Source organism: Panulirus ornatus, chromosome 9, assembly GCF_036320965.1.
Source record: "Panulirus ornatus isolate Po-2019 chromosome 9, ASM3632096v1, whole genome shotgun sequence".
In the NCBI taxonomy this organism is placed as follows: Eukaryota; Metazoa; Arthropoda; class Malacostraca; order Decapoda; family Palinuridae; genus Panulirus; species Panulirus ornatus.
In genome coordinates this window covers 55580594-55652682 of record NC_092232.1, presented here as the reverse complement: position 1 = coordinate 55652682, position 72089 = coordinate 55580594, and the positions used below count along the sequence as shown (strand labels likewise).

Sequence of the window (72089 nt, the reverse complement as noted above, 5' to 3'; positions counted from 1 at the left end):
GCTGAAGAGAGTGTGCTGAAATGATTTAGAAATACATAGAATGAGTGAAGGAAGTTTGATAAAAAAGATATGTGTCAAAAGTGGAGGGAACAAGGAGAACGGAGAGACTAAGGAAAGGTGGACAAAGAGGATATATGTACCAGATGTGGGGTGTTTTTGTCAGGATGGTGTGCAAAGTGAGAGGGTCAGGGAGAATGGTTTGGTTAAGAGAGAAGAGGTAGTGAAAGCTTGCAGAAGATGAAATCCAGCAAGGCAGTAGGTTTGGATGGTATTGCAGTGGAATTTACTAAAAAGGGAGGTGACTGTGTTGTTCATTGGTTGGTAGGGATATTCAATGTATGGACCATGGTGAAGTGCCTGTGGATTGGCAGATTTATGCATAGTACCATTGTACAAAGGCAAAGGGGATATAGGTGAGTGTTCAAACTACAGAGATATAAGTTTGTTGAGTATTCCTGGGAAATTATATGGGAGGGTATTGATTGGGAATGTAAAGGCATGTACAGAGCATCAGATTGGGGAAGAGCAGTATGGTTTCAGAAGTGTTAGAGGATGTGTGGATCAGGTGTGTGCTTTGAAGAATGTATGTGAGAAATACTTAGAAAAATAAATAGATTTGTATGTAGCAAATAATAATCTGTAGAAGGCATATGATAGGGTTGATAGAGATGCTTTGTGGAAGGTTTTAAGAGTATATAGTGCGGGAGGTAAGTTGTGAGAAGCAGTGGAAAGTTTTTACCAAGGATGTAAGACATGTGTACGAGTAGGAAGAGAGGAGAGTGACTGGTTCCCAGTGATTATCTGTCTGTGGCAGAGGTGTGTGATGTCCCTATGGTTGTTTAATTTGTTTATGGATGGGTTGTTAGGGAGGTGAATGCAAGACTTTTGGAGAGGGATGAGTATGCAGTCTGTTGGGGATGAGAGGGCCTGAGAAGTGAGTCAGTTGTTTTTTGCCAGTGATATAGCTCTAATGGTTGATTCGTGTAAGAAATTGAAGAGGTTGGTGACTCAGTTTGGAAAAGCATTTGAAAGGAGAAAGTTGAGAGTAAATATGAATAAGAGCTAGGTGATTAGGTTCAGTAGGGATGGGGGAGCAAATTAATTGGGATGTAAGTTTGAATGGAGAAAAATTGAAGGAAGTGAAGTGTTTTAGATATCTGGGAGTGGACTTAGCAGCAGATGGAACCATTGGAGTGGAAGTGAGTCACAGGATGGGGGATGGGGTGAAGGTTCTGGGAGTGATGAGGAAAATGTGGAAGGAAAGAACGTTATCTCGTGGAGCAAAAATTGGTATGTTTGAAGGAATAGTAGTTCCAATAATATTATATGGTTGTGAGGCATGGGAAATAGATAGGGTTGTACAGAGGAGCGTGGATGTGTTGGAAATAAAATGTTTGAGGATAATATGTGGTGTGAGGTGGTTTGATCTATTAAGTAATGAAAGGGTAAGAGAGATGGATGGAAATAAAAAGAGTGTGGTTGAGAGAGCAGAAGAGGATGTGTTGAAACGGCTTGGACAAATGGAGAGAATGAGTTAGGAAAGATTGACAAAGAGGATATATGTGTCAAAGGTGGAAGGAACAAGGGAAACAGGAGACCAAATTGAAGGTGGAAGGATGGAGTGAAAAAGATTATGAATGATTGGGGCCTGAACATACAGGAGGGTGAGAGGCATGCAAGGAATAGAGTGAAATGGAATGATGTGGTATACCGGGTTCAACATGCTGTCAATGGACTGAACCAGGGTATGTGAAACGTCTGGGGTAAACCATGGAAAGATCTGTGGGGTCTGAATGTGGATAGGGAGCTGTGGTTTCGGTGCATTAAACATGACAGCTAGAGACTGACTGAACAATTGTGGCCTTTTTTTTATGTTTTCCTGACAATACCTCACTGAACAGGGGGCAGTGATGCTGTTTCCTGTGGGGCGGGGTGGCGACAGGAATGGATGAAGGCAAGCAAGTATGAATATGTACATATGTATATATGTATATGTGTATGTGTATGTATATGTATGTAAATGTTGATATGTATATGTGCGTATATGGGCGTTTATGTGCTTATAAGTGTATATGAGTGGATGGGCCATTCTTCGTCTGCTATTTCATGTGTCGCGGAGTGGCGATGGGAAGGAACGAATGCAGCAAGTATGAATGTGTACATGTGTATATATGTATATGTCTGTGTATGTATATGTATACGTTGAAATATATATGGATGTATATTTGTGTGACTGGGCGTTTATGTATATTCATGTGTATGCGAATTATTATTATATATTATTATTATCATTATTATTATTATCATTATTATTATTATTATCATTATTATTGTTATACTTTGTTGCTGTCTCCCACGTTAGCGAGGTAGTGCAAGGAAACAAACAAAAGAATAGCCCAACCCACCCACATATACATGTATATACAAACACGACCACACACGCACATACACATACTTATACATTTCAATGTATACATACATATACAGATGCAGACATATACATACATACATATGTATACATTCATACTTGCTACCTTCATCCATTCTCGTTGCCACCACGCCACACATGAAATGGCATCCCCCTCCCCCGTGCGCGCACAAGGTAGCACTAGGAAATGACAATAAAGGCCTCATTCATTCACACTTAGTCTCTAGCTGTCATGCATAATGCACCGAAACCACAGCTCCCTTTCCACATCCAGGCCCCACAAAACTTTCCATGGTTTACCCCAGACGCTTCACATGCCCTGGTTCAGTCCATTGACAGCACATCGACCCTGGTATACCTCATGTTCCAATTCATTCTATTCCTTGCATGCCTTTCACCCTCCTGTATGTTCAGACCCCGATCGCTCACAATCTTTTTCACTCCATCCTTCCACCTCCAATTTGGTCTTCCACTTCTCCTCGTTCCCTCCACCTCTGACACATATATCCTCTTTGTCAATCTTTCCTCACTCATTCTCTCCATGTGACCAAACCATTTCAGTACACCCTCTGCTGCTCTCTCAACCACACTCTTTTTATTACCACACATCTCTCTTACCCTTTCATAACTTTCTCGATCAAACCACCTCACACCACATACTGTCCTCAAACGTCTCATTTCCAACACATCCACCCTCCTCCGCACAACCCTATCTATAGCCCATGCCTCACAACCATATAACATTGTCGGGACCACTATTCCTTCAAACATACCCATTTTTGCTTTCCTAGATAATGTTCTCGCCTTCCACACGTTTCAACGCTCCCAGAACTTTTGCCCCCTTCCCCACCTTGTGACTCACTTCCGCTTCCATGGTTCCATCCGCTGGCAAATCCACTCCCAGATATCTAAAACACTTGACTTCATCCAGTTTTTCTCCATTCAAAATTACCTCCCAACTGACTTGTCCCTCAACCCTACTGTACCTAATAACCTTGCTCTGATTCACATTTACTCTCAGCTCAGCTTTCTTCTTTGACACACTTTACCAAACTCAGCCACCAGCTTCTGCAGTTTCTCGCCAAATCAGCCAACAGCGTTGTATCATCAGCAAACAACAACTGACTCACTTCCCATGCCCTCTCATCTACAGCAGACTGCATACTTGCCACTCTCTCCAAAACTCTTGCATTCACCTCCCTAACAACCCCATCCATAAACAAATTAAACAACCATGGAGACATCATGTACCCCTGCCGCAAACCGACATTCACTTAGAACCAATCACTTTCCTCTCTTCCTACACGTACACCTGCCGTACATCCTCTATTGAAACTTTTCACTGCTTTAGCAACTTGCCTCCCCACCATATATTCTTAATACTTTCCACAGAGCATCTCTATCAACTCTTATCATATGCCTTCTCCAGATCCATAAATGCTACATACAAATCCATTTGTTTTTCTAAGTATTTCTTACATACATTCTTCAAAGCAAACACCTGATCCATACATCCTCTGCCACTTCTGAAACCACACTGCTCTTCCTCAATCTGATTCTCTGTACTTGTCTTCACCCTCTCTCAATCAATACCCTCCCATATTATTTCCCAGGAATACTCAATATACTTGTACGTCTGTAATTTGAACACTCACCCTTATCCCCTTTGCCATTATACAGTGGCACTATGCATGCATTCCGCCAATCCTCAGGCACCTCACCATGGAAAGATTTTGTGCGGTCTGGATGTGGAAAGGAGCTGTGGTTTCGGTGCATTATACATGACAGCTAAAGACTGAGTGTGAACGAATGTAACCTTTGTTGTCTTTTCTTAGCGCTACCTCGCGTGCGTGCAGGGGAGGGGTGTGTCATTTAATGTGTGGAGTGGTGGCGATAGGAATGAATAAAGGCTGCAAGTATGAATTATGTACATGTGTATATATGTATATATCTGTATATATATATATATATATATATATATATATATATATATATATATATATATATATATATATATATATATATATATCTTTTCTTTCTTTTACACTATTCGCCATTTCCCGCGTTAGCGAGGTAGCGTTAAGAACAGAGGACTGGGCCTTTTTTGGAATATCCTCACCTGGCCCCCTCTGTTCCTTCTTTTGGAAAAAGAAGGTATTAAGAATATATGGTGTGGGAGGCAAGTTGTTAGAAGCAGTGAAAAGTTTTTATCGAGGATGTAAGGCATGTGTACGTGTAGGAAGAGAGGAAAGTGATTGGTTCTCAGTGAATGTAGGTTTGTGGCAGGGGTGTGTGATGTCTCCATGGTTGTTTAATTTGTTTATGGATGGGGTTGTTAGGGAGGTGAATGCAAGAGTTTTGGAAAGAGGGGCAAGTATGAAGCCTGTTGGGGATGAGAGAGCTTGGGAAGTGAGTCAGTTGTTGTTTGCTGATGATACAGCGCTGGTGACTGATTCATGTGAGAAACTGCAGAAGCTGGTGACTGCGTTTGGTAAAGTGTGTGAAAGAAGAAAGTTAAGAGTAAATGTGAATAAACAGTAGGGTTGAGGGTCAAGTCAATTGGGAGGTGAGTTTGAATGGAGAAAAACTGGAGGAAGTGAAGTGTTTTAGATATCTGGGAGTGGATCTGGCAGCGGATGGAACCATGGAAGCGGAAGTGGATCATAGGGTGGGGGAGGGGGCGAAAATTCTGGGAGCCTTGAAGAATGTGTGGAAGTCGAGAACATTATCTCGGAAAGCAAAAATGGGTATGTTTGAAGGAATAGTGGTTCCAACAATGTTGTATGGTTGCGAGGCGTGGGCTATGGATAGAGTTGTGCGCAGGAGGATGGATGTGCTGGAAATGAGATGTTTGAGGACAATGTGTGGTGTGAGGTGGTTTGATCGAGTAAGTAACGTAAGGGTAAGAGAGATGTATGGAAATAAAAAGAGCGTGGTTGAGAGAGCAGAATAGGGTGTTTTGAAATGGTTTGGGCACATGGAGAGAATGAGTGAGGAAAGATTGACCGAGAGGATATATGTGTGGGAGGTGGAGGGAACGAGGAGAAGTGGGAGACCAAATTGGAGGTGGAAAGATGGAGTGAAAAAGATTTTGTGTGATCGGGGCCTGAACATGCAGGAGGGTGAAAGGAGGGCAAGGAATAGAGTGAATTGGATCGATGTGGTATACCGGGGTTGATGTGCTGTCAGTGGATTGAATCAGGGCATGTGAAGCGTCTGGGGTAAACCATGGAAAGCTGTGTAGGTATGTAAATTTGCGTGTGTGGACGTATGTATATACATGTGTATGGGGGTGGGTTGGGCCATTTCTTTCGTCTGTTTCCTTGCGTTACCTCGCAAACGCGGGAGACAGCGACAAAGCAAAAAGAAGAAAAGAAGAATATATATATATATTACTCATCTATTTATTATACTTTGTCGCTGTCTCCCGCGGTAGCGAGGTAGAGTAAGGAAACAGACGAAAGAATGGCCCAACCCACCCTCATACACATGTATATACATACACGTACACATACGCACGTATACATACCTATACATTTCCAACGTATACATATATATACACATACACAGACATATGCATATATACACATGTACATAATTCATACTTGCTGCATTTATTTTATTCATTATACGTAATCTATACGTATACGTATGTGATCAGTAGGAGAGATGGCCAGAAGGCGTTATTGGATTACGTGTTAATTGATATACGTGTGAAAGAGAGATTTTTGGATGTTGATGTGCTGAGACGGGCAACTGGAGGAATGTCTGATCACTATCTTGTGGAGGCGAAGGTGAAGATTTGTAGAGGTTTCTAGAAAAGAAGAGAGAATGTTGGGGAGAAGAGAGTGGTGAAAGTAGGTGAGCTTGGAAAGGAGACTTGTGTGAGGAGGTACCAGGAGAGATTGAGTGCAGAATAGCAAAAGGTGAGAACAAATGACATAAGGGGAGTGGGGGAGGAATGGGATGTATTTAGGGAAGCAGTGATGGCTTGCGCAAAAGATGCATGTGGCATGAGAAAGGTGGGAGGTGGGCATATTAGAAAGGGTAGTGAGTGGTGGGTTGAAGAAGTAAGATTCTTAGTGAATGAGAAGGGAGAGACGTTTGGACGATTTTCGCAGGGAAGTAGTGCAAATAACTGGGAGATGTATAAAAGGAGGTCAAGAGAAAGGTGCAAGAGGTGAAAAAGAGGGCAAATGAGAGTTGGGGAGAGAGAGCATCATTAAATCTTATGGAGAATAAAAAGATGTTTTGGAAGGAAGTAAATAAAGTGCGTAAGACAAGAGAACAAAAGGGAACATCGGTGAAAGGGGCGAATGGGGAGGTAATAACAAGTAATGATGAAGTGAAAAGGAGATGGAAAAGTATTTTGAAGGTTTGTTTAATGTGTTAGATGACAGAGTGGCAGTTATAGGGTGTTTTGGTCGGGGTGTTGTGCGAAGTGAGAATTTCAGGGAGAATCGTTTGGTAAACAGAGAAGAGGTAGTGATAGCTTTGCGGAAGATGAAAGCCGACAAGGCGGCGGGTTCGGATGGTATTGCAGTGGAATTTATCAAGAAAGGGGGTGACTGTGTTGTTGAGTGGTTGGTAGCGGAATGCGTGCATAGTGCCATTGTACAAAGGGAAAGAGGATAATGGTGAGTGTTCAAATTACAGAGGTATAAGTGTGTTGAGTATTTCTGGGAAATTATATGGAAGGGTATTGATTGAGAGGGTAAAGGCATGTACAGAGCATCAGACTGTTGGTGGCTGATTCGAGTGAGAAACTGCACAAGTTGGTGATTGAGTTTGGTAAAGTGTGTGTGAAAGAAGAAAGTTGAGAGTATATGTCAATAAGATCTAGGTTATTAGGTTCAGTAGGGTTGAGGGACAAGTTAACTGGGAGGTAAATTTGAATGGAAAAAACTAGAGGATGTGAAGTGTTTTAGATATCTGGGAGTGGACTTAGCAGCAGATGGCACCATGGTGTGGAAGGCGAGAACGTTATCTCGGAGAGCAAAAATGTGTATGTTTGAAGGAATAGTGGTTCCAACAATGTTGTTACATGGTTGCGAGGCATGGACTATAGATAGTGTTGTGCGGAGGGGGGTGGATGTGTTGGAAAAGAAATGTCTGAGGACAATAAGTGGTGTGAGGTGGTTTGATCTAGCAAGTAATGAAGGGTAAGAGAGATGTGTGGTGATAAAAAGAGTGTGGTTGAGAGAGCAGAAGAGGGTGTGTTGAAATGGTTTGGACACATGAAGGGAATGAGTGAGGAAAGACTGACAAAGAGGATATATGCGTCAGAGATCGAGGGAACAAGGAAAGGCGGGAGACCAAATTGGAGGTGGAAGGATGAAGTGAAAAAGATTTTGAGCGATCGGGGCCTGAACTTACAAGAGGGTGAAAGGCCTGCAAGGAAGAGTGAATTGGAACGATATGGTATACCGGGGTCGACGTACTGTTAATAGATTGGACTACGGCATGTGAAAGGTCTGTGGGGCCTGGATGTGGAAAGGGAGCTGCGGTCTTGGTGCATTACACATAACAGCTAGAGACTGGGTGTGATCGAATGTGGCCATTTTTGTCCTTTCCTGGCGCTACCTCGCTGGAGGAGGAGGGGGGGGGGGGATGCCATTCCATGTGTGGTAGGATGGCGGCGAAAATTGATGAAGGCAGCAAGTATGAATATGTACGTGTATATATGTAGATGTCTGTGTATGTATATTCATGTATACGTTGATTATATATATATATATATATATATATATATATATATATATATATATATATATATATATATATATATACATATCATATTCATTTATTTATTTTGCTTTGTCGCTGTCTCCCGCGTTAGCGAGGTAGCGCAAGGAAACAGACGAAAGAATGGCCCAACCCGCCCACATACACATGTATGTACATACACGTCCACACACGCCAATATACATACCTATACATCTCAATGTACATATATATATATATATATATATATATATATATATATATATATATATATATATATATATATATATACACAGACATATACATATATACACATGTACATAATTCATACTGTCTGCCTTTATTTGTTCCCGTCGCCACCTCGCCACACATGGAATAACAACCCCCTCCCCTGTGTGCGAGGTAGCGCTAGGAAAAGACACCAAAGGCCCCATTCGTTCACACTCAGTCTCTAGCTGTCATGTAATAATGCACCGAAACCACAGCTCCCATATATATATATATATATATATATATATATATATATATATATATATATATATATATATATATATATATATATGTACATATATTATCCCTGGGGACAGGGGAGAAAGAATACTTCCCACGCATTCCTCACGTGTCGCAGAAGGCGACTAAAGGGAACGGGAGCGGGGGGCTGAAAAACCCTCCCCTCCTTGTATTTTAACTTTCTAAAACGGGAAACAGAAGAAGGAGTCACGCGGGGAGTGCTATTCCTATATATATATATATATATATATATATATATATATATATATATATATATATATATACATATATATATATATATATGTGTGTGTGTGTGTGTGTGTGTGTGTGTGTGTGTGTACATATATTATCCCTGGGGACAGGGGAGAAAGAATACTTCCAACGCATTCCTCACGTGTCGCAGAAGGCGACTAAAGGGGACGGGAGCGGGGGGCTGAAAACTGAAAACCTCCCCTCCTTGTATTTTAACCTGCTAAAACGGGAAACAGACGAAGGAGTCACGCAGGGAGTGCTATTCCTCCTCGAGGGCTCAGATTGTGGTGTCTAAATGTGTGTGGATGTAACTAAGATGAGAAAAAAGGAGATAGGTAGTATGTTTGAGGAAAGGAACCTGGATGTTTTGGCTCTGAGTGAAACGGAGCTCTAGGGTAAAGGGGAAGAGTGGTTTGGGAATGTCTTGGGAGTAAAGTCAAGGGTTAGTGAGAGGATAAGAGCAAGGGAAGGAGTAGCACTACTCCTGAAACAGGAGTGGTGGGAGTATGTGATAGAGTGTAAGGAAGTAAACTCTAGATTGATATGATATGGGTAAAACTGAAAGTGGATGGAGAGAGACGTGTGATTATTGGTGCATATGCACCTGGGCATGATAAGAAAGATCATGAGAGGCAAGTGTTTTGGGAGCAACTGAGTGAGTGTGTTAGTAGTTTTGATGCACGAGACCGGGTTAGAGTGATGGGTGATTTAAATGCAAAAGTGAGTAATGTGGCAGTTGAGGGAATAATTGATGTGCATGGGGTGTTCAGTGTTGTAAATGGAAATGGTGAAGAGCTTGTAGATTTATGTGCTGAAAAAGGACAGGTGATTGGGAATACCTGGTTTAAAAAGAGAGATATACATAAGTATACGTATGTAAGTAGGAGAGATGGCCAGAGAGCGTTATTGGATTACGTGTTAATTGATAGGCGCGCGAAAGAGAGACTTTTGGATGTTAATGTGCTGAGATGAACAACTGGCGGGATGTCTGATCATTATCTTGTGGAGACAAAGGTAAAGATTTGTAGAGGTTTTCAGAAAAGAAGAGAAAATGTTGAGGTGAAAAGAGTGGTGAGAGTAAGTGAGCTTGGGAAGGAGACGTGTATGAGGAAGTACCAGGAGAGACTGAGTACAGAATGGAAAAAGGTGAGAACAAATAACGTAAGGGGAGTGGGGGAGAAATGGGATGTATTTAGGGAAGCAGTGATGGCTTGCGCAAAAGATGCTTGTGGTATGAGAAGCGTGGGAGGTGGGCAGGTCAGAAAGGATAGTGAGTGCTAGGATGAAGAAGTAAGATTATTAGTGAAAGAGAAGAGAGAGGCATTTGGACAATTTTTGCAGAGAAATAATGCAAATGACTGGGAGATGTATAAAAGAAAGAGGCAGGAGGTCAAGAGAAAGGTGCAAGAGGTGAAAAAGAGGGCAAATGAGAGTTAGAGTGAGAGAGTATCATTAAATTCAAGGAAAATAAAAAGATGTTTTGGAAGGAGGTAAATAAAGTGCGTAAGACAAGGGAACAAATAGGAACTTCAGTGAAGGGGGCTAATGGGAGGTGATAACAAGTAGTGGTGATGTGAGAAGGAGATGGAGTGAGTATTTTGAAAGTTTGTTGAATGTGTTTGATGATAGAGTGGCAGATATTGTGTGTTTTGGTCGAAGTGGTGTGCAAAGTGAGAGGGTTAGGGAGGATGATTTGGTAAACAGAGAAGAGGTAGTAAAAGCTTTGCGGAAGATGAAAGCCGGCAAGGCAGCGGGTTTGGATGGTATTGCAGAGGAATTTGTTAAAAAAAAAGGGGGGTGTCTGTATTATTGACTGGTTGGTAAGATTATTTAATGTATGTATGACTCATGGTGAGGTGCCTGAGGACTGGCGGAATGCTTGCATAGTGCCATTGTACAAAGACAAAGGGGATAAAAGTAAGTTTGTTGAGTATTCCAGGGAAATCATATGGGAGGGTATTGATTGAGAGGGTGAAGGCATGTACAGAACATCAGATTGAGGAAGACCAGTGTGGTTTCAGAAGTGGTAGAGGATGTGTGGAACAGGTGTTTGCTTTGATGTATGTGAGAAATACTTAGAAAAGCAAATGGATTTGTATGTACCATTTATGGATCTGGAGAAGGCATATGATAGAGTTGATAGAGATGCTCTGTGGAAGGTATTAAGAATATATGGTGTGGGAGGCAAGTTGTTAGAAGCAGTGAAAAGTTTTTATCGAGGATGTAAGGCATGTGTACGTGTAGGAAAAGAGGAAAGTGATTGGTTCTCAGTGAATGTAGGTTTGCGGCAGGGGTGTGTGATGTCTCCATGGCTGTTTAATTTGTTTATGGATGGGGTTGTTAGGGAGGTGAATGCAAGAGTTTTGGAAAGAGGGCACGTATATAGCCTGTTGTGGATGAGAGAGCTTGGGAAGTGAGTCAGTTGTTGTTCGCTGATGATACAGCGCTGGTGGCTGATTCACGTGAGAAACTGCAGAAGCTGGTGACTGAGTTTGGTAAAGTGTGTAAAAGAAGAAAGTTGAGATAAATGTGAATAAGAGCAAGGTTATTAGGTACAATAGGGTTGAGGGTCAATTCAATTGGGAGGTGAGTTTGAATGGAGAAAAACTGGAGGAAGTGAAGTGTTTTCGATATCTGGGAGTGGATTTGGCAGCGGATGGAACCATGGAAGCGGAAGTGAATCATAGGGTGAGGGAGGGGGCGAAAACTCTGGGAGCCTTGAAGAATGTGTGGAAGTCGAGAACATTATCTCGGATAGCAAAAATTGGTATGTTTGAAGGAATAGCGGTTCCAACAATGTTGTATGCTTTCGAGGTGTGGGCTATGGATAGAGTTGTGCACAGGATGGTGGATGTGCTGGAAATGAGATGTTTGAGGACAATATGTGGTGTGAGGTGGTTTGACCGAGTAAGTAATAATAGGGTAAGAGAGATGTGTGGTAATAAAAAGAGTTTGGTTGAGAGAGCAGAAGAGGGTGTTTTGAAATGGTTTGGTCACATGGAGAGAATGAGTGAGGAAAGATTGACCAAAAGGATATATGCGTCAGAGGTGGAGGGAACGAGGAGAAGTGGGAGAGCAAATTGGAAGAGGAAAGATGGAGTGAAAAAGATTTTGAGTGATCGGGGCCTGAACATGCAGGAGGGTGAAAGGCGTGCAAGGAATAGAGTGAATTGGAACGATGTGGTATACCGGGGTCGACGTGCTGTCAATGGATTGAACCAGGGCATGTGAAGCGTCTGGGGTAAACCATGGAAAGTTCTGTGGTTCCTGGGTGTGGAAAGGAAGCTGTGGTTTCGGTGCATTATTACATGACAGCTAGAGACTGAGTGTGAACGAATGTGGCCTTTGTTGTCTTTTCCTAGTGCTACCTCGCACACATGAGGGGGAGGGGGTTGTTATTTCGTGTGTGGCGAGGTGGCGATGGGAGTGAATAAAGGCAGACAGTATGAATCATGTACATGTGTATATATGTATATGTCTGTGTGTGTATGTATATGTATACGTTGAGATGTATAGGTATGTATATTTGCGTGTGTGGACGTGTATGTATATACATGTGTATGTGGGTGGGTTGAGCCATTCTTTCGTCTGTTTCCTTGCGTTACTTCGCTAACGCGGAGTCTGCGACAAAGCAATCCCTGGGGATAGGGGAGAAAGAATACTTCCCACGTATTCCCTGCGTGTCGCAGAAGGCGACTTAAAGGGGAGGGAGCGGGGGGGGGGGGGGCTGGAAATCCTCCCCTCTCGTTTTTTTTTTTTTTTTTAATTTTCCAAAAGAAGGAACAGAGAAGGGGGCCAGGTGAGGGTATTCCCTCAAAGGCCCAGTCCTCTGTTCTTAACGCTACCTCGCTAATGCGGGAAATGGCGAATAGTTTGAAAGAAAGAAGATCGGGAAACTTCATTGTGAAATGTTGAAGTGGGTCAATACCCGATCTATTTCGGCAAATTTGCTGAGCTTTTCGGTTTTCCGCATGTAACTTTTACACATTTCCCTCAAGCAATAATGATCTAGCCCCAGAAACGACAGTAAATGCTTAAATACTTGTATTCTGACAAAAAACAATCATGTCAACTAAAAAATTAGACTCAGAAGAGGCAATTCGCTATTACATCTAACAATTATCTGAACCATCGCTTCCGAAGCTGAGTCGAATGGGTTGTTGCTCACTGTCGAAATAAAAGTAATTAATATCACATTTGAGTCTAGATTTATTTTTAACGTGGGGATATTGTCTACATGACGCGCCAAAAGTCGAAAATCCCATCGCCTTCGCGAAATTAGTCGACAAAACGTCCTTACTTTTGCACTAGAGAGGGAGTTTACGGAGCAGAATGAGTCTATTTACCTTTGAACTCCACCTTCCTACCTGTTTTCCAGGAGTTCCTACTGTCCTGGTAGCCACCTGGGAAGTCCTTAGCCGTCCGCAGTAAGTGCTTGTTTCCCTTAAAGGACCAGTGACAACGACTTCCGAAGCCAAACTTAAAAGTCCATAACAGCCACGAAGCTAATAATGCCACCACAACAGCGTTAACACTCACTCTGACTGTCACCAATGTGACAATGTCCCGGGACACAGCACTTATCATAGATTTCTAATCTACTCTCATATATTCTCACCTTTTCGTATTATCGTTATCATTTTTTTTTCACTTTAGATATGTACAATGAGATTCTGGCTTTAGATGAAATTGTATTTTACAACTTGTCATGCGAAGGATAAGCCAACGCCAGTAAGTTGATGCGAACACTTCTCTGTTGGACTACTGAACTCTTATTATCGAGTAAAAGATTTTCTATAGAGTGCATGATACAGATCCTGGCTTTATTACTGACCTTAGCTTTAGACAACTAGTAAACCCAGCATCATACATAATGTGAACGTTAAAGGTATACGAAACATAGATTGAATAACACTTTTCTGCCGTCTTCCGCCTGAGGCAATCGCCAGGAACAGAACAACGGATTCATTTACGTCTATTCCCCAGCCAAACTCCACAGATAAATCTGTGGGGTTTTAGGGTTTTAGTTTTAGGTCTCCTCTTCCCAGCTCTTGCTTCAGTCGATTTTTCTTCCCTCATCTCTGGTCAGCTCTCTCTCTCAAGCAGATCGGGTCCACCACCACAGTCTTTACAAGATCTATACTCTTTTCCCCACATATCGTCTTAAAACATTTCATTTCCAAAACATCCATCCTCCTCTGTTTTTTTTGCATTCAGGTCCCAAGATTCGCATCTATACCTCAACTTTGGGACTAAGATACCTTCAGACATACCTATCTCTGTTCCAGCAGACAGTGATCTCTACTTCCACACATTCTTCAATACAGCTCAGATCTTAGGGCCCCCTCTCCCCCTTCTGATTCATCTCTTAAGGTTCCATTCGCTGTCGCGTCCACTCCCAAGTATACAAAGCACTCTAGGTTCTTCCAACGCAAACTTGCACTCAAGTAATCTAATCTGCCCTGCCCTTGCTGTAGACCATTATCTTACATGTTTACATCAACTCTCAACTTCCTCCTTTTCCAGACTCTCTCAAACCTAGACACCAGCTTTTAAAGTTTCTTTCTCGATACTGCCACTTTAGAAACGTATCATCTGCAATTAGCAACTGCTCACTTTTCAGGCTCCCCCAACCACCAAGCAACCTGTCAACCCGTCCGTCGCTGGAGATGGGAAGAAAGACCTCCACTTTGTGGTTACCAGATACTTAGTGTTGTAATTCTCCTATAACGAACGTGGTCACTGATTTACATTCTATGCATCCACTTCTTATGTGTAAACTGAAAGGTGTTTTGCAATAAAACATCGTTGTTACTGCTGGAATCATTCTTTTATTTAACAAAAAAATTTCTTATATATCTCCTATATACAAAAATATACATAATAAAATAAGGAAGAGTCACGGGTTTCAATGGAAACAAGGAGGTGAGGGGCAGAATGCGGGGCTGCCCACACTGACACGCACTTTATTCCATTTCACCAGCAAGAACATGGGAGAGGTGCGTGCTGCCAATACAGACGCGCTCTGCTCCATTCTGCCACGTAAAGTTCGGGTTACCAGTAGTGACACGCACTCTAATCCCACTCGCCTACCAGAGGTAAGTAAAAGGTGAAGTGCGGGCTGCCGACACTGGCGCTCTCTGACCCACCTTGCCATCGCTGTCACGCCACAGGCCACACTAATCCCTGCTGCTGATACACTCAACATCATAATTCACCAGAACTGCTACTGTTCCAGGTTGTGCATTAGTCTCTGAGGCTCTGTTGATGTCATGTAGGTGCAGATGGAGACACAGACACCTAATTCATGTTTCCAGTATGCTATTGGAGACGACTCAGTCAGCCTTACTCGTTGCCACCAAAGAGCTTCATGGCTCTTGCATGAACGGGAACGGGAACTCGTGGCGTCGATGGTGATCCAAGAGGATCCGAGGGCCTGTAGACGGCGAGTGGACAAGTGGCAGGTGCCAGTGTCTGGAATGTAACATAACACGGACGGGGGGAGACCCCCCGCGTCCTAGCAAAGCCTCGTGGACGAGTCCAGAGACTGAATAACCTGTATGAGTGTTCATTTCTTTTTTTTTTTTTAGGGTGGGGAGAGGAGGTCTTAGAGACGAAAAAAGAATTCTTACTTTAACAGCACAATGGACTGTCCACGAGAGCATCGCAATCATGGGGAGGTAAACTGTCCAAGAGAATCGTGAAAGAATATAAAAAAGAACCCAAAAGAAAGATACGGCGGATCACAGATAAATATGGGATGTGGAGTCCCTTAACTAAGCCAGTATTGTAGAACACAGGAAGAGGTACCCTCCAGCGAGTAAACACTTATGTCTCTTCTTCAAGAGAAGACTTCCCTCTGTACATACAAGGAAGCTACAATCTGTCCACACATACTGAAGCTCACGCCCGGCTGCGTAGGGGAGAGGCCAGGTGCCGTCCAGAACTGGACGAGGTGCTCACCCACACCATCCAATCTTGCTACAACGTTTTCTTCGTCTTCTAACAAAAATGGCTATTTGACTGTAAGGTAAACAGCGAAATGAATAGGTATGACCTGTTACAAGTTATAGATTCGGATGAAAGTTATCATAAGTATTGGTTTCTCTCTTGGGAATGTTGTTGTAAGGGTGATGTGGGTGTTGTGGCAGGGGTGGTGTGAGTTTGTAAGTGTTGTGGCCGAGTGTTGTGGACAGGTTCTTTACGGCAAGATTTATTGCAGCGGGGTTGTTGCGGGGGGTTGTTGGGGGGATGTTGCGAGTGAGGGAGAGGGAGTATGGTGGTGAGGCTGAAAGTTGGGGGGAGGGGGTCGTCAAGTGCTGGACGGGAGACCAGGCCTTGCAAGCTCCGTTGCAAGAGGGACACAACAGACAGGAACTACAGTCATTCCTTCGACTCTACAACCTAGCTTGACTAGCACGGTATTCTCAACTAAAAATAAATGCATTTCACTTTTATGTTAATCATCATCGTCGCTATACAGTAACATATACATACTTAAGCCGGCCAACCATCGCCTGATGGTGTAGATCACACAGTCCTAGGATAGGATGTAGGCTGGCCTGCACGAGCCATACTTCAGAATGCACACATTCTAACTCATCATCCAAGTTTTGTGTCGAACATCAATCAACCTTCATATAATTTTTATGCATTAAGGACAAGAGACTCGACTCAAAATTCATATATTCATCGTACTAATATATATATATATATATATATATATATATATATATATATATATATATATATATATATATATATATATATATATATATATATGGCAGCCCAAATTGTCCTGTCATTCTGAGGTGGTCAGTGTGAGATGACATACTCCTTGAACCTGGCCCTGAACTCAAGCCTATAAGGCACAAGGTCGGTCGTCTGGACTCTGTAGTCCTTTAGTTGTTTTAGTCTACTGGATCAAAACCTGAGACAGTCCCGAACTGAGTGTGTACTGGAAGTATGGCATTACATAAGATTTTTTTATGCGTAGTGCTAAGCGTTGCAAAAATATGAAATAAAGAGAACTTCTACAACTAACTCAAGACCAGTTCAGAGAAAACGGGCTTGAGAATCGAAATCCTCAACGGCAGGTTTGTCAGTCGTTACGTCTGTAGATGATGATTAACTCTTGTTCATTGCTGCCCGGCAGATCAACAGCTCAGTCTAAATGACAAGCGCCACCGATATCTGGCACTGATGTCAGGATAAGAGTGACAACTGACCTCCTGGAGCTGAGAATCAGATGGATCAGCATAAAACGTCACATAATCAGGTACGGTAGCGGGAGGCAGAGGAGGAGGAGGAAGAGCGGGGGAGAGCTGCTGCTGCCGCTGGTGGCGCTCTAGTCTACACAGGTCGTACTGTACTTTGTTTACTTCTTGCGTAGGCGGTGACGTCCCTCGCACCACGCTTTATCATCACGTTCCACCGTTAATTCAACAACCCAGGGTCTACCACTTCGCTGGAAGGGGTTCGGAGAAACTGGGGCTCTTGAGGTGTTGGTGGTGAGCGCTTGTTGTGGTTGGGTCCTAGTGACACATACACACACACACACACCTAGAACCGCTCGTCAAAGTTGACGTGTGTGTGTGTGTGTGCAGTAGGACGGAGGACCCAGGAAAGCCACTATAAGAGCTTTACATGCAATAGCCGCTGTAGGTCCGTATGGAATCCTCTGTGTACGTCTTGCCTGGAATGACGCCGGGTTCCATATGGTGTCGGGGACAGTGGTGAGCATGGGGACACTGGCACAAAGTGTTAGTGTTCACCTCCTCAAACTGTGGTCTCTTCTTGACAGTGAAAAGACGGCAGGGCTCCTTCCGTTGACACCGAAGTCGCTGTCAGAAAAAAAAAATCACGTTAGAGCAGCTATACTATCTGTGATGTATCGATTGACTGAAAAAAATAAGTGAATCGTTCATAAGATGGTTCTTTACCCATGAATATATAAAGTAATAAGAACACAAGACTAAACTCCTGTCTTACACTCTGAGGGGAACAGGCGAAGCTGTACTGGAAACCTTGTCCCTGGTCGGTGTGGTAGGCTTGCCGCTTGATGATGTAAGCTACCGAGTTCCTGGGGCAGATGCAGTGCATGATCTGCTGAGTCACGTTGTCAGGGTAGGTGATGAAGGTCCACGTGACGTCTCGGAAGTAGCGGCATTTGGGCAGCTTTTTGATGGGTTCACACACCTGTCAACACCAGGACCCCTCGTTACCAACACAACATATATACAGATGCATTCAATATATATATATATAAATATATATATATATATATATATATATATATATATATATATATATATATATATATATATTTTTTTTTTTTTTTTTTTTTGTCGCTGTCTCCCGCGTTTGCGAGGTAGCGCAAGGAAACAGACGAAAGAAATGGCCCAACCCACCCCCATACACATGTATATACATACGTCCACACACGCAAATATACATACCTACACAGCTTTCCATGGTTTACCCCAAACGCTTCACATGCCTTGATTCAATCTACTGACAGCACGTCAACCCCGGTATACCACATCGCTCCAATTCACTCAATTCCTTGCCCTCCTTTCACCCTCCTGCATGTTCAGGCCCTGATCACACAAAATCTTTTTCACTCCATCTTTCCACCTCCAATTTGGTCTCCCTCTTCTCCTCGTTCCCTCCACCTCCGACACATATATCCTCTTGGTCAATCTTTCCTCACTCATTCTCTCCATGTGACCAAACCATTTCAAAACACCATCTTCTGCTCTCTCAACCACGCTCTTTTTATTTCCACACATCTCTCTTACCCTTACGTTACTTACTCGATCAAACCACCTCACACCACACATTGTCCTCAAACATCTCATTTCCAGCACATCCATCCTCCTGCGCACAACTCTATCCATAGTCCACGCCTCGCAACCATACAACATTGTTGGAACCACTATTCCTTCAAACATACCCATTTTTGCTTTCCGAGATAATGTTCTCGACTTCCACACATTCTTCAAAGCTCCCAGAATTTTCGCCCCCTCGCCCACCCTATGATCCACTTCCGCTTCCATGTTTCCATCCGCTGCCAGATCCACTCCCAGATATCTAAAACACTTCACTTCCTCCAGTTTTTCTCCATTCAAACTCACCTCCCAATTGACTTGACCCTCAACCCTACTGTACCTAATAACCTTGCTTTTATTCACATTTACTCTTAACTTTCTTCTTTCACACACTTTACCAAACTCAGTCACCAGCTTCTGCAGTTTCTCACATGAATCAGCCACCAGCGCTGCATCATCAGCGAACAACAACTGACTCACTTCCCAAGCTCTCTCATCCCCAACAGACTTCATACTTGCCCCTCTTTCCAAAACTCTTGCATTCACCTCCCTAACAACCCCATCCATAAACAAATTAAACAACCGTGGAGACATCACACACCCCTGCCGCAAACCTGCATTCACTGAGAACCAATCACTTTCCTCTCTTCCTACACGTACACATGCCTTACATCCTCGATAAAAACTTTTCACTGCTTCTAACAACTTGCCTCCCACACCATATATTCTTAATACCTTCCACAGAGCATCTCTATCAACTCTATCATATGCCTTCTCCAGATCCATAAATGCTACATACAAATCCATTTGCTTTTCTAAGTATTTCTCACATACATTCTTCAAAGCAAACACCTGATCCACACATCCTCTACCACTTCTGAAACCACACTGCTCTTCCCCAATCTGATGCTCTGTACATGCCTTCACCCTCTCAATCAATACCCTCCCATATAATTTGCCAGGAATACTCAACAAACTTACACCTCTGTAATTTGAGCACTCACTCTTATCCCCTTTGCCTTTGTACAACGGCACTATGCACGCATTCCGCCAATCCTCAGGCACCTCACCATGAGTCATACATACATTAAATAACCTTACCAACCAGTCAACAATACAGAGATGTTTGAGGACAATGTGTGGTGTGAGGTGGTTTGATCGAGTAAGTAACGTAAGGGTAAGGGAGATGTGTGGAAATAAAAAGAGCGTGGTTGAGAGAGCAGAAGAGGGTGTTTTGAAATGGTTTGGTCACATGGAGAGAATGAGTGAGGAAAGATTGACCAAGAGGATATATGTGTCGGAAGTGGAGGGAACGAGAAGTGGGAGACCAAATTGGAGGTGGAAAGATGGAGTGAAAACGATTTTGTGTGATCGGGGCCTGAACATGCAGGAGGGTGAAAGGAGGGCAAGGAATAGAGTGAATTGGATCGATGTGGTATACCGGGGTTGACGTGCTGTCAGTGGATTGAATCAGGGCATGTGAAGCGTCTGGTGTAAACCATGGAAAGCTGTGTAGGTATGTATATTTGCGTGTGTGGACGTATGTATATACATGTGTATGGGGGTGGGTTGGGCCATTTCTTTCGTCTGTTTCCTTGCGCTACCTCGCAAACGCGGGAGACAGCGACAAAGCAAAAAAAAAAAAAAAAAAAAAAAAATATATATATATATATATATATATATATATATATATATATATATATATATATATATATATATATATATATATATATATTTTTCTTTTTTTTTCAAACTATTCGCCATTTCCCGCATTAGCGAGGTAGCGGTAAGAACAGAGGACTGGGCCTTTTTCGGAATATCCTCACCTGGCCCCCTCTGTTCCTTCTTTTGGAAAATTAAAAAAAAAAAAAAACGAGAGGGGAGGATTTCCAGCCCCCCGCTCCCTCCCCTTTTAGTCGCCTTCTACGACATGCAGGGAATACGTGGGAAGTATTCTTAATCCCCTATCCCCAGGGATATATATATATATATATATATATATATATATATATATATATATATATATATATATATATATATATATATATATATATATATATTGGAAAGGATCACAATTGAGTGCGTGATCAAGTATATTCCTATGAGTCCAAGGATAGGGAGCTGTTGTTTCGGTGCATTACACATGGCAGCAAGAGACAGTGTGAGCGAATGTGGCCGTTTTTTGTCTGTTTCCCTGGCGCTACCTCGCTGAAGTGGGGTGAAGCGATGCTGTTTCCTGTGGGGTGGGATGTAGCTAGAATGGATGAGGGCAAGCAAGTATGAATATGTACATGTGTATTTATGTATATGTCTGTGTATGTGTATGTATAAATGGTGATGGCCGAGTGCACTCATTGGTGATGACATAGTATACTAGTAATGACACAGTGATGGCACAATACACTGGTAATGGCACCATACACTAGTGATGGCACAATACACTGGTGATAGCACAATACACTGGTAATGTCAAAATACACTAGTGATGGCACAGTACTCTGGTAATGGCACAACACACTAGTGACGGCACAATACACTAGCGACGGCACAATACACTAGCGATGGCACAATACACCAGTGATGGCACAATACACTGGTAATGGCACAATACACTAGTGATGGCATAATACACTAGTTGATGGCACATACATTAGTGATGGCACAATACACTAGTGATGGCACAATACACTGGTAATGGCACAATACACTAGTGATGGCACAATACACGAGTGATGACACAATACACTAGTAATGGTACAATACACTAGTCATGGCACAATACACAGTGATGGAACAATACACTGGTAATGGCACAATGCACTAGTGATGGCACAATACACTAGTTGATGGCACAATACACTAGTGATGGCACAATACACTGGTAATGGCACAATACACTAGTGATGGCAGAATACACTGGTAATGGCACAATGCACTAGTGATGGCACAATACACTAGTTGATGGCACAATACACTAGTGATGGCACAATACACTGGTAATGGCACAATACACTAGTGATGGCACAATACGCTAGTTGATGGCACAATACACTAGTGATGACACAATACACTGGTAATGACACAATACTCTAGTGATGGCACAATACACCAGTGATGGAACAATACACTAGTAATGGTACAATACACTGGTGACGGCACAGTACACTAGTGATGGCACAATACACTAGTGATGGCACAATGCACTAGTAATGGCACAATATATTAGTGATGGCACAATACACTGGCAATGGCACAATACACTAATGATGGCACAATACACCAGTGATGGCACAATACACTAGTGATGGCATAATACACTAATGATGGCACAATACACTGGTAATGGCACAATACACTAGTAATGGCACAATACACTGGTGGGGACACAATGAACTAGTGATGGCACAATACACTAGTGATGACACAATACACTGGTAATGGCACAATACACTAGTGATGGCACAATACACTGGTAATGGCACAATACACTAGTGATGGCACAATACACTAGTGATGGCACAATACACTAGTGATGGCACAATACACTAGTGATGGCACAATACACTAGTCATAGCACAATACACTAGTCATGGCACAATACACTAATGATGGTACAATACACTAGTCATTGCACAATACAGTGGTAATGGCACAATACACTAGTGATGGCACAATACATTGGTAATGCACAATACACTAGTGATGGCACAATACACTAGTGATGGCACAATAACAAGTGATGGCACAATACACTAATGGTGGTACTATACACTAGTGATGGCACAATACACTAGTGATGGCACAATACACTAGTGATGGCACAATACACTAGTGGTGGTACAATACACTAGTGATGGCACAATAAACTAGTGATGGTACAATACACTAGTGATGGCACATACATTAGTGACGGCACAATACACTAGTGATGGTACAATACACTAGTGATGGCACATACATAAGTGATGGCACAATACATTAGTGACGGCACAATACACTAGTGATGGCACATACATTAGTGACGGCACAATACACTAGTGATGGTACAATACACTAGTGATGGCACATACATTAGTGACGGCACAATACACTAGTGATGGCACAATACACTAGTGATGGCACAATACACTAGTGATGGTACAATACACTAGTGATGGCACATACATTAGTGACGGCACAATACACTAGTGATGGCACATACATTAGTGACGGCACAATACACTAGTGATGGCACATACATTAGTGACGGCACAATACACTAGTGACGGCACAATACACTAGTGATGGCACATACATTAGTGACGGCACAATACACTAGTGATGGTACATACATTAGTGACGGCACAATACACTAGTGATGGCACATACATTAGTGATGGCACAATACACTAGTGACGGCACAATACACTAGTGATGGCACATACATTAGTGACGGCACAATACACTAGTGACGGCACAATACACTAGTGATAGCACATACATTAGTGACGGCACAATACACTAGTGATGGCACATACATTAGTGACGGCACAATACACTAGTGATGGCACAATACACTAGTGATGGTACAATACACTAGTGATGGCACATACATTAGTGACGGCACAATACACTAGTGATGGTACAATACACTAGTGATGGCACATACATTAGTGACGGCACAATACACTAGTGATGGCACAATACACTAGTGATGGTACAATACACTAGTGATGGCACAATACATTAGTGATGGCACAATACACTAGTGATGGCACATACATTAGTGATGGCACAATACACTAGTGATGGCACAATACACTAGTGACGGCACAATACACTAGTGATGGCACATACATTAGTGATGGCACAATACACTAGTGATGGCACAATACACTAGTGATGGCACAATACACTAGTGATGGCACAATACACTAGTGACGGCACAATACACTAGTGATGGCACAATACACTAGTGATGGCACAATACACTAGTGATGGCACAATACACTAGTGATGGCACATACATTAGTGATGGCACAATACACTAGTGATGGCACAATACACTAGTGATGGCACAATACACTAATGACGGCACAATACACTAGTGATGGCACAATACACTAGTGATGGCACAATACACTAGTGATGGCACAATACACTAGTGACGGCACAATACACTAGTGACGGCACAATACACTAGTGATGGCACAATACACTAGTGATGGCACAATACACTAGTGATGGCACAATACACTAGTGACGGCACAATACACTAGTGATGGCACAATACACTAGTGATGGCACAATACACTATACAGTTTTTGTTCTCAAGATGAAGATGCACTTGACAGGTTGGTGATGACTGGCTAAACGTAACATGTCCGAATAACATCGTTGTATTTCAAATAATTACCAAATAATGTGAATCAAAACTTATTTACTAACTGAAATTTCTCCTTCAGATGTATGTTAATGTCGCGTAATAATGCTAACGAGTAAAGAGATTATGAAGTAATGTGTTGGTAAGTCTAAGTTGAATTACAACACTCGCCCAAGTCCACGATCAGTGATTGTTTTCGGATGCACGTTACTTCATTCGTACACATATTTTAACGTACATTGGGACAAACTGCACTAAACATAAGAAGAAACATGGAATTATCAGTTTCTTTTCTGAAGACCAGAATCTGCTGGTCCCTGTAGTGAGGTCGACCCACCTTGAACATCTTGGTCTTGTCGCTGATGGTGTGGCCGTCCGAGGAGTCCAGGGTGGCACTGCAGGTCTGGATGGCGGGGCAGCGGCACTGACGCTCCACACGAGGACTGTCGTACATGTCTACCTTGTTGCACACTGACCACGGCGAACACATGGGCAGCTCATCTTCCGTCTTCTGCAAGCACAGATACAACTTACAGACTTGCTCGCAAGATAGGAAGATGCTAATGAAAAGATCTGTAGATACGGAGAGGTGTCCATGTATGTACGTTTTCTTGTGAGGTTGTCTGTGTAGCTTGGAGTGGCGGGGAGGGGGGGGGGAGAGGTGTATGGGGTGAGGGGAAGGGGAAACAACTATTTGCTACAGGATTTCAAGAAGGGGTTTATTGTTAGGAGGCTGGAGGTAGGGGGAGAGGAAGGTTTGATAGGTATTTGTGAGGGCAGAAGTGGTCGTTGTTACGCGACACAAGAGATGAGAAGTGGTCAGTGTCAGGAGGGTTAATACCCAGCGTCACACAGTCCACGTGTGACGGACACCGCGATCCTACCGTGGAGGGGGGAATGCTGTTGGCAGAGGTGTTGGCCGAAGGATAATTTTGCCAGTGGTGGTGGCAGCATAGCACGTGATGATAGCAGTAGTGGTGGTAGCAGCACGTGATGATAGTGGTGGTGGTGGTGGTGGCACGAGGTAATGGTTGTGGTAATGGCAGTAATGGCGATGATGGGGTAGTACGGAGGCTGACACGATTTCTCCGTAGAGAGGCTGCCCCCGGGGCCGGAAGCCAAGATGAGGTTTGTGATGGGTGGTAGCAAGCGGGACGTCCCCCCCCCCCCCCACACACACACACACTCCCCCTCTCCTCCCACCTCCTTACTCTTTGTCTCTTTCCACATTCATACATACATATATAAATACGTATATTCACAAACATACACGGAGTTAAGTACACAGACGCGTTCTCCTCTTCTTTCAAGTCCTTGTAGTGATATTGTGGCTTGGGGGGGATGTGTGACCGGGGGTCCATTATGATTCTCCCATCATCAGGCCAAACAACCTGAAACATCGACCACAACTGAGCCATCTTCAGGTACAACGTTATCAAAAACCCAACAGACTACAACGCACCCTTTCCCCACTCATACTTACAACTGCCTACCATAACAACCAAATCTTACTACAATTCGTGAGTGGGCGTCATATACCAGTATAACAGTACCATGGATCTGTATTACGACATCCACCGAGGTGGTCATACATGCGATGCTCCTCTTAGGCCACAACGTTACGTGAAGTGACCACCCACACGTCCGTCTCTGGACCAGGGGTGTGTGAGGGAACCTCCCTCACAGATCTGCCTACGTATTTCCAGGAGTATCATATGATCCAGGTATTTTTTCTCCCATTAAAATGGCTGATTTCCTCTCATTTCGTGGCGAGGGGCGTAGGTGTCATGACCTCCCCTGACCTGCCATGACCCCGTGACCCCCCCCCCCCCACCATCACCCCTCCTTCCCGCAAACACCCTCCTTACCATCACACATAGCCTGTACCGCCTACACTGACACTCACCTTATAACACCAAGCGTATCCACTGCTGCCTCCACCCACCCTTCCATAACCTCCTCTTCACCATCTATGTCTGTGTTTATCAAGTGTGTGGCACTTATGTATGTGGATCCTTCATAACCTATAGTCAGTCCACATAACCACGTTACACTTACATCATTAAGGTATACCAATACTACTGTCCCCTAGTCACTCTCGTATCACACTTTTACCAATTATTATTATGAATCGTTTATTAGACAGGAACTGATACAGTGTGACATTATTTACATGGTACAACAGTACATCATCAGCTCATGCTCAAAGGGTGCGTGAGCGTAGTCAATAGACTATTACAACTGCCCTGTATGGGTGCTAATTGTTAAAGTGGTCACAGTAATACAGAAATAAAAAATATAAGTGCAATATGAATCTAAAGCTCCCCTCATGCAAGCGTAAGGGGAAAGATTTCTTTTGTTGAATCGAAAGATAACTAAAGTGGAGTGGGGGACACAAAGACGCATGCCGGAGGAGACCTTTCTATGTGAGCTGGGGTTACCAGCGGCGTGCCGCAGGGCGCACTCTTAAACCCCATTTTTCTTCTTGATCTGAACTGGATTTATACCAGTAAGCCTGCGTATGATGATAAGGTCGTGAGAGGAGAAAGGAAATTACCAGGACTGCATTGGTTTTGGGAGGCTCCAAGAGTTTGTCTGATATACTGCCGACGAAGATGAAACACAATGAAAGAAGGTTTCGATATGGCCATAATCTGGCAAGAAACAGGAGACACGAATCTGTGTAAAAGGGATCTGGAGATCGAGAGTGTGCCCAACCTATCAACAGGACACCAAATCAAGAAATCTATCAGGGAGACTAACGCTCTGCTGGTGATTAACGAGAGAATTCAATCTTACCCGATATATAAGATGTTTAACATGACGCTTACAATTCATATTTGCACCTAAATATGAATATTGTCCCTGGGGATGACAGGAGACAGAGAGGGGGTGGGTGCAATAATCAGTTTCAGTAAAAGTTAGACGAAATCGAGGATTTCCCCAGTAGGCACAGGTCCTGATACTGTCTGGCTCAGCCGAGAGAGGCGAGAGCACTTATACAAACACTAACATGAATGTGCATCTCAGGTCTGGACACAATGTTGAAAAGAAACGAAGAATCAGTACACACACTGGTTCAGATGAAGAGGGGAAAAAAGTACCTGAGATAAGAGATCTGAGGTACATGGAGAAGATACAAGCTGGAAAACTTGATAAGAAAGATGCACAGAAGACGTTTATGGAACAAGAAATGTGGATGAATGGAAATAAGTGAAGTAAACTGTGATTTGTGATGATTTAAAAAGATTTACTTTGTTGCGTGATGGTGAAGGCCAGCAAATGGGCCCCGTTGGTGTATAGAACTTCTCCCTGTACTGTAAAACTAACTAGACAACTGCTCACACACACACACACACACACACACACACACACACACACACACACACAGAGCAGGATGAGGGACTGGAAATTGGGGTCAAGTTCAAACCTCAGCGCCGTCCGGGGTCAGGAGCAATGAATGAATGAATGAATGGGCGGGCGACGAGCTCCTACGCAACGGGGCTTTTCCCACGGGGGCTGACTGGGGCTTGAGGTAGGTGTTCAACCTTGAGCAAGGTGGCTCAGGAGGCGGCGCACAGGGACAGGCGAGGTGATCAAGCATAGCTAAGGCAGATATCACCTTGCAGCAACACCAGGTTATATAGCGTCACCAGCAGCAACACCAGGTTATATAACGTCACCAGCAGCAACACCAAGTTATATAACGTCACCAGCAGCAACACCAGGTTATATAGCGTCACCAGCAGCAACACCAGGTTACATAGCGTCACCAGCAGCAACACCAGGTTATATAGCGTCACCAGCAGCACCAGTAACCTGGCAACACCAGGTTATATAGCGTCACCAGCAGCAACACCAGGTTACATAGCGTCACCAGCAGCAACACCAGGTTACATAGCGTCACTAGCAGCAACACCAGGTTATATAGCGTCACCAGCAGCAACACCAAGTGATATAGCATCACCAGCAGCAACACCAGGTTACATAGCGTCACCAGCAGCAACACCAGGTTATATAGCGTCACCAGCAGCAACACCAGGTGATATAGCGTCACCAGCAGCAACACCAGGTTACATAGCGTCACCAGCAGCAACACCAGGTTACATAGCGTCACCAGCAGCAACACCAGGTGATATAGCGTCACCGGCAGCAACACCAGGTTACATAGCGTCATCAGCAGCAACACCAGGTTACACAGCGTCACCAGCAGTAACAACAGGTGATATAGCGTCACCACCAGCAACACCAGGTTATATAGCGTCACCAGCAGCAACACCAGGTTATACAGCTTCACCAGCAGCAACACCAGGTTATATAGCGTCACCAGCAGCAACACCAGGTTACATAGCGTCACCAGCAGCAACACCAGGTTATATAGCGTCCCTAGCAGCAACACCAGGTTACATAGCGTCACCAGCAGCAACACCAGGTTACATAGCGTCACCAGCAGCAACACCAGGTGATATAGTATCATCAGCAGCAACACCAGGTGATATAGCGTCACCAGCAGCAACACCAGGTTACATAGCGTCACCAGCAGCAACACCAGGTTACTAGCGTCACCAGCAGCAACACCAGGTTACATAGCGTCACCAGCAGCAACACCAGGTGATATAGCGTCACCAGCAGCAACACCAGGTTATATAGCGTCACCAGCAGCAACACCAGGTGATATAGTGTCACCAGCAGCAACACCAGCTCACATAGCGTCACCAGCATCAACACCAGGTTATACAGCGTCACCAGCAGCAACACCAGGTTACATAGCGTCACTAGCAGCAACACCAGGTTATATAGCGTCACCAGCAGCAACACCAGGTTACATAGCGTCACCAGCAGCAACACCAGGTTATATAGCGTCACCAGCAGCAACACCAGGTTATATAGCGTCACCAGCAGCAACACCAGGTTATATAGCGTCACCAGCAGCAACACCATCCGGTGGTGGTTTGTTGTGCTGGTGCTGTGCGGCTGTGGTGGGGATGGTGTGGTTTGTGGTGGTGTGCGTTGGTGGGAGAGACTATGCGGTGGAAGTGGTGGAGGAGGTTGTGTGTGGTGGTAGGAGGTGGTGGAGGAGGTAGTATATGGTAGTGGGAGGGGAGATAGACTGTCGTGCCTCCCCCCTCACCACCGTGGCTAGTGTGGTAACCATCAGTTGTACTTCCCACTCCATGACAGAATATCAATCAGCTGGTGCATTGTGGAGAGAAGGGACGGGGAAATATAGAGGGGTGGACGTGATGTAGATGGTCCATCGCAGTGTGAGGGAGGGAGGGAATATGCTACACGCGCTGCCACAGGCCTCAAGCCTCACCAAAAACTAGCACTGCCCTCAGCCAGGCCCCAGGGCCCCCGCTGCCCACCTCTGCCCTCTGTGACTTGCAGGGCTAGACTTGTGTGTGTGTGTGTGTGTGTGTGTGTGTGTGGTGGGGGGAGGTAGGTGGAAGTGGGAGGGAGGTTGGGGTGCTTCGCCCAGGGCTTTGGAGGGAAGAAGGGGTGGGCAGGTTAACAGGTAGCCTCTCCCAACTACCAGTTAACTGTTAACGGTGGTGTCGGATGTTTATATAAATTCAAGCCAGCGGGAGTAGTGGTAGCCCAGAATGCGAAGGCCGTGAGACGAGACGGTGGAGGGGGTGGGGTGGGGGGTGGGATAATGGCTGCCAACACAGCCCATTCCCCCAAGTCAAACAAAGGCTTAAGAACGTGTGGTCAGTGGCGGACGCCGCCACGATGGTGCTGAGGGAACGCCAGCCGCGAAGAATGCGCCAGGCTGCTCCTGCCCGGCGCCACTCCATGCCACGCCCTACCTTACCACGCCAGGTAGGAGCAGAAGGGGCGCGGGAGGCAGCTTACACAGCATCATGTGCGGTACTGGGTAGGTAGGGGGGTACTGCTTGGCACAGGGTACATTCAATACAGTGATCTTGGTGGCATCGCATGTCTTATATTTTTTTTTTTTTTTTTTGCTTCGTCGCCGTCTCCCGCGCTTGCGAGGTAGCGCAAGGAAACAGACGAAAGAAATGGCCCAACCCATCCCCATACACATGTATATACATACGTCCACACAAGCAAATATACATACCAACACAGCTTTCCATGGTAAATCCCAGACGCTTCACATGCCCTGATTCAATCCACTGACAGCACGTCAACCCCGGTATACCACATCGATCCAATTCACTCTATTCCTTGCCCTCCTTTCACCCTCCTGCATGTTCAGGCCCCGATCACACAAAATCTTTTTCACTCCATCTTTCCACCTCCAATTTGGTCTCCCACTTCTCCTCGTTCCCTCCACTTCCGACACATATATCCTCTTGGTCAATCTTTCCTCACTCATTCTCTCCATGTGCCCAAACCATTTCAAAACACCCTCTTCTGCTCTCTCAACCACGCTCTTTTTATTTCCACACATCTCTCTTACCCTTACGTTACTTACTCGATCAAACCACCTCACACCACACATTGTCCTCAAACATCTCATTTCCAGCACATCCATCCTCCTGCGCACAACTCTATCCATAGCCCACGCCTCGCAACCATACAACATTGTTGGAACCACTATTCCTTCAAACATAGCCATTTTTGCTTTCCGAGATAATGTTCTTGACTTCCACACATTCTTCAAGGCTACCAGGATTTTCGCTCCCTCCGCCGCCCTATGATCCACTTCCGCTTCCATGGTTCCATCCGCTGCAAGATCCACTCCCAGATATCTAAAACACTTTACTTCCTCCAGTTTTGCTCCATTCAAACTTACCTCCCAATTGACTTGACCCTCAACCCTACTGTACCTAATAACCTTGCTCTTATTCACATTTACTCTTAACTTTCTTCTTTCACACACTTTACCAAACTCAGTCACCAGCTTCTGCAGTTTCTCACATGAATCAGCCACCAGCGCTGTATCATCAGCGAACAACTGACTCACTTCCCAAGCTCTCTCATCCCCAACAGACTTCATACTTGCCCCTCTTTCCAAAACTCTTGCATTCACCTCCCTAACAACCCCATATATATATATATATATATATATATATATATATATATATATATATATATATATATATATATATATATATATATATATATATATATGATTATTTTTTCATTACACTTTGTTGCTGTCTCCCGCGCTAGCGAGGTAGCGCAAAGAAACAGACGAAAGATTGGCCCAACCCATCCACATGGATGTACATAAACGCCCACACACGCACATATACATACCTATACATTTCAACGTATACATACACAGACATACATATATACACAAGTGCATATTCATACATATTGCCTTCATCCATTCTCGCCGCCACCCCGCTACACATGAAATGGCACCCTCCCAGCCCCCGCGTGCGCGCGAGGTAGCGCTAGGAAAAGACAACAAATGCGCACATTCGTTCACACTCAGTCTCTAGCTGTCATGTATAATGCACCGAAACCACAGCTCCCTTTCCACATCCAGGCCCCACAGAACTTTCCATGGTTTACCCCAGACGCTTCACATGCCCTGGTTCAATCCATTGACAGCACGTCGACCCCGGTATACCATATCGTTCCAATTCACTTTATTCCTTGCACGCCTTTCACCCTCCTGTGTGTTCAGGCCCCGATCGCTCAAAATCTTTTTTCACCTCATCCTTCCACCTCCAATTTGGTCTCCCACATCTCGCTCTCTCCACCTCTGATATATATATCCTCTTAGTCAATCTTTCTTCACTCATTCTCTTTGTCAATCTTTCTTCACTCGTTCTCTCCATGTGACCAAACCATTTCAATACATACTTTTCTGCTCTCTCAACCACACTCTACACATGCCTCACAACCATATAACATTGTTGGAACCACTATTCCTTCAAACATACCCAATTCTGCTCTCCGAGATAACGTTCTCGCCTTCCACACATTCTTCAACGTTTCCAGAACCTTCGCTCCCTCCCCTATCCTGTGACTCACTTTCGTTTCCGTGGTTCCATCCGCTGCCAAAGCCACTCTCAGATATCTAAAACACTTCACTTCCTCCAGTTTTTCTCCATTCAAACTTGCCTCCCAATTGACTTGTCCCTCAACCCTAGTGAACCTAATACCTTGCTCTTATTCACATTCACTCTCAGCTTTCTTCTTTCACACACTTTACCAAACTCAGTCACCAACTTCTGTAGTTTCTCACCCGAATCAGCCACCAGCGTTTTATGATCAGCAAACAACAACTGACACTTCCCAAGCCCTCTCATCCACAACACACTGCATACTTACCCCTCTCTCCAAAACTCTTGCATTCACCTCCCTATATATATATATATATATATATATATATATATATATATATATATATATATATATATATATATATATATACATATATATATATATATATATATATATATATATATATATATATATATATATATATATATATATATATATATATATATATCCCTGGAGATAGGGGAGAAAGAATACTTCCCACGTATTCCCTACGTGTCGTAGAAGGCGACTAAAAGGGAAGGGACCGGGGGGCTGGAAATCCTCCCCTCTCGTTTTCTTTTTTTTTTTTTTTCTATTTTCCAAAAGACGGAATAGAGAAGGGGGCCAGGTGAGGATATTCCCTCAAAGGCCCAGTCCTCTGTTCTCAACGCTACCTCGCTAGCGCGGGAAATGGCGAATAGTATGAAAGAAAAAAGAAGAAAAAAAGATATATATATATATATATATATATATATATATATATATATATATATATATATAATCCCTGGGGATAGGGGAGAAAGAATACTTCCCACGTATTCCCTGCGTGTCGTAGAAGGCGACTAAAAGGGGAGGGAGCGGGGGGCTGGAAATCTCCCCTCTTGTTTTTTTTTTTTTTTGATTTTCCAAAAGAAGGAACAGAGAAGGGGGCCAGGTGAGGATATTCCCTCAGAGGCCCATTCCTCTGTTCTTAACGCTACCTTGCTAACGCGGGAAATGGCGAATAATTTAAAAGAAAGAAAATATATATATATATATATATATATATATATATATATATATATATATATATATATATATATACACACACACGTCTGCACGTGTATGCGCATGTATACGTTGAAATGCACAGGCATGTATATGTGTGTGTGTGGGCCCTTAAGTACATACATGTGTATGAGGGTGGGTTGGGCCACTCCCTCATCTGCTTCCCCGCGCCACCCCGCTAACGCGAGAGACAGCGACAAAGCACAATAAATAGATAAATGAATAGATAATATGTTGCCAGATGTTACCAGATGGGCGTCAACAGGAGAGGTGGATAGGTCAACACTGGTCAGCTATGCCAGGAAAGCGGTCAGAAGTGGCTAAGGGGATAGCAGGTCAGCAGTGGTCGTCTATTAGAGGACGGGTCAACAGTGGTCAGGTGGGCCAGGAGTAGATCGGGTCAGCAGTGGTCAGGTAGGTTAGGAAGGCAGATCAGCAGTGACAAGGTGATATGGGTCAGCGGTGATCAGATGGGACAGCAGTGGTCAGGTGGTCTAGGAGGGTGAGTCAGCAGTGGACAGGCAGGAAAAGAGGGAGGATCAGCGGTGGCCAGGAGGGCGGATCAATAGTGCTTAGGTTGGTTAGGAGTACAGCTCAGAAGCGGTCAGGAGGTAGGTGGGTTAACGGAGATCATGTGGATGAGAAGTAATGGTCAGCAGTGGTCAGGAGTGCAGGTCAGTAGTGTCCAAATGGGTCAGAAAGGACGGGTCAGTAAAGATCATGTAGGTCAGGAAGGTGGGTCAGCAGCACTCATTTTGGTAAGGAGTAGGGGTGGTCAGCAGAACGTCAGGTGGGCTAGGGGTCTACGAGATGTGGTCAGCAGGATGGTGGAAGAATAGTGGTTCGATTAGCCAAGAAGGAGATGGATCAACAAGGGTCAGGTGGGGCCAGCTGTGCAGCACTCTCAGCTACCGAGAGACCTTGGTGGTCAGGAGCACCACACGCCTGGGTAATGGAGGCGACGGCGGAGGTGTTGGGTCGGGTCAGATACTGATGATGGGCGGTGTGTGTGTGTGTGTGTGTGTGTGTGTGTGTGTGTGTGTGTTGAGGCCGGAGAGGCCGGGCGATGCACCGGACCCGGGAGGGTCGTGGTGGAGAGCCATGGGGTCCGAGGACGTCAGCACCACCTCAGAGGACAGAGAGAGACATTAACAATATGAGAGAGAGAGAGAGAGAGAGAGAGAGAGAGAGAGAGAGAGAGAGAGAGAGAGAGAGAGAGAGAGAGAGAGAGAGAGAGAGAGAGAGAGAGAGAGAGAGAGAGAGAGAGAGAGAGAGAGAGAGAGAGAGAGAGAGAGGTATAAAAAAGGGGCAGTCGTGTGAGGCGTCGACGTCCCTCGGCCACCTACATCACCACCACCACTCACCACCAATACTCTCCATCACCATCACTCATCACCACCAATACTCACCACCACCATCACTCATCACCACCACCGTCGTCACCACCAATACTCACCATCACCATCACTTATCATCACCAACGTGGTACAATAACGTCACCAGGTAGGTGTGGGCGGCACGGAGCCACAGGGCTGGCCGCACCTCCACTTCCAGTGCCTCCGCTCGGCCCCCTCACGACCCAGTATTCCAGACTGGGGCTGCTGTGGGTGGATGGTGAGGGCGGGTGGGTGTGGGAGGTGTGGCGGTGAGCGAAATGTAGTGGGCTGGGTTTGCGGGGTGTTGCGACCTAGGAATGCTAGGTATGTGATCCTTCGCATGATTACCTTGAAGAACAGAGGCGGGGAGGCGGGCGTAACCCACCAGCCCCTCACCACCATGCTTGCCCACTCCAAACCACCGGCCATATAAGGTTCAAAATCGTGGCGTCGGCTCAAATGAATGGAATAAAAGGTTGGCAGGAAGAAGGGCGCAAGAGAAAGATGTGCAACTGCCTCCTAGGCCCTTACGGCAGGGTAGCAGAAGGCAGAATGGACCATGAATTCGAAATATAATCGGTGTTGGGTAATACCTGAGCTCCCTCCAACACTGCCTCGAAGAATTTCTGTACTTACTGTTGGCTGGCTACACGTGGGAGCTGGGTGTCTTGATGGCTGGCCCCAACATGGCTTCCGCCAACGCAAACACACCATCTCCCCACCTGACCTCGCTCCCTGGGCCTGCCTCAGGAGTAGCGCCTCCATCCTCATGAATGAATGAGTCCACGAGTGAATGGCGCCTGGGTGGTGGAGGGAGGGAGAAGCTGGGGTTGGGGGGTTGAGAAGCGGGTGAAGGCAACAATGATCGCTGGCAGCGTTGGTCGACCCTTAGATGACGGGGACCTGGCCTGGAAATCAGTTGTGGCAGGGCTCTCGTGTTTGTTGTGGCTGTGGTGGCTGCTGTGTCTTTGCTGTGGTGGTAGACGATAGTTACGGCATTGTGGTTAGGGTGGGGCAGTGTGTCTGCTGGGGTGGGTAGCAGTGTGGAGAGGGCACATCACTTGTTCTGGTAGTGTGGGAACCACCGCTAGCGATGGTAGCAGCGCAGGTACAGCAGCAGGTAGCGGGTCGCATCCGCAGCGGTAGCGGTGGTACGAGATGCCACCTGCACAGCTATTGGTGATGGTTGTGGTAATACTAGTTGTGATGGTTAGGGTAATACTGGTTCTAGTAGTTGTGGTAATGCTGACCACCACGGTGGTCAAGACCCTTCAGAATGTTGGGTTCTTACTACCACCTCCCCTTCGTCACTTTTCCCAGCGTCTGCACCACGTCCCTCACCACCCACACCACGTCCCTCATCACCCACACCACGTCCCTCACAACATCCCTCATCACCCTCACCACGTCCCTCACCACCCACACCACGTCCCTCACCACCCACACCACGTCCCTCACAACATCCCTCATCACCCACACCACGTCCCTCACCACCCACACCACGTCCCTCATCACCCACACCACGTCCCTCACAACATCCCTCATCACCCACACCACGTCCCTCACCACCCACACCACGTCCCTCATCACCCACACCACGTCCCTCACAACATCCCTCATCACCCACACCACGTCCCTCACCACCCACACCACGTCCCTCACCACCCACACCACGTCCCTCATCACCCACACCACGTCCCTCACACCCACACCACGTCCCTCATCACCCACAACACGCCCTTCATCACTCACACCACGTCCCTCACCACCCACACCACGTCCCTCATCACCCACACCACGTCCCTCACAACATCCCTCATCACCCTCACCACGTCCCTCATCACCCACGCCATGTTCTTCATCACTCACACCACGTCCCTCATCACCCACACCAAGCCCCTCATCACCCACACCACGCCCTTCGTCACTCACACTACGTCTCTCATCACCCACACCAAGCCCCTCATCGTCCCTCATCACCCACACCACGTCCCTCATCACCCACACCATGTCCCTCACCACGTCCCTCATCACCCATACCACGCCTTTCGTCACTTACACCACGTCCCTCATCACCTACACCAAGCCCCTCATCGTCCCTCATCACCCACACCACGCCCCTCACCACACACACCACGTCCCTCACAACATCCCTCATCACCCTCACCACGTCCCTCATCACCCACACCACGCCCTTCATCACTCACACCACGTCCCTCATCACCCACACCAAGCCCCTCATCACGTCCTTCGTCACCCACAACACGTCCTTCATCACCAACATCACGCCCCTCACCACGTCCCTTATCATCCACAACACGCCCCTCTACGTCCCTTATCACCCATACCACGCCCCTCACTATGTCCCTCATCACCCACACCACGCTCCTCATCACCCACACCACCCCCTCACCACGTCCCTCATCACCCACACCACGCTCCTCATCACCCACACCACCCCCTCACCACGTCCCTCATCACCCACACCACCCCCTCATCACGTCCCTCATCACCCACACCACGTCCCTCATCACCAACAGCACGTCCCTCATCACCCACACCACGCCCCTCATCACCAACACCACGTCCCTCATCACCCACACCACGCCCCTCAATACGTCAATCATCACCCACACCACGCCCCTCACCACGTCCCTCATCACCCACACCACGCCCCTCACTACGTCAAACATCACCCACACCACGCCCCTCACTACGTCCCTCATAAAGCGAGCAAGTAGATGTGAGAGTGACTCCGTATGAGCACGTTGATGTGAGAGTGATCATGTGTGAGCACACATGTGAGAGTGACTCCATGTGAACAAGCAGATATGAGAGTGAGCCCGTGCGAGCACGTAGATGTGAGAGTAACCCCGTGTGAGCACGTAAATGTGAGAGTGGCCCTGTGTGAGCACGTAGATGTGAGACCTCGTGTGAATAAGTAGTTGTGAAAGTGATTCCGTGTGAGCACGCAGATGTAAGAGTGACCCCATGTGAGCACGTATGTGTTTATGACTCCTGTGAGCACGTACATTTAAAAGTGATCCATGTGAGCTCGTAGATGTGAGAGTGACTCCGTGTGAGCACGTTGATGTCAGAGTGACCATGTGTGAGCACACAGATGTGAGGGTGACTCCGTCCGTGTGAGCACGTAAATGTGAGAGTGACCTCATGTGAGCAGGCAGATGTGAGGGTGACGCCGGTGAACTCGTATGATGTGAAGGTGACCCCGTGTCAGGAGAGGGGGGGGGGGGGGGGGAGGACTGTAGTATGACTTCCCTTACTGGTCCACAATGAAGAACGACCACGTGTATAAGAGAGAGAGAGAGAGAGAGAGAGAGAGAGAGAGAGAGAGAGAGAGAGAGAGAGAGAGAGAGAGAGAGAATGAATATATATATATATATATATATATATATATATATATATATATATATATATATATATATAAGTAAATGTGGTCGTGGGTTCGATTCTCAGTGAACGGCCTCGCCCCTTACGTGTCTCCCCCACCCCTTCTCCCAATGACACGGCAGGGCCCGTATGAATGAAGTGTTCCATGAATGAAGATTATTCTGAATGAAGCCGCTGGGAGTTGCTTGGCCCGTCCTCTTCCCCACCACCGCCATCCCCCCCCCCCTCTTACTCCTAAGTGCTCTCTCTCTCTCTCTCTCTCTCTCTCTCTCTCTCTCTCTCTCTCTCTCTCTCTGCCAGACCTGCTGGACCAAGGTGACCTTCCGGACCCTCTGGACCAAGTTGGACCACTGGGAGCAGCTGGACCAAGGTGGACCACCCGGAGCTGCCGGATCAATGTAGACCACAGATGTGTGGAAGCATGATGAACCAACGAGGCAAGCTGGAACAAAGGAAGAGAGGGAGCTACACACCTAGGATGGACCAACAGGACCTGCCGACCCATGATGGACCAACCTGGGTCCTACAAGATGGACCACCTTGTGGAACCAGCCTCGCCTGACAATGGCCCACGCACTCTCGGAGAGAGAGAGAGAGAGAGAGAGAGAGAGAGAGAGAGAGAGAGAGAGAGAGAGAGAGAGAGAGAGAGAGAGTTGAGGTGAGGAGAGACGTGAATGTCAGGGTGGCGGAGGAGTGGTGTCGACGATGGTGGAAGAGGAGGAGGGCCACCACTACCACCAACATTACTCCACCACCTGACCAGCGCGCCATAAACATGTTGGAAAATCTGACGATACGTGGCAACTCTTCTCACCTGAGTAACCCCCCCCCCCCACCCCCTTACGCTGTGGACTCCAGGCAGCCCCCAGCCCTGGGCCCCCCTTCCGGCCCTCTCTCCCACAGTAGCCCGCTACCAAGTCGCCCTGTAAGGACGCCCCTGCATAAAGTGCCTCCCAAGACATTATATGTAGATGATGTGTTGCACGACCCCCTTCACCGTCCCTACACAACGATATCCTCAACGTCAGCCAACGACCACAAACTAAGAACTATCCTAGCCACAGCGAGTGCCAGGCATGACAGCAGGAGTTTGTTCCTCAGGGCCCAGTACGTCTAGTACCACACAAGAGAGATGGGGCGAGTGGCTCTGTTGTGCCCCTCACACTAGTCACGGATGCCCAGGGGTCCGGCCAGGGGCACTGTAGTGGGTGGGGCAGTAGTGGTGGGTGTTGTGGACGGGGCAGTAGTGGTGGGTGTTGTGGACGGGGCAGTAGTGGTGGGTGTTGTGGACGGGGCAGTAGTGGTGGGTGTTGTGGACGGGGCAGTAGTGGTGGGTGTTGTGGACGGGGCAGTAGTGGTGGGTGTTGTGGACGGGGCAGTAGTGGTGGGTGTTGTGGACGGGGCAGTGGTGGTGGGTGTTGTGGACGGGGCAGTAGTGGTGGGTGTTGTGGACGGGGCAGTAGTGGTGGGTGTTGTGGACGGGGCAGTGGTGGTGGGTGTTGTGGACGGGGCAGTAGTGGTGGGTGTTGTGGACGGGGCAGTGGTGGTGGGTGTTGTGGACGGGGCAGTAGTGGTGGGTGTTGTGGACGGGGCAGTAGTGGTGGGTGTTGTGGACGGGGCAGTAGTGGTGGGTGTTGTGGACGGGGCAGTAGTGGTGGGTGTTGTGGACGGGGCAGTAGTGGTGGGTGTTGTGGACGGGGCAGTGGTGGTGGGTGTTGTGGAGGGGGCAGTAGTGGTGGGTGTTGTGGACGGGGCAGTAGTGGTGGGTGTTGTGGACGGGGCAGTGATGGTGGGTGTTGTGGGTATGGCAACAGTAGTGAGTTTTGTGGGTGAGCAGCTCTGATGGGTTTTGTGAGTGGCGTAGCAGTGATGGATATTATGAGTGGGGCTTTAGTGGTGGGTTTTGTGGGTGGGGCAGCTGTGATGGGTGTTGTGGGTGGGGGAGCAATGGTGGCTATTGTACTGGGGGAGTATAGTGTTGGATATTGCCGGTGGGGCAACAGTGATGGGTGTTGTGGGTGGGGCAGCATAGTGGGTGTGGTATGGACTGCCTGCTTCAGGTGGAGCCCGGCGAGGATGAGGGAGTAGAGCAGGGCAGCGATCACAGGGAGAGGGCGGAGTTTGTAGAGGGCAGGGCAGGGTGTGGGCGGGGCTACTGGTGGGATAAGGCGTGGGGATGGGGCAAGGCAGGGTGTGGGCGGGGCTACGGTGGGCTAAGGCTAGGGGGTGGGGCAGGGCGAGATGTGGGCGCCGTGGTGTCGTGTTGTGCCAGCCTGGCATACTCGACACCACAAACAAAACACAGCAGAGGTGTCCATGTTGACGCTGGGGAGAGGAGGGAGCCTCCGTCCACCACCAACACCACGATCTCTACGGCTTACGGGGGGCGGTGACCTGCACCTGCACCAGCCAGGAGAACGGCCTGCACCAGCCAGGAGGACAGCCGTGCACGTGGGTGGTGAGGGGAATATTACCCACATTATGGTGTCACAGACGTGGGTTGGGAGGGGCGGCGTGGGGGGGTGGGGAGTAGTGGTAAACAAGGCCACAGATGGATAAGGCAGCAAAAGCCTTGTTTCCTGGCACCGCTGCCGGGGCGGCGAGGCTGCCAACTCCCCGTGTAGTGAGGTATGCACCACCTGTCGTGCGTGGCAACGCGCACGACGCCCTGCGTGCAACCTGTCGCCACGTCTTGCGTGGTGTTCCGTCCAGCTCAGTGTCATATTTTTCCCCTACCATCTGGCTCTGGCGTGCACCCTGAGTGGCACCTCGTCTATCTCCCCACCTGGAATACCTCCTGAGTGGCAGGCTTGACAGCTGCGTGTTCGACCGCTATCCAAGCCCATCAGTGAGACTGACATTCATAAAACCGTCAGTGTGAGGGTCGAGGCCCATCTCTCAATGAGCATATACGACGCAAGATCAAGAGGGAATCCGACTTGCCCCCGTGCCCACGCCGTCTAGTATTTACCCCATAATCACTGTTTCCAATACATAACAACTTGGCTCTGAGATTCGCCTCCTATCATTTCTATATAGAATGAAGTACGACGTAAGTCCCATAATATAGTAACATTACTAATTCTTTTAAGTTACGGACGAGTTCCAAGGTATAGTCGGTGGTGAGGGATAGGGGACTGACCCCACCTACAGTGGAACAGGGAAGGAAATAGTTGCCTTTATCAATCTTCGTCTTCAGTGATCGTCTTCATGTCGTACGTAATTCTTGTAAAAACAACGATTTACTAATTCATCTGTGAACACCTTGCTGTTCTCAGAGAAACTGGTCACATCAACTACATAGATGCATGAAGGAACTGAACTAATATCAAGATTCAACTCTATAATTTTAGTTATAATTATCTGGCAACTCCGGCTTGATAAAGACCCTTTGTGACCTTTGTAATCCGTTTACGTCGCTACTGACAGAATTATCACAGAGTACATCATCATCCAGCAGCTGCTACCCGCAGTACTGAAAATTGAGAGTAAGGACAGAGGGAAGGGAAGGTGGCGTAAGGCATCAGGGCAGGCGGGTGTGCTGCAGAGCAGCAGCAGGTCATAAACTATATTTGCCAAATCCTCTTTCACTATCCCAGCACCAGAGCAGGCAGGCCACGTCACACGACCAGGGACGATGGATGAGAGAGAGAGAGAGAGAGAGAGAGAGAGAGAGAGAGAGAGAGAGAGAGAGAGAGAGAGAGAGAGAGAGAGAGAGAGAGAGAGAGAGAGAGAGAGAGAGAGAGAGAGAGAGAGAGAGAGAGAGAGAGAGAGAGAGAGAGAGAAGAGTAAACACATGCTGACCAACTGCCATATCTGTGTCGATAGCGTTACCACCCCCCGGGTGAGGTAAAGACTATATTACGACCAACTGAACGTAAAATAACTTATGACGGAGAGAAAAGGTCCGGAGGCTGTCAGTGTGCAACGTATTGATTCGCTCTACGCGGCAGGATATGCTGTCTGTAGAGATAGCGAAGCGGAGGCTGTATTGGCCCCAGGTACAATGTCTGTCACGTGAACTACAATTCTTATCAAACTTCTGCTGTTCACTGGTACACGACGCAGACTAATTATGCAGATGTACATTATTACTATATAATAGTTCTTCATCTCTGAGGATTAAAATAATATGTACACCAGCATCAAAAAAAAAAGAAAAAAAATCGCTGATGAGTTTTTGAAACCAATCCCGACTTACTTGTAAGTATATCCAGCAGGAGGGACTACTTACGACACCTGAAGGGTAACGATACCCGCGTCTATCCTTACCCGATCATAAACTCCCTACCCACCACAAGGCTGCTCTCGACACCCTACTGTCTCCAGCTCCGACAATCTCCCCTCTCCCAGGCAACAGTGTTAGCCCACAACTGTAGCCACGCAACACAACTTGACATTCATATGCCAAGTCAGAAGTGTGCAGTGCCATGGGTATTTTAAGGCAAGTGACGTCGAGTGTGGTGCTTAAAGTGCTACGTGAGGGGGAGGTGTGATATACGAGGCGGGGAGACTGGTTGTAGCGGGAGGCGGAGTACACAGGAACTGAAGGGTCAGCGGCCCTGTGCAAGGTGTTGGAGGAACCTTGGCTTGCAGGTCCTGTAGATAACCTGAGGAGCCTGGACCTGGAGGTCCTAGAGGCAGCTCGAGCAGCCACGTCCTTAAAGATGGCCAGAGAGGCCTGATCCTGGGGGGCGTCCCAGAGAGTGTGGAAAGGAGGGCCTGAAGGCAGCCTGAGGAGCCCAGACCAAGAGATTCTGCAGGTGGCTTGAATAACCTGGACCCGGAGGTCCTGGAGGCGGCCTGGAAAGCCTAGACCTGGAGGTTCTGGAGGCAGCCTGAAGAGCCTAGATCTGGAAGTCCTGGAGACGGCACAAGGAACCTGGACCTTCAAATCCTGAATGCGGCCTAAGGGGCCAGATCCTGGAGAGTGGCAGGACAAATGTTTCCTTTTGTATACCACCACATTTATGGCTCCCATACAATGGCTCCCATACTCTGGCTCCCATACACTGGCTTCCACAAATTGGCTCCCATGCACTGGCTTCCATACACTGGCTCCCATTTACTATAAAATTACACTTAAAAGAAACCATATCACATCATAACAAAGCCTACACTTTAGAGAAACCATGGCACATCATAACAAAGCCTACATTTAAAATGAACCATGACGCATCATAACAAAGCCGAAACTTAACAAGAGCCGTGATACATCATAACAAAGCCTACACTTACAGAAACCATGACGCATCATAACAAAGCCAAAACTTAACAAAAGCCGTGGTACATCAAAACAAAGCCTACATTTACAGAAACCATGACATTTATGACAAATTGAATGCAGCCGGAAAGTCATTGTGGACTGTCAACACGGCGTTACCTCCACATTGCAAAATCGTTATACTGGAAGTGGCCAAAACGAAGCCAAACGCTAACTCGTTTGAACCGTAAGTTGCAACATTAGGGTATGCCCGTCTGACGATGCCTTAGACTGGAAACAAAATGAAGGAGGACAGTCAAAAGAGCTTGGAGAACACGACTCTGTGAAAAGCTTTTGTTATATGAAGGTGCTACAACGTAGGATTCCCCACAGACTCACAGAGAGTACGATTAGACATTAGTAAGATATGACATTACCGATGGATCTCGCCATGCGAAGACCACACTGATAATCAGAGAGAAGACCGTGATATTCAAAGTGCCAAGGACATGTGAGTTACGAAGAGGTTCGAAGACTCCAGAAATAGTAGAAGTCAGAGCAACAGGACGATAATCATGAGGGTAGACTGTCCCATTTTTGGGGGGATTGGCTATACCAACGCACGTTTCTTAGATGAAGGATAACTTTTGTTTTCTTTTGTGAACAAAAGGGTTGAAGACAAGTAAGCGCGGGAGAGAAACTGATTTCAGATTGTACGAAAAGAGATGATAGGGAAGGGTATTGGGATAGCATGGGGTGCGTCAGGTAGTGAGGGAATGTGAGAGTGATAAAAACTGAAATGCGAGTCACAGAACCAAGCTTTTTTATTTTTTTTTTTTTCCAGATACGAGAGACCAGGTCCCCTGCCCGAATGGTCTTAAAAAAGGAATGGTAGAACTGAGGACTGGAAGAAGAGAGTCTTTCAGGAGAAAGGGATATTGGTCTTCATTCCGGCAACAACTTGTACGCTCAGCAGAGACAGAAGCAACACCCAGGAAGTGGCAATCCTCTCATGCAGAACGAAAAAAGGCTGTTGGGGAGGAGATTGTGGAGCTCCAGCGTGAAGTCTTGAAAGTGAAGAAGAGATCCGGGGGTGCTGGGAGAACGGTCGTGACGGACTGGAATATGCCTAGGGTGGTCGATGACTTGCTTCAGATCAATGAGATGCGGGAGAATGTGAGGGTTACGACCCCACTGACATTTGCGTCGGAGTATTTCAATCATTCCCTGTGGAGGTCATGAAAATCTCTGCAATACAAGTCCTCAGTTCTGCAATACAAGTCCTCAGTTCTGCAATACAAGTCCTCAGTTCTGCAATACAAGTCCTCAGTTCTGCAATACGAGTCCTCAGTTCTGCAATACAAGTCCTCAGTTCTGCAATACAAGTCCTCAGTTCTGCAATACAAGTCCTCAGTTCTGAAATACAAGTCCTCAGTTCTGCAATACAAGTCCTCAGTTCTGCAATACAAGTCCTCAGTTCTGCAATACGAGTCCTCAGTTCTGCAATACAAGTCCTCAGTTCTGCAATACAAGTCCTCAGTTCTGCAATACAAGTCCTCAGTTCTGCAATACAAGTCCTCAGTTCTGCAATACAAGTCCTCAGTTCTGCAATACGAGTCCTCAGTTCTGCAATACAAGTCCTCAGTTCTGCAATACAAGCCCTCAGTTCTGCAATACGAGTCCTCAGTTCTGCAATACAAGTCCTCAGTTCTGCAATACAAGTCCTCAGTTCTGCAATACGAGTCCTCAGTTCTGCAATACAAGTCCTCAGTTCTGCAATACAATTCCTCAGTTCTGCAATCAAGTCCACAGTTCTGCAATACAAGCCCTCAGTTCTGCAATACAAGCCCTCAGTTCTGCAATACAAGTCCTCAGTTCTGCAATACAAGTCCTCAATTCTGCAATACAAGTCCTCAGTTCTGCAATACAAGTCCTCAGTTCTGCAATACAAGTCCTCAGTTCTGCAATACAAGTCCTCAGTCCTGCAATACAAGTCCTCAGTTCTGCAATACAAGTCCTCAGTTCTGCAATACAAGTCCTCAGTTCTGAAATACAAGTCCTCAGTTCTGCAATACAAGTCCTCAGTTCTGAAATACAAGTCCTCAGTTCTGAAATACAAGTCCTCAGTTCTGAAATACAAGTCCTCAGTTCTGAAATACAAGTCCTCAGTTCGAGGAAAAGAATTTTGTAAATTCGCCATAAAAATTGAATCGTCGAGTTATTAAGTTGGAAGAGCAGAGGATGACACCAATACTCTGGCCCTCCTGCCACCACTACCATCCTGGACATCCAGCCAGCCCTCTTGCCACCAACCACCTCTTTCAACGCAGGTTGTCACGTCTGCCCTCCTGCCGCAAAAACTACTACTACTACCACACAAGACGTCATTTCTACCATTCTACTACAACCACAACCATCAACACGAGGCCGTCACCTATCCCAGGGCCATCACCCAACCCCAAGGGCATCACCCAACCCCAAGCAATCACCCCACCCAAGCAGATCATCCTACCCCAGGACATAACCCCACCTCAGGACATCAACCCACCCCAGGACATCACCTCACCCTAGGCCCATCACCAGCACTACAAACATCACCACCACTGCTCCCCATCACTCACCATCATTATCACCACCACTCCCCCTAATTGCCACCATCGTTACCACCATCCCGTTACTATCACCACCACCTGTCATCACTCTCATTGTTATCTCTAACTGCCCCATTCTTTCCACCTCCTCCACCACTACCACCACCAGCCCCACCGTTACCACCCCCACCCACCATGCTCATCCCTCAGGGGCTACAAGCACCCCCCCCACCCCCCCCACCCCCCTTCCCTCATTCTCTCTCCCCAAGCCAAACCCTCCTGCCCCCCCACACAACCCCCCACTTGCCTCACGATCGCCAGGAGGAAGGGGAGGGGAGGGGATGTACTATCACGTTTGGGACAGGTGTCAGAATGAAGCGGACGGGAGAGGCAAAGGAGGGTCGGCGTGCGGTGAAGCCCCTGAACGAACCATTTCGATCCAGCATTTACCGAAATGCGTAATGATCTATGACGACATACTGTCATATATTTTGGATTCCTTTTTCCATGAGTGTTTAGTGTCACAGTAGGTCGGTCGGTGTGACGGGGGGGGGGGGGGTTGTGCGTACCTGAGCCGGGACAGGTACACCTGGTACCTGAGGAGAGGGGAAAGGTGCCTTGGGTACCGGTGGGGCTAGGACAGGTGCACCAGGTACCTGGCGGGGCTAGAACAGGTGCAGCAGGTACCTGGTGGGGCTAGGACAGATGCGCCAGGTACCTGGTGGGGATAGGAAAGGTGCACCAGGTACCTGGTGGGGCTAGAACAGGTGCATCAGGTACCTGGTGGGGCTAGGACAGGTGCACCAGGTACCCGGTGGGGCTAGGACAGGTGCATCAGGTACCTGGTGGGGATAGGACAGGTGCACCAGGTACCTGGTGGGGATAGGACAGGTGCACCAGGTACCTGGTGGGGCTAGGACAGGTGCACCAGGTACCTGGTGGGGCTAGGACAGGTGCACCAGGTACCTGGTGGGGCTAGGACAGGTGCACCAGGTACCTAGTGGGGCTAGGACAGGTGCACCAGGTGCCTGGTGGGGCTAGGAGAGGCGTGCCACGTAAATAACACGAATTCATTTACCTGGTTGCTTGAGTACTGGCTTCTCTAGTGACCAGTAAGACAATGTTTCACGAATTTCTTCTTGTTGGCTCTGTAAGGTGGGGGGAGGCCAGTATTGGACAGGTGCAGTAGTACATGGTCACCACACGACAGGTGCAGTAGTACATGGTCACCACACGACAGGTGCAGTAGTACATGGTCACCACACGACAGGTGCAGTAGTACATGTTCACCACACGACAGGTGTGGTAGAACATGGGCACCGCACGACAGGTGTGGTAGTACATGGGCACCGCATGACAGATGTAGTGGTGAGCAATAATGTCGTAACGTCATGCTATACAGAGAATTGTTTGAAACACGAGTCCTGAACTGAGAACTGACAAGAGACCTGACGAAGATGAGAGGCGCCGAAAGACGAGGCCCTAGCGGAAGTGGAGAGGAGGTTCGGGGTCGTCGAAGTGGTGGGTTCGTGGTGGGCGCCTACGAGGCGAGAGCGAGATGGCTGGAGGCTCCGTAGGGAAGAAGAGCCAGTGGAAATAGGCTGTGTTGCACCTACTGGCTTCTGAGGTCACCTCGACAGGCCTTCACGCATTGCTGACTCCCTCCATTGTTGCCATCGCTGCAGCACACCCTTATCTCCAGGTATGCCATTCGTGCCATCCCACACATCGCGTTCGTTAAAAAAATAATAACATACCCAGGATTTTTATACACTCTATTCACGTCTGCACAACGCATAATACCAGTTTGGCAAAGGAGATCTGGTATATGTTTACCTGCGTGTAACGAAGCCTCCGAAATAGTCTTGAACACCCCGGTATGGCTCTCGCTCCACTTGGATTTTCCTCCGAGATACGAACGAACCCGTCTGAAATCACCCAGAACCTGATTTCTTATGAATCAATCGGACGGCCATAACGCTGGGCTGTTGTATCAGGAAAAACTGGTACAGGAAGACTGGCGGCTGTGGCGGCGGGGGTAGGGTGGGAGAGAGAGCCGGGCAGGAGAGCGGGGTGATAAGGTGGCAGCGGGTCCAACCGGCCGTCCGAGCCACGGGGGACGACGGCACCCCTCTCTCCCGCCTACACGCCTAGCCCCAAAACTCACGCTTTATCTACAGTCTCATCCATAACTCACTCTCCTATGTGGACTTGTAGGTAAGAGAGAAGGTAGTGGAGAGAGAGAGAGAGAGAGAGAGAGAGAGAGAGAGAGAGAGAGAGAGAGAGAGAGAGAGAGAGAGAGAGAGAGAGAGAGAATGGGGGCGCCGTTAGAGCGATTCGCACCGTCCAGTTCCCGCCATTTTTCCCCGAGGAGGACTCGCGTCCCGCGCAAACAGCGCGATTTGTTCTCTTCTCATATTCGACGAGTGAGCGAAACAGCGGATACCGTTCGTACTTAAATTCAAGCTAATGAAACAGGAACTCTAAACAAACCAGGAGAAATGACCGAAAAAGACCGTTATTTGCCTTTGAACAAACTTAACTTTCAGAGTAACAGGAAGAGGTGGCCCGGCGGGTTCTTGAGAAATGTTAAGAGCGTCAGACAAGGACACGGACGGGCTGGCTGTCAGTGGGACGAGGCACGGCAACATTTTAGAGGGTGGCGCGCACTTCCTCTGTCTTCAGCTGACCACCGCTCCTGAGACACATCACACTCTTGCGACACTCGCCTTCCTAACTTCTTAAAGCACGACGGTATAACGCCTTGGGTGTGACATGATTAGCGACCTTTATCTTGACCCTCCTCAGCGTCAAACACCAGACCATCATTATACCCAAGGGTCGTACCGTTGTGCGCGAAGACAAGCAGTGATAATATAAGGAAATATCAGTTATATTTTCCTCGATTCTCTATGTATGTACTTTGCACATCCAGCACTGTCAGCCTCAGAGAGCGACACCGGTGCCAACACCAGCTCCAAATGTTACAAACGACTCAACATCGGTGCAAAGGTCAATTCAAAGCGTTGTAATGAAGCAAGATACAACCTGACAATGTAATCCTCTCTGATTCCGAACCAGCTCTTGCAACGCCCTCGAGAGAGAATACTCTACAAGAAACTGTTCCTTCCGTCATTCACTCCCTGCTCATTGAAATCTTTAACAATGCTCCACATATCCAATGTCTATGGATACCTTAACCTGTTTGTTATAAGTGTCACGACCATGTTGAAAACTTCGCTCGCTTAAAGTGCTTGTCTGCAATGGGACCCCATTACCATATTCAAACCTCCAGAGAGATGCCAGAAGATGTGTAAGCTGTAATATGGCTTTAGGTTTGAGAAGTATGGAAAACACTGACACTGTACCACAATATGTAATACTGTGATTGCCAGAATACAGGTGGGGTGTAGATGAATACAATGAAAGAGTGTGCCTCTGAACATGCACCTGCGCTTGCTCGTCTGTTCTGTTTCTGTTTAAAAAACAAAATTTTTCCTTCTTTGAAGCTTACATTGGTACAACCCATTCCTGAGAAGGGCGACCGTTCTAATCCCTCTAACTATCGCCCTGTTGCTTTGACATCAACCATTTCCAAAGTCTTTGAACCCTCCTCATCTTCCATACCCTTGGACATCTTGGATCTCACATTCTCTTCTGATCATCAGTTTGGTTTCCGTATGGCAAAATGCACCGATGAAAGTCTTTCCTATCTCACTTATGTCTTTCCAGCAATCCTGAAAGATTTTGAGGAATTCTGAACATTTGCCCCTAACATATTCAAAGCTTTTGACAAGGTGTCGTATCGGGGTCTCATCTCAAAGCTCCTCTCTTTTGGCTTCCCCCTCTCACTTCGCTCCATCACATCTAGTTTCCTCTCTGACTGATGCATATCCGTAGTTATTGATGAATCAGTCTTTCCCTATTTCTCTATCAACAGTGGTGTCAACCAGGGTTGTGTTCTGTCCTGTCCCCTTCACTGTTTCTCCTTTTTATCAATGATTTCCATTCTTTCACAATAATCAGTTGCACTCATATACTGACGACTCAACACTGCATTCCTTCACGTCCTTCAATTCTGTTCCTTCTTCTCTCACTCTATCTGCATCTCGACACGACACAACTTCCTCAATAAACTCAGACTTGGACAGGATATCTCAGTGGGGTACACGGAAGTTTAACGCTTCCAAGACCCAGTTTCTACCCATCTCTCTACCGGCAATTCCCTACAACTTTCATCTTTCCTTTTGATGTTCTGTAATTCCGCTTCTTGTCCTAATGAACACACATCTATTCTGTCGTCGAAACCCCATATAACAGAAATAACTAAGTCTGCCTCTAAGAAAATGGGAATCCTGTTTAGATGTCGAAATTTCTTTTCCTCCGAAAAGTTCCTCCGTTTATTTGAAAGATTAATCCGTCATTTTATGGAGTACTGCTCTCATACCTGAGGTGGTTCTGCATCCTTACTTGACTATCCCAAGCTAACCTCAAAAAAAGACTTGACCAGCTCGCCCAACGTTGGAACGTTGGCTCACTTTCCCTCTTCTACAGGTATTACTTTGGTTTTTGCTCCCGAGAGCTGGCTGCTTGTGTGCCCCCGTCACCATACAGACCATGCAATACTTGGCAAGCTGATGCTTCACACGATTACAGTATTACAGAACATCCAAGTGTCACTTGGATGTTCTGTAATACAGTATCGATATTACAGTATCGATCTAACAAGCTATTCAATGATAGATTCGTCTGATTTTACTCGTAATTAATGGTCACAAGCTCGTGGAGAAACGTTTTACCTGGAATGAGAAGCAATCTTTTTTCACCACAATTATCAACATATGGAATGATTTGCCAATTAGAGTAGTTGACAGAAGTACTGTATCTAAGTGTACAATTTCACTTGATGAAAATTTTGGTTCGAATCCACGACTAACATTTGCACCTCTTTAGTTACAAGAAAAGTTTACACGTTCTTGCTGTTTTCATCATCTGTATTTCTTTCTACTCTTTTCAATCTAATCTTTGAGTTTCTGTTGTCTTCTATAGTCACAACAACCTTGTTAGGATCCACTAGTCTATTGCTGTTTGAATTCCTTTGTATTCCTTTATGCCTTCACCTACACTATCATACACGTGATTTGTCTGCCTATGTATTGATATCGCCAAACCGAGTAAATCATCGTACACAACAGTCAGTATGACACTGTGTTCTGCAAGTTCTACACCTTGTATTTTATGTACCATAAACCTCTCTCTGAACTATCGTTGTATCACTACCAGAGGAACTTTACCTTAAACATTGTATAACTACCGTGTCTTAAGTTTTCGCTCCCCATCATAATGTTTGTACTTGCATCCATACCTTGTTTTGTAATATAATGATAACACCGATGCTGTTCCTCCCCTTCGGGGCCCACCTGTCATCCTCCTGTGTCCATGTATTGTGCCCACTGCACGTTCTATACTGGCCTCCACCTACCCCAAACCATGTACCCTTCACCCATGCTGTCACTGAATGCCTTGTCTACGTATATTTAGACAATTAAAAATCCTAGATTAAGAGCCTGACTTACGAAGCATCAAAGCCTATAAATATATTTCTTAATACCATGCAGATGTCTTGGGTGTTTGTTCGGATCATCAGCTGCAGGAGGCGCGTCTCCAAGATCAAGGTGGCGGCACCTGTTACGGCGGGCGTGCTGGAAGGTGAGGTGCGGTGGGGGACGAGGCCCGGCTTGGGTTACGGTGTCAGTGACAAGGGCGAGGAGATGATACCTGATGTTGACCCAGCCCGAGGTGCTCCCTGTCCGCTGGCCACCTGCACTCCCTGCTCCCCCCCCCCAGTCCTAGGACCCCCTAACAGTCCCCCCCAGCCCCGGGCCTACACAACAACCCCTGGACCCACACTACAGTCTCCGTGCCCACAACAGCCCCAGGAACCTCACAACAAATTCCAGACCCACACAAAAATCCCCGGGCTCATATAACAGCTCTCGGGCTCAAAAAATGTCTCCCCGATCATAATACACACAACCCAGGGGAGGGGAGGGGGGTCCTACACAAGACACAAACCCTCATAAAATCATCCTCGATCTTCTGCTGAGGCGCTACATACAGTAGTACTCTCAGGTCTCTCCCACCATCACCTGCACCTCACCCAATTGTCCAGGAATAAGCTAGTTGCACCATTCTCGCCACCATCACCTCCTGCCACCTGAGATCCCTCTCCCTCGAGTTGCAGTTCAGCACCGACATCGAACCCTGTCTAAGCCTTCTGCTATACTGCCCTGTATCTTACCATATAGATTAAAAATATACGTTGCTATCGCTGTCCTCCAACACATACTGTCGACATAGACCATCAGGTCTCCTGTTTATCTGTCTTTCCCTTGGCCTCCTATAACTGAGCTGGTACAGACCGCTACAGAGGTTCGGTTTTTGCGATACAGGTGTTCGGTTTTTTCCGCTATCGGTGGCTAATTTACTGTGCAGCCCATGCTCATCCTGTGGGCTTTAGCGCGGGAGGATTACAGAGGGAACAAAGGGTTTCTGCCAGACTACATGATTATAACATTAAATGTTACAAAATTGCTTCAGTAAATAAACTAGTCATATATATAAATAAAAAAAAAAAATCATCTACTCGATGCAAAAAGTATATCGTATTCAGAATTTCATATATGTTATTGTTAACACTAAGGTGTTTTGCTATTTCTTACAGGGTTTGTTTGGGCCTATCACTAAAAGGTTTTATTTTTTCACAATTTTAGAGTTCTAGTGTGTTTTGGCCATTAGTGCCTTTACTTTACTGATCTTGTTACGTTCACCATAAACACACGTTTTCTTTCACTATTTCACTGTGAGAAAAAATGGGGCTATTCGCGCCTATTTGCACTCAGTTGCTTCTAGATCTTTTTCAAAGCAGGTAACTGACGACCCAGCGTTGTACTCAAAAGCTTCCAAACTTAGTTTGAGTGATCCATCACTTCTATCATGTCCCTCGGAGACCTACACGAGACAATACAACACCAACATCTCAAAACCTTTGTGAACACCAGTGATCATTATACTCCCACACCAGTGTTGGTGGAAACACTCTTTAATCCTACCTCTATATCATTATTGTTATTATTATTATTATTACTATCATTATCATTATTATTATTGTTATTATTATCATTATTATTATCATTATCATTATTATCATTAATATTATTATTATTATTATTATTATTATTATTATTATTATTATTATTATTATTATTATTATTATTATTATCATTATTATCATCATTATCATCATCATCAAAGCATTCTAACGCATCCAAACACCCCCCTCCCCCACCAAGACAACACATCGACACACCACACCTCCCACAAACCCAAACATCCCTGCACCCACACAACACACACCACACAGCCCCCAGACATCCCTATACCCACGCACCACACCTCCCACAGCCTTTACACATTCCTACTCCCACACCCCACACCACCCAAAGCCCTACACATCTTTACCCCCACACATCACTTCTCCCACAGCCCCTACACATCCTTACATCCACACATCACACCTCCCACAGCCCCCACACATCCCTACACACACACACACACACACACACACACACACACACGCACACACACACACACACACACACACACACACACACACACACACACACCATGCCTGCTAAAGCTCCCACACATCCCTACACCCACGCACCACACCACCAATAGCCCTACACATCTCTACACCCACACACCACACCACCAACAGCCACACACATCCCTACACACATACAACACAACCCCCACAGCCTCCACACATCCCTGCACACCACACATCCCACAGCCCCACACATCCCTATACCCACACACCACACCTCCCACAGCCCCACACATCCCTACATCCATACATCCCTACACCCACACACCATACCTCCCACAGCCCCACACATCCCTACACCCACACAACACCTCCCCGACCATGAGGAAGGAGCCAGGTAATGGTGCAGCTCGCATATAAGCTTGTGTTACACGTCAACAGGTGTTCCTGGAGGGGTGGGCTGATGGCGGGGCAGGTGGGGACCGAACCCTGGGCAGGGGGAGCTGAAGGCTCAATCTGCTTCAGCCAGCCAGGCTGCCCACATTGATGGAGTTCAGCTTAAGGCTGCGGTGAGGTGTGTCGTGGTCTAGAAGGGGGTAACAATGAGGATTATGGCCGAGAGGAAGGCAACAGTAGCGGAGGCTGCGGCTTTAGCGGTTGGCGACGATAAGGAGGTGGTGTTGCCTAGCCAGCCTCCTCGCTGCGGGCCAGGCGGCCCCACCTTCACTACTCACCACACAGTACACTTCCCATGCGATACACCACCACCCACCACACAGTACACTTACCACTACCATATATATATATATATATATATATATATATATATATATATATATATATATATATATATATATATATATATATATATATATATATATGTTATCCCTGGGGATAGGGGAGAAAGAATACTTCCCACGTATTCCCTGCGTGTCGTAGAAGGCGACTAAAAGGGGAGGGAGCTGGGGGCTGGAAATCCTCCCCTCTCGTTTTTTTTTTTTTTTTTTTTTTCAAAAGAAGGAACAGAGGGGGCCAGGTGAGGATATTCCAAAAAAGGCCCAGTCCTCTGTTCTTAACGCTACCTCGCTAACGCGGGAAATGGCATTTAGTTTAAAAGAAAAAGAAAAGAAAAATATACATATGTGTGTATGTGTGTGTGTGCGTGTGTGTATGTGTGTGTGTGGGCTTTTATGCATATACATGTGTATGTGGGTGGGTTGGGCTATTCTTTCATGTCTTCTTGCGCTACCTCGCTAACGCGGGAGACAATGACTAAGTATAATAAAAAGTGGTAGAGGATGTGTGGATCAGGTGTTTGCTTTGAAGAATGTATGTGAGAAATACTTAGAAAGCAAATGGATTTGTATGTAGCATTTATGGATCTGGAGAAGGCATATGATAGAGTTGATAGAGATGCTCTGTGGAAGGTATTAAGAATATATGGTGTGGGAGGCAAGTTGTTAGAAGCAGTGAAAAGTTTTTATCGAGGATGTAAGGCATGTGTACGTGTAGGAAGAGAGGAAAGTGATTGGTTCTCAGTGAATGTAGGTTTGTGGCAGGGGTGTGTGATGTCTCCATGGTTGTTTAATTTGTTTATGGATGGGGTTGTTAGGGAGGTGAATGCAAGAGTTTTGGAAAGAGGGGCAAGTATGAAGTCTGTTGGGGATGAGAGAGCTTGGGAAGTGAGTCAGTTGTTGTTCGCTGATGATACAGCGCTGGTGGCTGATTCATGTGAGAAACTGCAGAAGCTGGTGACTGAGTTTGGTAAAGTGTGTGAAAGAAGAAAGTTAAGAGTAAATGTGAATAAGAGCAAGGTTATTAGGTACAGTAGGGTTGAGGGTCAAGTCAATTGGGAGGTAAGTTTGAATGGAGAAAAACTGGAGGAAGTAAAGTGTTTTAGATATCTGGAAGTGGATCTGGCAGCGGATGGAACCATGGAAGCGGAAGTGGATCATAGGGTGGGGGAGAGGGCGAAAATTCTGGGAGCCTTAAAGAATGTGTGGAAGTCGAGAACATTATCTCGGAAAGCAAAAATGGGTATGTTTGAAGGAATAGTGGTTCCAACAATGTTGTATGGTTGCGAGGCGTGGGCTATGGATAGAGTTGTGCGCAGGAGGATGGATGTGCTGGAAATGAGATGTTTGAGGACAATATGTGGTGTGAGGTGGTTTGATCGAGTAAGTAATGTAAGGGTATGAGAAATGTGTGGAAATAAAAAGAGCGTGGTTGAGAGAGCAGAAGAGGGTGTTTTGAAATGGTTCGGGCACATGAAGAGAATGAGTGAGGAAAGATTGACCAAGAGGATATATGTGTCGGAGGTGCAGGGAACGAGGAGAAGTGGGAGACCAAATTGGAGGTGGAAAGATGGAGTGAGAAAGATTTTGTGTGATCGGGGCCTGAACATGCAGGAGGGTGAAAGGAGGGCAAGGAATAGAGTGAATTGGATCGATGTGGTATACCGGGGTTGACGTGCTGTCAATGGATTGAATCAGGGCATGTGAAGCGTCTGGGGTAAACCATGGAAAGCTGTGTAGGTATGTATATTTGCGTGTGTGGACGTATGTATATACATGTGTATGGGGGTGGGTTGGGCCATTTCTTTCGTCTGTTTCCTTGCGCTACCTCGCAAACGCGGGAGACAGCGACAATATATATATGGTTCCATCCATGGTTCCATCCGCTGCCAGATCCACTCCCAGATATCTAAAACACTTCACTTCCTCCAGTTTTTCTCCATTCAAACTCACCTCCCGATTGACTTGACCCTCAACCCTACTGTACCTAATAACCTTGCTCTTATTCACATTTACTCTTAACTTTCTTCTTCCACACACTTTACCAAACTCAGTCACCAGCTTCTGCAGTTTCTCACATATATATAAAATTCTCCTCCCCTATACCCCCTTCTGACGGGAAGAGGACCCTATGGGTATGCCTGGGCCCACTCGGGCCCAGCTGTCACTTGGGGTGTATCCCAGCTTCAACTATGGTATCGTTATATTGCTTTTTATCAAATGTTTATCTGGAAGAAATAAAGCTTGGAAATATTTGTTTATCCCGAGTCTCATACACAACATTCTATAATGTTTCGTCCGCTTCATTCTACTCTCGTCTTGATTTGTTGTATTCATTTCTACCCTCTGTCTCATGTCTCAAAAGGGTCATATTTAGAGGCAGTGAGTCAGGACGAAACCATGAGCAGAGGCAGTCAGTTATGGTCACCCATGACAAGAGGCAGTGAGTCATAGTGACCCATGAGTAAAGGTAGGAAGTCAGGATGAGACCATGGGTAAAGAGAGTGAGTCAGGGTGACATTAAGAATGCAAGAACTTGCACGTATACATGCGTTCTCTATATCTTCCACGTATGACAACTCTATTGTGTCTAGCTTCCTCACATGGGCTGACCCCCAGCGCAATCTCCTCTCTTCTTCCTGCCACAGTTAACCCTTTTTTGACTTTTTCACTACTGAGGTCACAGAAACCTCGCTATGGATGTCACAGAAGTCTCACTCACAGAGGTCACAGTACCCCCACCGTAGAAGTCACGGAGCCCCCTCTATAAGGCCAAAAAGACTCCCACTATAGAGGCCAAAGGACCCATTCTATAGAGACCACAGAACCCCATTATAGAAGCCACAGAACCCCACTATAGAGGCCACAGAACCCCACTATAGAGGCCACAGAACCCCACTATAGAGGCCACAGAACCCCACTATAGAGGCCACAGAACCCCACTATAGAGACCACAGAACCCCACTATAGAGGCCACAGAACCCCACTATAGAGACCACAGAACCCCACTATAAAGGCCACAGAAACCCACTATAGAGACCACGGAACCCCACTATAGAGGCCACAGAACCCCACTATAGAGACCACAGAACCCCACTATAAAGGCCACAGAACCCCACTATAGAGATCACAGAACCCTACTATGCAGGCCACAGAACCCCACTATAGAGGCCACAGAACCCCACTATAGAGGCCACAGAACCCCACTATAGAGGCCACAGAACCCCACTATAGAGATCACAGAACCCTACTATGGAGGCCACAGAACCCCACTATCGAGGCCACAGAACCCCACTATAGAGGCCACAGAACCCCACTATAGAGGCCACAGAACCCCACTATAGAGGCCACAGAACCCCACTATAGAGGCCACAGAACCCCACTATAAAGGCCACAGAACCCCACTATAGAGATCACAGAACCCCACTATAGAGATCACAGAACCCTACTATGGAGGCCACAGAACCCCACTATAGAGATCACAGAACCCTACTATAGAGGCCACAGAACCCCACTATAGAGGCCACAGAACCCCACTATAAAGGCCACAGAACCCTCACTGAGACCAGAGAACCCTACTATTTAAGGACAGACCCCTCACTATATAGGCAAAGAACCCCCATTAAATAGACACAAAATCCTCAATACAGAAGCCACAGAACCCTCACTATAGAGGCATCAGAACCCTCACTATAGAGGCATCAGAACCCTCACTATAGAGGCATCAGAACCCTCACTATAGAGGCATCAGAACCCTCACTATAGAGGCATCAGAACCCTCACTATAAAGGCATCAGAACCCTCACTATAGAGGCATCAGAACCCTCACTATAGAGGCATCAGAACCCTCACTATAAAGGCATCAGAACCCTCACTATAGAGGCATCAGAACCCTCACTATAGAGGCATCAGAACCCTCACTATAGAGGCATCAGAACCCTCACTATAGAGGCATCAGAACCCTCACTATAGAGGCATCAGAACCCTCACTATAGAGGCATCAGAACCCTCACTATAAAGGCATCAGAACCCTCACTATAGAGGCATCAGAACCCTCACTACAGAGGCATCAGAACCCTCACTATAAAGGCTAAAGAACCCTCACCACAGAGGCCACATATCCCCCTCTAGCACTGCTCCACCTGTGACTGGAATTCTCTTCCCTTATCCATAAATGCATAAGTTTTCCTCAAGTTCCGTACAGCCACCAGCCTTACGTCTGGGTAGTCTGGTCTCGTCCCATATATTACCGTCACTCCCTCGCTGACCACATACTCAGAGCCAAGGACTGCACACGACCTCCTTCTCCATGGGCGTCGTATCTAAGGTATTTGTTTCCATGCTACTGTATGTCACCCAGGAGTGATGCCATGTGTCCTCCTATGGTTCTCGAGCGTGCTCAGTGACACGCTGGTAAGAGGAGGCATTCCTGCACACACACACACACACACACACACACACACACACACACACACACACACACACACACACACACACACACACACAAATTGTGAACCTCCATAACTTTCTTTCCCCATGTGAATCCATGTTTGGCCCTGTTAGTCCCCATGTCAGTAACTCTCACATTATTATGAACCCTCTGCTGTCTTCAGGGGAACTTATGCCTTGGTGACGTTGCACCACCACTATCTTTGTTCATACCAGACGTGTGATGATGCACAATGCTCTGCTCTCCCTGGGTGGGTTGGACGATAATCCACAGCAGTTCCAGCGATGGCTAGCCTCACTTGCCTCTTCTGTATTCACTACCCTTGGCCAGAATGCATAAACATCATTCGCATAAACATTTTGCAGTCTTTTCCCCTCCACTACCAGTGTCGTCCCCTCCACTACCAGTGTCGTCCCCTCCACTACCAGTGTCGTCCCCTCCACTACCAGTGTCGTCCCCTCCACTACCAGTGTCGTCCCCTCCACTATCAGTGTCGTCTCCTCCACTACCAGTGTCGTCCCCTCCACTACCAGTGTCGTCCCCTCCACTACCAGTGTCGTCCCCTCCACTACCAGTGTCGTCCCCTCCACTACCAGTGTCGTCTCCTCCACTACCAGTGTCGTCCCCTCCACTACCAGTGTCGTCCCCTCCACTACCAGTGTCGTCTCCTACACTACCAGTGTCGTCCCCTCCACTACCAGTGTCGTCTTCTCCACTACCAGTGTCGTCCCCTCCACTACCAGTGTCGTCTCCTCCACTACCAGTGTCGTCCCCTCCACTACCAGTGTCGTCTCCTCCACTACCAGTGTCGTCTCCTCCACTACCAGTGTCGTCCCCTCCACTACCAGTGTCGTCTCCTCCACTACCAGTGTCGTCCCCTCCACTACCAGTGTCGTCTCCTCCACTATCAGTGCCGTCTCCTCCACTACCAGTGTCGTCTCCTCCACTACCAGTGTCGTCTCCATCACCTCTGCACAACTGGCCTTCTTCCCCTCTCCCTCCCTCTCTTTCTCTCTCTCTCTCTCTCGTCTCTCCCATCATCACATTTCCCTTTACTTTTCCTTTCTGGTGTTTTCCTGTTCTCGTTCCAACCTTAGTCGGTTTGATCCACCTTGAGTCTGTCTCTTCATTCCTTGGTTTGTCAGTTCCACTCTTGGTCTGTCTGATCCACCATTAGTGTCAGTTCCACTCTTGGTTTGTCTGTTTCACCCTAGTCTCTCTTTTCCACCTTTGGTCTATTGGTCCATCTTGGTCCACTTGTACAATGGAAAACTTGTTACGTTCCACTAGTTCCGTGTACCTGGACACCGTCTGACCATTATCCTCCAGTCCTCTCTACCTTCTCCTAATCCGTTTCGCACGTCTTTACTTCTTCGCCATTCCGTATGGTGATGGCATCCGGTCATTTTCGTATCCTATTTTTTTCTCCCATCTACCTGAACTGACGCGTTCCTTGTCCAATCCGCGTGTAATTGCTTTTTCATCTCTCAGCACACCTCCCCGTGACGTTCCTTGTACAAATGGTGGTCGATCTAATCCACAAGCAGCTTGTGCCTTCAGTTCAAAGTCGTTCATCTTCATATCTCTGGCCACCTTTGCAACAGAAGTAATTCCGATCCTCCGGTTTCTTTATTAAGTATCTGCTATTCTTGCACTCGCTCCAGGCTTACTCTTACCACGTCAACCGTGCCACAGTCTCACTCCTTCCACGTCAATCACATCCCCGGTCATTCTTACCATATCAGCCACACCCTAGGCTCACTCCTACCACGTCAAACACATCCTTGGCTCAGTTCTACCACGTCCAACACACCCCAGGCGCACTCCTACCACGTCAACCACACCCTAAGCTCACTCCTACCTACGTCAACCACACCCCAAGCTCACTTCTACCACGTCAAACACACCCCAAGCTCACTCCTATCACGTCAACCATAACCTTGGCTCAATCCTACCACGTCAACCACACCCCAAGCTCACTTCTACCAAGTCAACCACATCCTTGGTTCAGTCCTACCACATCAACCACACCCCAAGCTCACTCCTGCCACGTCAACCACACCCTAGGCTCACTCCTCGGCCACAGCGCCCCCTCCACTCGCCCCCAGACCGTCGGTGGCAGCAGTTCAGGTGCCTCTGTGTTCCAGCACCTTCACTGGCCCATTTCTAGCCCCTCTGACCGACCTTTTTTCATCTACGTTTCTCCCAATTTCACTCTAATGTTCCAACCTCTTTGGTACCGTCTGTCACGTGCCTTTTGATATCCATGACTTCATTCTGTGTAGGCCTGTCTATCGGTTGTCTGGGTGTACCTGTGTACGCTAGTTCGGCGAGAGAGAGAGAGAGAGAGAGAGAGAGAGAGAGAGAGAGAGAGAGAGAGAGAGAGAGAGAGAGAGAGAGAGAGAGAGAGAGAGAGAGAGAGAGAGAGAGAGAAGGGTATGGAACGGGAAAGAGACAAAAGGAACAGAATTAGCCATCATGCAAAAGAGAAGAGGAATTCAGTTTCCGATTTACTTTAGACGATGAGCAACGTAGACTTGACTAATTTCGTGCGGTACACTGCTTCCCTCGGTGGTGGCGCCCCTTGTGCTGACTCCAGGTCGGCATGGAGCGGGGCCACTCGGACTGAGGGGTCGCGGGGCCACACAACCCACCCAGGCCCAACCTGTCTCCAATGTCTTGAGGACAGACGCCAACCGCACTCAGCCCTGCCTCGTCCTTGTCTCAAGGCCACACAGCCCACTCTGACCCATAACTGAGGCCCTTACAACCCACCCTGACCCACGATTGGAGTTCTCACCCACCTCAGCCGTCTCGAAGTCAAAGAATCCACACACACACACACACACACACACACACACACACACACACACACACACACACACACACACACACACACAACACCACTTTAATCCATGCAGAAGACCAAAGACAAAACCTTGAAGTCGAGTGTGTGAGCACTATACAATTTCAGGACCTTCTCGTCCGTTTATCCTGTTGGCTGTTCAGCCAGAGGGAGGGTTGGGTGGGGGAATCCTTCTGCTTTACTCTCTTTCTTTAACATGATGGTTATACAGGAGAGGAAGAAGAGGTGGGACGGGAAAATGGACAGTTTGAAATGAACGAGAATTGTGTTATAGGTGTATTTTTTCTACGCACGTGAGGGATTTATATCATAGAAGCGTGTTTTTTGTGACTAATATATATATATATATATATATATATATATATATATAAAACTTTTTTTTCATACTATTTGCCATTTCCCGCATTAGCGAGGTAGCGTTAAGAACAGAGGACTAAGCCTTTGAGGGAATATCCTCACTTGGCCCCTTCTCTGTTCCTCTATTGGGAAATTAAAAAGAAAAAAAAGAGAGGGAGGGATTTCCAGCCCCCCTCCCCCCCTTTTAGTCGCCTTCTAAGACACGCAGGGAATACGTGGGAAGTATTCTTTCTCCCCTATCCCCAGGGGTGATATATATATATATATATAAAGAGAGAATAAAAAGATGTTTTGGAAGGAGGTAAATAAAGTGCGTAAGTGAAGGGGGCTAATGGAAAGGTGATAATAAGTACTGGTGATGTGAGAAGGAGATGGAGTGAGTATTTTGAAGGTTTGTTGAATGTGTTTGATGATAGAGTGGCAGATACATGGTGTTTTGGTCGAGGTGGTGCGCAGAGTAAGAGGGTTAGAGAAAATGATTTGGTAAACAGAGAAGAGGTAGTAAAAGCTTTGCGGAAGATGAAAGCCGGCAAGGCAGCGGGTTTGGATGGTATTGCAGTGGAATTTATCAAAAAATAAAAAGGGGGTGACTGTGTTGTTGACTGTTTGGTCAGGTTATCTAATGTATGTATGACTCATGGTGAGGTGCCTGAGAATTGGCGGAATGCTTGCATAGTGCCATTGTACAAAGGCAAAGGGGATAAAGGTGAGTGCTCAAATTACAGAGGTATAAGTTTGTTGAGTATTCCTGGGAAAGTATATGGAAAGGTATTGATTGAGAGGGTGAAGGCATGTACAGAGCATCAGATTGGGGAAGAGCAGTGTGGTTTCAGAAGTGGTAGAGGATGTGTGGATCAGGTGTTTGCTTTGAAGAATGTATGTGAGAAATACTTAGAAAAGCAAATGGATTTGTATGTAGCATTTATGGATCTGGAGAAGGTATGTGATACAGTTGATAGAGATGCTCTGTGGAAGGTATTAAGAATATATGGCGTGGGAGGCAAGTTGTTAGAAGCAGTGAAAAGTTTTTATCGAGGATGTAAGACATGTGTACGAGTAGGAAGAGAGGAAAGTGATTGGTTCTCAGTGAATATTGGTTTGCGGCAGGGGTGCGTGATGTCTCCATGGTTGTTTAATTTGTTTATGGATGGGCTTGTTAGGGATGTGAATGAAAGAGTTCTAAAGATAGGGGCAAGTATGCAGTCTGTTGTGGATGATAGAGCTTGGGAAGTGAGTCGGTTGCTGTTCGCTGATGATACAGCGCTGGTGGCTGATTCGGGTGAGAAACTGCAGAAGCTGGTGACTGAGTTTGGTAAAGTGTGTGAGAGAAGAAAGCTGAGAGTAAATGTGAATAAGAGCAAGGTTATTACGTACAGGAGGGTTGAGGGACAAGTCAACTGGGAGGTAAGTTTGAATGGAGAAAAACTGGAGGAAGTGAAGTGTTTTAGATATCTGGGAGTGGATTTGGCAGCGGATGGAACCATGGAAGCGGAAGTGAGTCATAGGGTGGGGGAGGGGGCGAAAGTTCTGGAAGCGTTGAAATATGTGTGGAAGGCGAGAACATTATCTCGGAAAGCAAAAATAGGTATGTTTGAAGGAACAGTGGTGCCGACAATGGTATATGGTTGCAAGGCGTTGGCTATAGATAGAGTTGTGTGGAGGAGGGTGTGTGCTGGAAATGAGATGTTTGAGGACACTATGTGGTGTGATGTGGTTTGATCGAGTAAGTAATGAAAGGGTGAGAGAGATGTGTGGTAATAAAAAGAGTGTGATTGAGAGAGCAGAAGAGGGTGTTTTGAAATGGTTTGGTCACATGGAGAGAATGAGTGAGGAAAGACTGACAAAGAGGATATATGTGTCAGAGGTGGAGGGAACGAGGAGAAGTGTGAGACCAAATTGGAGGTGGAAAGATGGAGTGAAAAAGATTTTGAGTGATCGGGGCCTGAACATGCAGGAGGGTGAAAGGCGTGCAAGGAATAGAGTGAATTGGAACGATGTGGCATACCGGGCTTGACGTGCTGTCAATGGATTGAACCAAGGCATGTGAAGCGTCTGGGGTAAACCATGGAAAGTTTTGTGGGGCCTGGATGTGGAAAGGGAGCTGTCGTTTCGGTGCATTATACATGACAGCTATAGACTGAGTGTGAACGAATGTGGCCTTTGTTGTATTTTCCTAGTGCTACCTCGCGCACATGCGGCGGGAGGGGGTTGTCATTTCATGTGTGGCGGGGTGGCGATGGGAATGAATAAGGGCAGACAGTATGAATTATGTTCATGTGTATATATGTATATGTCTGTGTATGTATATATATATGTATACGTTGAGATGTATCGATATGTATATGTGCGTGTGTGGACGTGTATGTATATACATGTGTATGTGGGTGGGTTGGGCCATTCTTTCGTCTGTTTCCTTGCGCTACCTCACTAACGCGGGAGACAGCGACAAAGCAAAATAAATGAAAATAATATATATATATATATATATATATATATATATATATATATATATATATATATATATATATATATATATATATATATTTCATACTATTCGCCATTTCCCGCATTAGCAAGGTAGCGTTAAGAACAGAGGACTGGGCCTTTGAGGGAATATCCTCATATGGCCCCCTTCTCTGTTCATTCTTTTGGAAAATTTAAAAAAAAAAGAAAAAAAATTATATATATATATATATATATATATATATATATATATATATATATATATATATATATATATATATATATCGCACCCCAAATGGAGAGAAATGTCCTGCTTTACTATCCTCTCTCTCTCTCTCTCTCTCTCTCTCTCTCTCTCTCTCTCTCTCTCTCTCTCTCTCTCTCTCTCTCTCTCTCTCTCTCTTTATCTCCACTGTACTAACTTATGAAACTACTACTGTCCTCGAGCAGATAACCTCGTCATAGACCATCAGGTCTCCTGTTATGTGTCCCTCCCATGTACTACCAGGTCTGGCGCGGAAGGCTACGCAATGACCTGACTCCCCCATCCACCACCACCGCCTGGTAGGGCCAGGAGCGTGATTCAGCAGGAGGGAAGAGGAGCGCGGATCACCAGGACGGAGAAGGGGCATGATTCAGCAGGAGGGAGGAGGGACGTGGTTCACCAGCAGGGGAAAAGGACGTGGTTATCTAGATGGAAGGGAGAGAGTGGTTCATGTGAAGTTCGGGGAGGGGAGTGGTTCACCCTCAGGAGGAAGAAGGGGTCAAAGTTCACACCTGGAGGGGAAGGAGTAAGAGCGAAGTTCCTTTGGAAGTGGGGGGTGGGGGGTCAAGGTTCATCAACAACACCAGGACCAACAAGGTTCACCAGCCAACAGGAGGGAAGGCGGAGGGACGAGGGTCACCAGCCAGCAGGAGGGAAGGCGGAGGGACGAGGGTCATCAGCTAGCAGGAGGGAAGGCGGAGGGACGAGGGTCACCTGCTAGTAGGAGGGAAGGTGCTGGGTCTGTAAGGTCACTAGATAAAACCACTTTTTTCACGTAATTTTTCAGAAGTAATATCGAGTCCGCATGTGGAGGACCCTCCTGGTCTTCACACAACCAAATATGATCCTTGAAATGATTCATTTTGCACATTTTTCAAGTGTGTTGATCCCTCTGCTGTTATGTAGGACCACAGGTGATGCCCGGTGATATATTAGATACCTAAGTACATCATTTTGAAAAGAAGCTTGGCTGTTTGGGAGGGTCCTGCTAGATCTACATGAGAAATACTAATGGTTCTTCTGTCAATATGTTTCTCAGGATGACATGAAAGTAAAATATGCAACAAAATCTAGTGCAGATCGTCATCAGTATGCAAATGTGCCACATTTTACCACACGATTAAAAAATGACCAAGACTGACTAAAGGGTTTGATGATTTGCTAAAATTATCCCTACCACGGTTAAGCTGTCCACACAGATAGCCTACCCTACCACAGTTAAGCTGTCCCAACAGATAACCTACCCTACCACAGTTAAGCTGTCCCAACAGATAACTTACTCTACCACAGTTAAGCTGTCCCAACAGATAACCTACCCTACCACAGTTAAGCTGTCCCAACAGATAACCTACCCTACCACAGTTAAGCTGTCCACACAGATAACTTACTCTACCACAGTTAAGCTGTCCACACAGATAACCTACCCTACCACAGTTAAGCTGTCCACACAGCTACTCTGTACATACCACAGTTAACTAACCTAACCTAACCTGCTACAGGTACCCTTTCCATACCGTAGCGAACATGCCTATACCACTGCTAACATTTCCATATCACAAGCTAACCTGTCCATAACACAGCTAACTTGTCACTACCACAGCTAACCTGTACATACCATAGGTAACCTATACATGCTAAAGTTAATCTGTACATGCCACAGCTAACCTGTCACTAAGACAGCTAACCTATACATAATTGTTACCCTGTACATACTACGACTAACCTGCACATAACACAGCTAAACTGTACATACTACACCTAACATGTCACTACCACAGCTAACCTGTATATACTACACCTAACATATCACTACCACAGCTAACCTGTACATACCACAACCAACAGAAATAACAAAAATCAGTACCAAGGACATTTGCCTGTATCACACCAGTGTCAGCTAATACCCTGTACCACACCAGTGTCAGCTAATACCCTGCACTACACCAGTGTCAGCTAATACCCTGCACCACAACTAATGTAACCCACCTTTCTACACAACAGTTCAAAATAAAAGTTCAATTTTTCATAACTCAGCTAACAATTTCATCCTACCTAAACCACAGCTTACAAAGTCTACTCTCGTATTCCACAGCTAAGAATCTCCACTCCTCTACTTCAGAGTCCCCTTCCCTACCCCACAGCAAAAAAAATCCACATCCCCTACCCCACTTTTAACAAAGACCATATCCCTTACCCCAACGTCTAACAAAGACCACTGCCCTACCCTACAGCTAACAAAGACCTCTGCCCTACCCCACAGCTAACAAAGACCACTGCCTTACCCATAGCTAACAAAAACCGCTGTCCTATCCCACAGCTAACAAAGACCACTGCCCTACCCCATAACTAACAAAGACCACTGCCCCACCTCACAGATAACAAAGACCACTGCCCTACCCCACAGCTAACAACAACACCAGCTCAGCAAGAGAGACTCACATTTGTCCACCAGCGCTAAATTCACCTGCCCCAACCACAGCTCTGGCGCCAGGTCCCCAGCTCCGGCCACTTGTTCTACCCCGCACCTCACTTGACGCCAGCGGGGCGGCCCAGCTCGGGCCCTCTGGGTGAAATACGAGGGTTAACGGGGCCCCCGAGCTGGAGCATGGGATCGGTCGGAGGGGCCCACGGTATGGGCACCTTGCGAGCGGGCCCCCTGGCTGGGGCATGGAGCACACTTAAGCGTAGCAGTGGGAGGACGTGGGGCCCCCAGGTAGGATCAGAGGGCAGGGCCATTGGGGGCCCGACACAAGCAAACTACGCACCGGGCGTCCTGGCTGGGTATAGAATACCCCCTCCCCCTCCCCCGGGCCCGGCCTCTCCTCGGTCCACAACAAAAACAACGCCATCAAGAGCAAGCGCCGCCCTGCGGTAAAGTCGAGTAACAAGGTGAATGACAGTTCAAAAGTCCCTTATGAACATCAGTGCCCGAGGAGAGGGGTTTGTTTTGTGCCGTTTTTGCCACCGACCCACTTCTATCTGTTTCTACACTTGTTTAGTTACCGTGTGCAGCCACTTATATATATATATATATATATATATATATATATATATATATATATATATATATATATATATATATATATATAATCCTTTCAGTAGTGGAAGAGATGCTGCGTCCACAGGACTGCCCTTTCCCTACCTCCCTCCCTGTGGTGACGACCGCGAACTCTATAGCAAGAGTAAGATTCTACTTACCCCTGACTGGTAGAACACCCTGATGGGCAGCCGCTGGTCGTAGGTCGGCGGCGGCGGGGCGTGATGGTGCTCTTCCTGCGGCCACAGGAGGTTGGGCGGCGGTAATCTGGTGGTATGGGCGTTCTCGGGCGCCAGAATGATCAGCGAGGACACCGCCAACAGCAAGTCACACGTCAACTGGGGCAGCATAGTGCAGAGGGCTCTCTCTCTCTCTCTCTCTCTCTCTCTCTCTCTCTCTCTCTCTCTCTCTCTCTCTCTCCCAGAGCAAAACACATGCACACGCGCCTCTCTCTCACTCCAACCCTCTCACCACCAGCTCACAGGCGAGAGCGTCCAGGGAATAAAAGTTCGTCAAGCGCGCGGTAGATTTACGAGGTAGCGGGAGGTCTTGGGAGGTTGGCTCGGCGCGCGGGCAAGGTGAGCTCAATGAGCAACCCACCTCTGTGGTTAGTCAGGTACTACTAAAGCCACCAGTCCCGGTCGCTGCTTCTTATAGCCTCGGTCGCGCGGTTCTCAATGGAAGTAGGCGGAGCCTCCCTTACCTCGTGTTTCTCAATGAACGTGAGGCGGACCCAGGAGGACGAGTGTGTGCACTGCGCGGTGGCGGCGTCCCCTCCCAAACAATATTTTACTATCATTCTACTACATCTGCAGCAGCCCCACCTCTTACACGCCTCCCTACCAGCACCTGAGGATCGATGGCTTCGCAGGCACTGTCATGGTCTCCATACACCTACGGTATGGGAATTAGAAATCCTTCAAGGTGGAAACATTATACCCTATTACGTGGCAGCGGTGGGCGGCACCATGACGCCTCCCACCCACGCCCACGCATCCAGATCCTGCCCCTCCCACTCCCCAAATTACCCTCCCAACTCCCAGAAAAAAAAAGGCGAGTTATGATACGTCCATCCATCTCCAAGACAAATGGCGACCCAGTGGTCAATAGATATGGTGGGAAAACGCCTTTTTAAAGGCTTGTAATCTCATGAATAACAAATAACAATGTCTTTGACAATACCTTCTTACTTCCTGATGTAAGTTAGTCTCGTTACTCGCTGGTTAGGTATCTTAAGGTAAAGTGATGACTGGATGTGTTGGTGGCTGTGTAGAGCCAGTCTTCCGTGTCCCACGTAAAGCCACTGTTGCAGCCAGGGAGAAGGGCTTGCACAACACTCACCTGCCCCATTATAACTCCCTCGAGCACTTCGGTACGACTCGAGCACGACGTGTTGTGAGGTTGTACCGTTGTGCTCTGGGGCCGTATTGTCGTACTGGGGTCGTACCGCCGTACTGGGGGTAGCACCAGTCAAGCTGAGGTCGTACTGTCGGGCTGGGGAGGGAGGTGGGAGGCAGGACCAGGATGATGAAGGGTCAGGGAGCGGCCGGCAGGTCTCTCCCTGGACGCCGGAGGGAATTACATCTTCACGGCAGCAGTAAAGATGTTGTAAACGTGACTGGAGATGGTCGTTAAGGCCAGGCGGACGCCAGCCATCAGCAAAATTGTGTCAGAAATAAAATAATAGTCTGGGCCAACAGCAGTGGGAACAGCAGCCCTAGGACCAGCAGCAGCGGCAGCAGTATCAACACAGCAGCTGTGGCTGTCAGTGACAGTTGGAAGATTGGGTATCTCTGGCATGATAACAAAGAATCCTGCAGCAGCAGGTGTGTGGCCAACAGTGGTGGTCACAGCTTTCCCATGACCTGCCTCTCGTATTGCCAATCTTTCTCATAACCTGCCACTTGTATTTCCCATCTTTCTCATAACCTGCCACTTGTGTTTCCCATCTTTCCCATAGCCTGCCCCTTGTTTTTTCTCGGACGGCCCCGTTGTCTTTCCTAGGCCCACCCATTTTCTTTCCTTGGCATGCCACTTGCCCTCTTTGAGTCGTGTCTTCCCTCTTTCTCCCCTATGTTTTCCCCTGTGTCTAACCCTTTGTCTTCCTCTCAGCCAACCCGTTGTCGTCCCCATGGTTGACCTCTTTCCCTTCCTCGACCCACCCTTTGTTTCGTCTTCCCAGTTCCTTATGTTGTCTCCCACCGTCCCAGCAGCTTGTTGTTCCCTCTCTTGCTCTTTGTTGTCTTCTGTGTCCTCTTTTGTTTGTCATATTCCCATTTTCCTCCACCCTGGTAATTTCCCTGATGTCTTCTCCCATATACCCCCTAGTCCTGTCATCCCTTGTCCTCTTGTACCCTTGTCATGTCTTCATCCGTCATGCCCTCTTTATACTTCACATGTCCTACCCTGTCCTACACTTATCCTCCCGGACCTGCCCACTTGTCCTACCGGTCCTCCACACTACTCCTCCCGGTCCTGTCCACTAGCCCTCCCAGCCCTACTCCCTTGTCCAGCTCGTCCTACCCCTGTGTACTGCCTATCCTGCCCCCTTATCCTCCCGGTCCTGCCCATCACCTATGTCCCCATCCCCAACATGTTATCAAATCAATCTTCCTTTCATTAAGACCTGACTCAATAACCGTCACACATCTCATGACATGCGCACCTGACCACCCCCGACTGCGCATCCCCACGAGCCCATCCCCTCCCCGAGAGGCGGTTGGCCAGCATCACATCCCCCTACCGGCTCATCCAATCAGCGCAGACTACCCTTGGGGGAACCCGCCCCTCCGGAGAACTCCAGCCCACCGACAAAGACCGCCTCACTCCCTCCTCCTGCTGCTCCTGCTGCTGCTGGTGTCACTGAGTTGGTGGGAGTCGAGGTCGAGGCGCCGCCACCACGATCTCCCAGAGGCCATAGGTGGTCGCTGTGACCCCCTCTCCCGTAGGTCGTTCCCGTGAACGACCTCCATCCACCTTTCCCGTCTCCCTGATGCCACGACTAACGACCACACTATACACTACTCCCACCTCCACACACTGGACACTACACACTTCTCTCACTATAACATACTGTTGACTACCTTTATCGCTACACACTATACACGACTCTTACCACCTACACAGGTAACTCACACTATTCTCAACACCACACACTTGTCACTTGACGCTACACTACACACTGCTCTCACCATCTCATACTTAAGAATGCTCTCTACATCACACTTTACTTGTATCACCACACACTACACACCATCCTTACAGCCACACTTTGGACAATGAAATGTACTTGTACCTTCTAACACCACACACTACTCTCACCACTACATACTACACACTACTGTCACCACCACACATCACACACTCACTACCACACCCTTCTCTCACCTCCACACACTACTCTCACCTCCACACACTACTCTCACCACAACACACTACTCAAACTGCTTCCCCGTTTTCATTAAAGACTTTTCCTATTAAATACATTTCTTACATTAAATACATTTCTTATATTTCTCTTCTGGCAACACGGTGGCTTAGTATCTCTCACAGTGGCTCGCTATATCTTACAGTGACTCAATATTTGTCACAGTGGCTCAGTATCAGTCCCAGTGGCTCCAGTACCAGTCCCAGTGGCTCAGTATCAGTCCCAGTGGCTCAGTATCAGTCCCAGTTGCTCAGTATCAGTCCCAGTGGCTCAGTATCAGTCCCAGTGGCTCAGTATCAGTCCCAGTGGCTCAGTATCAGTCCCAGTGGCTCAGTATCAGTCCCAGTGGCTCCAGTACCAGTCCCAGTGGCTCAGTATGTCACAGTGGCTCACTATCAGTCCCAGTGGCTCAGTATCAGTCCCAGTGGCTCAGTATCTGTAGTCTAGTATGTTAGTCATTCATTATATATCAAGTGACACCTTGACACCTCTAATGGTGTAACATTATGATCTCGGGCCCACACACGAGCCGAACCATCAGAGTTTTATCGTGGGATCCGTATCATCAATATATGATAATGAAAATGATGATGATAATAATAATGATAATAATAATAATAATAATAATAATGATAATAATAATAATAATAATAATAATAATAATGATAATAATAATAATGATAATAATAATAATGATAATAATAATAATGATAATAATAATAATAATAATAATAATAATAATAATAATAATAAGCAAAAAAAAAATAATAATGATAATAATAATGATAATGATAATGATAATATTAATAATGATAATTACAATAATGATGATAATAATAATAATAATAATAATAATAATAATAATAATAATAATAATAATGATAATAATAATGATAATAATAATAATAATAATAATAATAATAATAATAATAATAATAATGATAATAATCATGATAATAATATTTCATTATTCTTATTCATTTTGCTTTGTCGCTGTCTCCCGCGTTAGCGAGGTAGCGCAAGGAAGCAGACGAAAGAATGGCCCAACCCACCCACATACACATGTATATACATACACGTCCACACTCGCAAATTATACATACCTATACATTTCAA

General features: G+C 46.7%; 1 protein-coding gene across 1 annotated transcript; it reads right to left on the bottom strand.

Annotated features, from left to right (window-relative positions):
* Positions 1–16633: 16633 nt before the first annotated feature.
* Positions 16634–68150, bottom strand: aos (protein argos). The gene is made up of 4 exons (XM_071665251.1): positions 67708–68150; positions 24444–24617; positions 17906–18112; positions 16634–17757 (listed from the first exon to the last, which is right to left on the bottom strand). The coding sequence occupies exons 1-4, from the start codon at positions 67894–67896 to the stop codon at positions 17557–17559; spliced, it is 771 nt and encodes a 256-aa protein (XP_071521352.1). The 5' UTR covers positions 67897–68150; the 3' UTR covers positions 16634–17556.
* Positions 68151–72089: the final 3939 nt, after the last annotated feature.

Coding starts and splice junctions, on each gene's coding strand:
- aos (XM_071665251.1), bottom strand. CDS start 67,896: ATGCTGCCCCAGTTGACGTGTGACTTGCTGTTGGCGGTGTCCTCGCTG. Junction 24,618..67,707: donor GGGTGTTCTACCAGTCAGGG/GTAAGTAGAATC, acceptor CTGTGCTTGCAG/AAGACGGAAGATGAGCTGCC. Junction 17,758..17,905: donor TCGCCTGTTCCCCTCAGAGT/GTAAGACAGGAG, acceptor TTTTTCTGACAG/CGACTTCGGTGTCAACGGAA.